The 70,730-nt window shown below is 39.4% G+C and overlaps 6 protein-coding genes and 1 long non-coding RNA gene across 11 annotated transcripts; 4 read left to right on the forward strand and 3 right to left on the reverse strand.

The window, feature by feature from the left end:
• Positions 1-5,045: 5,045 nt before the first annotated feature.
• Positions 5,046-6,617, reverse strand: LOC121971931 (alcohol acyltransferase 9-like). Its single transcript, XM_042523463.1, has 2 exons — positions 6,138-6,617; positions 5,046-5,977 (listed from the first exon to the last, which is right to left on the reverse strand). The coding sequence occupies exons 1-2, from the start codon at positions 6,576-6,578 to the stop codon at positions 5,087-5,089; spliced, it is 1,332 nt and encodes a 443-aa protein (XP_042379397.1). The 5' UTR covers positions 6,579-6,617; the 3' UTR covers positions 5,046-5,086.
• A 1,352-nt stretch (positions 6,618-7,969) lies between these two features.
• Positions 7,970-14,854, forward strand: LOC121971932 (cyclin-T1-2-like). The gene is made up of 7 exons (XM_042523464.1): positions 7,970-8,080; positions 9,736-10,070; positions 10,706-10,787; positions 13,330-13,464; positions 13,582-13,757; positions 13,838-13,989; positions 14,078-14,854. Exons 2-7 carry the CDS (start codon positions 9,847-9,849, stop codon positions 14,569-14,571), a joined length of 1,263 nt encoding a protein of 420 aa, XP_042379398.1. The 5' UTR covers positions 7,970-8,080; positions 9,736-9,846; the 3' UTR covers positions 14,572-14,854.
• A 1,246-nt stretch (positions 14,855-16,100) lies between these two features.
• LOC121971934 (proline-, glutamic acid- and leucine-rich protein 1-like) lies at positions 16,101-21,693 on the reverse strand. Of its 4 annotated transcripts, none has more exons than XR_006109277.1 (4): positions 21,557-21,693; positions 20,905-21,130; positions 18,156-18,256; positions 16,101-17,460 (listed from the first exon to the last, which is right to left on the reverse strand). XR_006109277.1 is itself a non-coding variant. In XM_042523466.1 (4 exons), the coding sequence occupies exons 1-4, from the start codon at positions 19,507-19,509 to the stop codon at positions 16,445-16,447; spliced, it is 540 nt and encodes a 179-aa protein (XP_042379400.1). In that variant the 5' UTR covers positions 19,510-20,088; the 3' UTR covers positions 16,101-16,444. The 4 variants fall into 4 exon arrangements, 2 of the variants coding, with proteins under 2 accessions (XP_042379400.1, XP_042379399.1); XM_042523466.1 differs by lacking the exons at positions 20,905-21,130; positions 21,557-21,693 and adding an exon at positions 19,121-20,088 and having other exon boundaries at positions 16,101-16,462; positions 17,429-17,460; XM_042523465.1 differs by lacking the exons at positions 20,905-21,130; positions 21,557-21,693 and adding an exon at positions 19,121-20,088.
• On the forward strand, positions 21,130-22,464 carry LOC121971935. Its single transcript, XR_006109278.1, has 2 exons — positions 21,130-21,784; positions 21,909-22,464. It is a non-coding gene; the product is annotated as an uncharacterized LOC121971935 (long non-coding RNA).
• A 6,858-nt stretch (positions 22,465-29,322) lies between these two features.
• LOC121972986 (piriformospora indica-insensitive protein 2-like) lies at positions 29,323-30,877 on the forward strand. Its single transcript, XM_042524590.1, has 2 exons — positions 29,323-29,541; positions 29,631-30,877. The coding sequence occupies exons 1-2, from the start codon at positions 29,323-29,325 to the stop codon at positions 30,837-30,839; spliced, it is 1,428 nt and encodes a 475-aa protein (XP_042380524.1). The 3' UTR covers positions 30,840-30,877.
• Positions 30,878-33,821: 2,944 nt separating this feature from the next.
• LOC121971936 (anthranilate phosphoribosyltransferase-like) lies at positions 33,822-50,213 on the reverse strand. Its single transcript, XM_042523468.1, has 10 exons — positions 49,733-50,213; positions 47,047-47,526; positions 46,808-46,965; positions 46,601-46,684; positions 46,470-46,522; positions 45,294-45,375; positions 44,630-44,737; positions 35,006-35,129; positions 34,780-34,865; positions 33,822-34,427 (listed from the first exon to the last, which is right to left on the reverse strand). The coding sequence occupies exons 1-10, from the start codon at positions 50,079-50,081 to the stop codon at positions 34,206-34,208; spliced, it is 1,746 nt and encodes a 581-aa protein (XP_042379402.1). The 5' UTR covers positions 50,082-50,213; the 3' UTR covers positions 33,822-34,205.
• Positions 50,214-61,520: 11,307 nt separating this feature from the next.
• LOC121971937 (LOB domain-containing protein 25-like) lies at positions 61,521-63,058 on the forward strand. 2 transcript variants are annotated; one of them, XM_042523470.1, is made up of 3 exons: positions 61,521-61,707; positions 61,812-61,900; positions 62,229-63,058. In XM_042523470.1, the coding sequence occupies exon 3, from the start codon at positions 62,245-62,247 to the stop codon at positions 62,869-62,871; it is 627 nt and encodes a 208-aa protein (XP_042379404.1). In that variant the 5' UTR covers positions 61,521-61,707; positions 61,812-61,900; positions 62,229-62,244; the 3' UTR covers positions 62,872-63,058. The 2 variants fall into 2 exon arrangements, with proteins under 2 accessions (XP_042379404.1, XP_042379403.1); XM_042523469.1 differs by having other exon boundaries at positions 61,565-61,900; positions 62,280-63,058.
• Positions 63,059-70,730: the final 7,672 nt, after the last annotated feature.

Consider the following 70,730-nt stretch of genomic DNA (forward strand, 5'->3'; position numbering starts at 1 on the left):
TAATTTTCTTACTGTAAGCTTTTAAATGAATTAATTTAGCACATATTTCGGAACCCAATAGAGGTTCCTTTCTACAGGGTTATTCAAAAATTTCGGGGGTACATAGTTCTTGGGTACTCTTTTAAGTTGACTCTGATGGTTTCTATTGTACCAATTCAATTTTTCATAAATTTTTTATTTTGAGTTTGGAAATTTATTTGTATTTAAACATGCATAAGATTTTAATTTCTAATTTTAATTTATCATTTTCTGATTTTATGTTATCGTACATCTCAAGTGGACATGCTTTTGCTAATTTTATTTTCAATTCTTTATTTTCTTTTTCTAATTCGAATAAGTATTTAGAAAGAGATTTAATAAAGCGAAAATACAGAGTCGGGGTTAGATTACGTACCTGACTTACCTGACTCGATGAGGCTCCCCCTTCACTGCATCTTTTCTCTTCTGATATTCCTCCCCCTTCATCGATACTCATCTCTGAGCTTGATTCTTCTTCCAGCTGATGGTTAGCTATTAGAGCTAACCCCGAGAATTCTTCGACGTCTGATTCGGAGGATGAGTCTGACCAAGTGACCTTTAGGTTCTTGTGTTTGGAGGAATCTGGTTTCTTGTACTTGGTCTTTGCCTTCTCCTTTTGCTTGCTCTTCAATTTCGGACAGTCATCCTTGATATGCCCTTTTTCGTTGCAGTTGTAGCAACGAGTCGTTCTTCTTTTTCTCTCATGCCTCTGCGATCTAAATTTGTTAGATTTAAAAAATTTATTGAAGCGTCTTACCAGTAGTGCCGCTTCTGATTCGTTGTTTTTGCCTTTAAGGCAATGTTCTGACTGGTCTTCTCTACTCCATTGAGCTCTGAAACTCGAGATTCGTGAAGTTCAAAAGTGGAAAACAGTTATTCTATAGTACTTACCTCGAAGTCCTTAGAGATGTAGTACGCGTCTACTAAGGAGGCCCACTATGGAGTTCCGGGGAAGGCTTTGAGCGCGTATCGGATCGAGTCCCGGTTCGTTACTTCTTCTCCAAGATTGGTTAGTTGCGTGATCAGCTCTTTGATCCTTGCTTGGAGTTGCGCTACCTTCTCGCCTTGGTTCATCCGGAGGTTCGTCAACTGGGTCCGGAGGATATCGCGCCTGGCTAGCTTCGCTTCGGAGGTATCTTCGTGAAGCTCCAGAAATTTCTCCCAGAGATCTTTCGCGGAGTCGTAGCTTCCGATCCGATTTACCTCATGAGGTCGCAATATACTGAGTAGATAGAACTCAGCCTTTCCATTGGCGACGAAATCGGCTTGCTCCTTCTTGCTCCATGTGTTTTCTTCTTTATCTTTCGGCGCTGCAAAACCATATTTCATTGTAATAAGAATATCAAAATCCGTTTTAAAAAATGCCTCCATTTTTCGCTTCCATGTGGTGAAATATCCGTCGAACTTTGGAGGATGGATATTTGCTCCGACCATCGTCTTGATCGTTGTGCTTCAGTCGGCAGTTAGTCCTTCTGAGGCGGTCCGACTCTGATACCAATTGTAGGTGCAGCGGAGGCCGGCAAGAGGGGAGGATGAATTGCTGAAATCAAAAATAAACTATACCCTCCTCGGATTTCAACTCAGAAAAGCAATAGAAAAATAATAACAAATAAAGAAATAGAAATTAAGCAGAAGACAGGAATTTAACCTAGTTACAACCAAGAGGGTTGTTAATTCAGGGCAGTGACAAAAGCGTAGTAGAAGATCTCCTTTTGCTGAAGGCGGAGAAGCCTTTTACACTTTGAAGCTTAGAACTATTGCTAGGAAAGACTATACAGTTGATTGCTTGATTTGTTTTCTATTTCCTAGTTTCAGGGGCCTTTATATAGCTCCTGGAAAGTCTATCCCGAGGGTCCAAGGCGCCTCCAACAAGGTTCAAGGCGCCTCCAGCTTGGTCAGCGGATAAAACTCTATCCGCAGCGCAAACGGTCAATTTTGACCTGTTGAAGGCGCCTTCAACAAGGCTGAAGGCGCCTTCAAGCTAGAGGTGCCTCCAAGCCTGATGGAGGCGCCTCCAAGCTGACATCTCGGTGTACTCTTCCACAGCTCTCTCATCCTTCAGACGCACCAAGCCCGTTGGCTCCCTTCCCGTGCCGTCCTTCTCGCTAGCTGCGTCTTCCGCTCGACTTCTTGCGCTCCTAAACTCCTGCACACTTAGACACAGCGATCAAACAAAGCAGGGTCTAACCAACTTGATTGATCACATCAAAATACCCACGGAAACCAACAACTACTAGCCATTAATATAAGTGACAAAATATGAAAAATCAGATGTATCAAATTTTGATCCTAACATCTTATATGACAATATCTCATATTTTAATTATAGCACCGAAGTCTCAGTAAACTCCTCCTATCTAGCACCGTGAACCAAGGGTTAATATATACATTCGATGGTTAATATATATGCTAATTACATCTGTTGACACATACTGCTAATCATAGTCCACATCTGTTTCAATATAATTAATTAATTAATTAATTGCACCAATTCGGAAAAGGTCACACGCTAATCAGCACGCACCATAAATGCCAAGCTTCCTTGAAATGTCCCTCTTCTTAAATTTTGTTTTTTTGGTGTTGAGCAATAATTAAACATCTCCCCTGAAGGCATAAACATGCGTGCACGGGCTCGATCAGTTGGTTAGATACCTTAACTTACCAATGAAATTGTGGGATCGAAAATCGTTAGTTACACTTGGGGATAAAATCCTGGTCTACTGCGCCAAAAATTCCTTCGGCGGTTCTATTTTTTTTTTTTTTTTTTTTGCCAATAAACATGCGCGCCATTGCTAGGGTGTTGGTTATATAGGTTTGTTGAATTGAACAAGAATCATTCCGAGATAAAGACAGAGGAATTACTCTCCATTCTACCTTTGATTTCCTGATTCTGAGTCATGCTACGGATTTCACCGTTTCCGTCGCCTCCTGTTGCTGCTGGTGGTGCGCCGCCCTCACGGCCTCAACGGAGTAGAAGTTCCCCAAGATACCGGAAACAGGAACGGAGCAGTTGACGACGCTGGTGCATGCGCCTCAGGGCGCGTTGAGGAGGATCTGCTCCAGGGACTCGCGCACTGAGGACGGCGTTCTCAGCCTCCACCGCAGTGCATTGCTGCGCGGCGAGGCAAAGGATGGAAACCAGCTGGCTCTTGTCCCGCTGCAGTCGACTCACCTCCGCCGTCAGCTCCTCCAGCTGCATCTGCTTCCGCATCCGCGACCGCCGTGCCGACTCCCGGTTCGACTGATCGACTCCATTCTCTTCTGCCGTCTCTGCCTCATCAACGTCTCCTCCTCCAATGACGACGGCTGTGGCGGCGCCGTCGCCATGGAATTACTTCAAAGATCCAAACTTGCTTCTAAATGTAATATGCAGATCGAAACGCTGCAGTCGATGTTAAATTGAGTTCATGAGAAAGCGTAAAACCAGTAGAGGAAAACCATGGAGAAGGATTGAACCAAGTTCATTAACTCTGAGACGAGGATTTCATTTAGGAAAACGGGTGACATGGACAAAAAACATCAAGGGGAGCTATCTTGTCATGAATTAATGAGACGGTAGAGAAGTCGAAAGATCATATTTTGACACTACGAATCACAGAAAAATGGATTTTGATATTGTAATACCGATCAGAAATCAAGGCTAAAAGCTTAGAAGAAGGAGAATTGGAGGACCAGAGCACAGTTTCAGAAAACAGGGGAAGCAGGTGAAATGAGAAAAGAACATTTATAGAAACAATGTTCAAGATATTACAGGAATGAGAAAATAAACAAAAAAAAAATGCAAAAACAAAGATAAAGAACAAGAGAGGGGAGCAGCTCTTTTGGAATCTACTGCGAAGGTTGTTGGGGGGAGGTGGCGAGGCATGTGTGTAAGAAATGGGATCTTCCACGAGAATCGAATTTCGGCTGATGAACAGAACGAAGAGAGTTGAATAAAAAGCTTCCATCTCTGTTGCATTTTCAATTTTTTTTTCCTGAAAAAAATCCGTAGAACAGCGTGAAATACTTTATAGTTCTCGGTCAGTGTGCCGTATAGATCATCTTCAGTGTAGTCATTTCCTAATTCAACAGGTTGCTGTGAGAGAATGAGTTGAAGGCACATGAAGAGAGCATGGAGACGAGAGTCTAGCCTTGGACTCTAATGCCTTTTCTTTTGTAGTTTTCTAAGAAATCTCCATTTTCAAAAACAAATCTTGTCTTTTGTCCTTTTTTTTCTCTGGTTTTATTCCACCAGAAACTTAGTCCACGCAGAGAAATAGTATTCTATTCGCGGCTGGCAATACTGTCTTCTTCGTTACCCACCAAGCAAATACATCTCCGGACTATCTGATGAGGTGTTTTGATGATTCTTCTGATGCAAGAAGCAATCAAGCAAAAGAAATATTAAGTCTTAAGCCTATCATGTGGCAAAAAAAGACGATTCGTTTGTCCTCAGCGATTACGTCGAGTTTCGACCTTAAGATCTCATATGACTCATCACACCGTCCCAAGAAGACAAGTCTTAAGCCTATCATGAATCATCAGCCAAATGAAGATTCTGATAATCTTCTCACAGATTTAGTCGACACATTTTGTCACTGTCAAGCAGAGGATTGGGTGTGACCATCACCCACAGTTCTGCTGGTACTCACTGAAACATGATTCCTTATCTTCATGAGAACTTTCCGCAAGACCACTTATTAGAAGAATGAACCAATAGTTAGTCGACACATTAACTTTTCTCCTAATCTTAGCATCTATTCTTCTTTAACTGCTAATCTAACCTATAATCAGGGATTAATTTCTTTACCCACACTCATTGGGAAAGGTAGACAGTCAAAAAGTGGCTCCCTTCCAATTGTGCTGTGTTCTTTCTTGCGCTCCCAACTCATTAACCACTAGAGCATTGACCCACAATAATGCAAGAACCTTTGTTTCTTTTGCATTACTTCTCGACATTGATGTGATGGGGTTTTGGGCAACCTTCTTGTCCACCCTTTGGATACAAAAGGTATGTGTTTAAGCAATTGTTAAGATTAAGATTAAGATTTATGGCGAGGAAGAGATTGATTTGATTTTATGTTTGTGATTACATCTCTCTGTTTATGTAGTTTTCATCCGGCTGCTGTATCAAACAGCAATGGTGGAACCTCTCCGCGATCCCCTGCGGCACTGACACGAGCAGGGTGAAGGCATGCAAGTCTCCGACCACCGGCAGGAACAAGCAGTAGATCTCGCTGGTCATGGGGCCCATGTGGAGCGGCCGGCCCTCCCCGAAGTCCACCTCCTCCAGCCCCAGCTTAGTCCACGGCGAGATCACCAGGCTCGCCGACAAGTCCGGCCGCGTCCAACGCTCCTCCAGCAGATCCACCACGGACCGGACTTGGCCGTCGCGCACTCCCTCCTTGGCTGCTTGCACCAGCATGATCCCACCGCGGGCGCTCGAGCCGGACAGCTCCGCCGCAAATGTCTCCGCGCAGGCCATTACGAACGCGTTCCCGAAGTAGCCGCCGGGGAGCTCCGGCCTCAGCCGCCGGCGCACGTTGACCGAGAAGAGGAGCTTCACGCGGAGCGCCGGCGGAGGGTCTAGTGCCTTGACCCACGCGCGCCACACGTGCCACGCGAGCGCCTCGAAGGAGGTGCACTTGAGCGACGGCACGCACTGCTTCTTGAGGTGGAGGATTTGGGCGGCCGTGAAGGTGATCGAAACAGGGGTGAGCGGCTGAGAAAGGAGGAGCTGGAAGATGCTGTAGCACTCCTGTGTTTGGCTACTGAACTCGGGGTGGGGGAACTCGATCCGCGGCGGCTCTCGAGGCTTTAAGAGGCGGCGGTCGTGGACGGCGGCGACGGGGACAGCAGCGCTGGGTTTGGCCGTGAGCAGCGCCCACGCGTGCAAGAAGTTCGCCGTGCCGATGGCGTCGCAGAGGCAGTGGCTGATCGCCGTGCAGAGTATCATGCCGCCGCAGCTCAAGTACGTCACCTGATGGCCAATCCAGATGCCAAACTGTTAATCCCAGCAGAAAGCTTGGCCGGATTTGTCAATGCCGTTGCCGCTGACAAATTTAGAACCGGAACAAGCAAAAAACAAAAGAATAAATTGAGCACGAAAGCCTAGTCAACTCTGTCCTCAGTCTCCTGACCTGAACCAGGAGTGGTGGGACATCGATAAAGCTCCGTTCTTCGTCCGTTGGCTCATACAGGAGCTTCCTCCAGGATCGGTTGGGACGGGCGGCGCCTCGAAGGAACTCGTCGGCGGTGAGGATGGAGTGGGCCTCGGCGAAAACCGCTCCCTGGGCATTGCAGTTCACCACAAGCTTCTCTCTGCCTCCTTCCGGGCTCCGGACCAGCCGGCCAGCGAGGGGGTAGTACTCCACGAGCGCCTTGCCTAAAGAGGCCGCGAGGGCCTCCGCCGCCACCGACCGCCGGTAGACGTAGACGTACTTGATGGAGAAGCGCAAGAAGGGCTGGTCGTCGAGATTGGAAAGGTATATAGTGTGGCGCGGCGTGGGGCTACTAGGGCGCACCAAGATGGGATCTTTGGGGCAATAGCCGTCGGGGATCTCCATGGACGGCCTTGCCATGTCCTCGGAAGATAGCAGAACTCCTGCAACCCAGCTCAGTGACAGAGGAAGAGGACGCTGTATATAGAAGAGAAAATTGCATTTTACTCCTCGTACTTCAATTGCGTTTAAAATACCTCCTGTATACCTTTATTATTTTTATTTTACTCTTTATTGTAAAAATATATAAAATATCCAAAGATGAATAGATACCATTTTTATATAATTTAAATATTATTAATGACATTGGATAAATGTCCTAACTTTCCCTTATTTCTTTTACATTATCATAATTTGTTTGAGTCGTAATTAATCTTGACGGCTGGAGTTAGGTTGAGTTTTATGAGCGTTTATTGTGAAATCCAAAAATTATATTTAATAAAAAAAAACAAAATTGACAAGAGGAAATCTTGGATCGGTTGTGTTTGGTTCCCTACTCCGATTGGATTATCGAGATCGGTTGGGACACCTTGGCAAGGAATCATCATCAACACCTAACCCACATTTTGAAACACTCTTCCATGTATTTTTGTTTATCAAACTCCTTAATCATTAGTTTTGTCTTCTTTTTTTTTCTAACTAATCTTCTGAAAAAATATTCTCACAAATTCAATTAATTTTTAGAAACATTCAGAGTAGACTGCTTCATTGACTCAACTCGACTAATCTCGACTAGCTTAACTAGCTAACTCGATCGTTTGTTAACACGTTTAATGCAGCTTAATTAGACATTAACATTTTGTAGATGATTCACTAAACCATCATCTACGAAACCATGCTCGACTCCATCACTAATCAATCTCAAAATTCAAGCAAAAGAGAGGGATTAATTAATGGTGCACAGTCAGTGGCATGACTACTTTTAAAAGCTCTTGCTGGCTTTTTAGGGTTTCATACACATGCCCTAATCAATGACTCACTGCACTGTACAGTGACCTTCCTCTCTACCACCCACAAACATGTATTTATTTTTACTAGTTTAGGCTCGACCCATAATCAAGGCATCTTAATTAGGATCATCGTTTGAAGGCATACAGCAAACCAGGGTTAGACGCATTCGAACACCTCTCGCGGCTAGACGCGATCATTGGATGAGTAGGGCTAGGAATGGGGTAAGAGTTTGATCGTCAATCGAGCATATCTTTTTAACTTTCTATCTTTGCTGGGCCAAGTTGTAGTTTGAATTTTGAAAAAGATGATTAATGATACTAAGAGGTCGTGTGATTAAATTTTTATATTTTAATATATTAAATCATTTCAATTTAATTTTTTTAATAAAATTTTTACCTTGAGTTAGATATAAAAATCCTTATTTAATTTAGATTTTAAGATGGGCCGGGTACCCATCTGGAAGCCCAAATTAGGATCCCGACGCGGTTTCTGATTAACGGAAATTTTGACGTTCTCTTATTAAGGACAGTTTAGGGTTCGCTTCCTGTGTGCGCTTCGATCCTTTTTTCCTTTTCCTCGCTTCCTTCTTTATTTTTGGCGATTGAAAGACGAGCTGTGCGCGTTTAATCTAGGTAATTCCTCCTTTTTTTCGATATTGGATCTTTACTCGCAAATTTTTAAGAGTTTTAAAAAAGCACTTTATTCCTAGTAGATTGTTTTGAGTTCAATTTGGGGTTTTTCTTTTCATGTTGATTAAAGGATAGGGTAGGGTTCTGGATTATGCCGCTTCTTTATTCGTAATTAGACGACCTGATTATCGTAGATGTCTCGACGAGATCGGATTTTGCTATTTTGATTATTTGATGAGGTCTGCTATTTATGAATACATAATTATCTGAATTGTGAATACTACGGTTCAAAAATTTGGTTTTTAGGGATTTCTCTTGTATCTCGTGTTTCGGTTGCTGCTTTACTCATCTGCAACAGATTCTAAACGTTATGCTGGTTGAAGATACATCAACTAGGATAAGATGAAACTCGATGGTAGAAAACATAGAAAACTAATTAGCTATTTCTTTTCTTTTAATTGTCTTTGGTTTAATCTGGCATAACATTTGATAAAGTTCCAGCTGTTGTTTTTTCGTCACGGATATGGAGTCTTTTACTTATGTATATTAATTATTAGTCTTTGCTTGTGAACCAAAAACAAAAGGTAAAAAGAGGAGAGCATATTGAAACTGAGGGTTAGCTACACGTAACATGGGAGCTGCAATGCAGTCTGATTATAAATTTATTGTAATTCTTGAATTAATGTTTTTTTCTTCTAACATTCAGTTTCATTTATTAAAATATCATGGTTCACTCTGATATGTTTTTCCATGAATTGTTGGTGTACAGTTTTGGAGATAATGAACTGTTGAGTTGAATTTTAATTTCTCTATACAGCTGACTGTTAGCATTAGCAAATGGCATAAACATCCTTTGCTCATTATCATTTGTAGCATTATGCCAAGGTACTCACCTGAGTCTACATTGACCAACTCTGAAATGATGTTAAACATCCATAGTCAGTTCATGTTATTGATTGTAGTAAAAGGTGATTACGCTCACCCCAGGCACCCCTTCTGTCCCCAAGTTATGTGAAGAGAGATAAATTACGAGGTCAGCTTATAGCCGACTACCAAGTGGTTAGAGGGTGAGATGAGTTTTTCTATGAGGGCATGCACTTGTCGGGAATTAATCCTTGCTCCATTGTAGCAAATCTACCACCCTCTAACCAACTAGGCAGCCCCGTGGGGACTAGTTCATGTGCCCTAGGCAAGTGAATTTTGATGATTGCAATGAGTCACAGTTCAATGGACTTCAACAATGCTATCCAACGATTGTCTTGTTTTTCTTCTGGGGCATTAACTTACAATTTTTTGATTGTTGTAAAGCATCTCAACCTTTTCTCTCCATGTGCCCCCCAAAAAAAAGTTGGTTGGTATTCTTTGCTGTGCCACATAGTTTTTCTTTCTGTCCTGTTGAGTTCTGATTGTGTCAGCCAGGAAGTAGGCCATGCTACCATCCAACTTATCTTCATTTGAAGTGATATGCCATGCTATTGTCCAACTTATCTTCATTTGATGTGATATGTGATGCTATCATTCCACTTGTTTTTAGTCATGGAGAAAATATTCTTTAGTTCCCATGAGGAAGAAGTTATTAATATATGATTAATTGATTGTCTCTCTCCATTTCTTAACTGGTTCTACCTCTGCTGATTTATTTAGTGTATATGTTACAGGAAGTTGGCTTGTGATAGTGGTCCTTCAAGCAAGCAAAAATTTCAGTCAACTAGAAGGATAAGAAATTTCAGAGCATATGTAATAAATCAGGTTAAACCAAAATCAAGAAAATGGGAGAGCCCTTTGGGGGCTCTTTAGATCGAGGAATGGTAAATGGAGGTTCAAATACAGAAGACGAATTGCACCACATGTACAGGTCAAGCTGGTATTTTAATAAGGAAGAGATAGAAAAGAACTCTCCCTCGAGGAAAGATGGTATTGACAAGATGAAGGAATCACAACTACGAATGTTCTACTGTTCATTCCTTAGGGATATTGGCATCAAGCTTCGCCTGTGCGCTCTTTCTCTTATCTCCTTGTCTGTTCTTTTTATCATATATTGACTATGTCCTACTCTCCAGTATGTGCTACTAATTTTATTTTCTGCTTATTACACTTGTGAATTCAAGACTTGACTTTTCTTACCATCCAAGACTTACACACTTGCATTGAGTAACTTTGCAGCTCATACTAACTATTAACTGTTAAAAATTGTGATAATTGTATAACATGCCAGTATTGGTACTGTGAGAATCTGTTTTACCAGTTTACAAATATTTAGTTGATTTAAAACAATTCTTAATCAATTATTCACCATTAACTTCGCTCATTCATCCAGACTGTCTAGTGGTTCTATATGTGTTTATTAATATTTTCAATGATTTCCCGCTATTCAAGCTTTTAGTTCTTTATATCCGCATGAAAACATTCTCTACCTTGTTTTATATCTAGATTAAGTGACAGTAAATGTTCTATATGTGTGTAGGCTTGTGTGAATTTCTATTATTTGCATTCTTAAATGTACCTCAGTATTTAGACTATCTCTAATTCCTTTTGTTTGATGATTATTTCCATCTATAGTTATACGTTATTGTTCGTCATTCCCATGTTTGCTACACAGTATGACCTTGATAATATCGACTTTTGCAGACCACAAGTCACCACTGCAACAGCAATTGTATATTGTCATCGCTTCTATCTCCATCAATCCCATGCAGAGAATGATTGGCAGGTTTGACTACTCACGTCATTTCAGTTTATGTTGCATTTATATTTTATTAATGCTGTCATAAATGAATTAATATCTATGAATATTATCGTTAAAAAATTATGAGTTATATAATTTGACTTTACTAATAAAATCAGATTAATCTGTATGATTTATAACCTTAACAAAATTACTAATAAATAAATATTCACTTATTTTGAATAATATTAATTGTTTTTTTCCTTATTGATAAGCAATACGACTAATATGTTTTGATATTCATATTAATAATGCATGTAGTAATTTCTATGAATAAATATAATTAATTAGAATGGTACATTAATGAAAATATTATTAACATGTAGCATTATTACTAATTAATAAAATACTAGTAATAATGTTTCTGCATGTCTCGAGCAACATCTCGATGATGAGGATATGTCGCATATTTAAATGTACCTTGCCTTGTTGACATCTCGTGACGAGATCTGGCTCCAAATGTGTGAATCCAGCACGGGTAAAAATTATTTTCAATTTTGCTATTTTCTCTCTCCGCATACTCCTCTCCTTGGTTCCTCTCTCTACGTTGGCCCTCTCCCCTTCTCAAGTTCCCCTCGCTTGCTGCCACCATAGTCGCCTTCCATCTGCCCCTCTCCATGGTAGCTTTTCCCTTTATTACCTTAGTCTCTCTTTTCTCCCTTTTGTGTCCATTGTAGCTTTGGGGCCACAGCTGTTTCCACTGTGTATCGCTGCTCCAGTGCCGAAGTCTCGTGTGTTGGTTGGCAAGTAAAATGGTAATTCCTGCCCTTGTTGGCCGACTGACACAACTCATAAGTTCGAATGTTGGTCACAATTTATACTGAATTAATAATATTATTGTCAATAATTCAATTAAATAAGTAATGAAATTGTATTGACACAACACAATTCAGTACTAAAACTGTTGTATCACTTCGGCACAACATAGTACAGTACTAAAACTGTCGTATTGTTCTGATCAGAAATTGAAATGCAAAATCATGGCATGGCTTGAGATTTTAAAGCTTGAGTGGCCACTTTAAAAGTCCTTGTCTTTCAGGCTATTCTATTGACTATTGCAGTTGATCCTGCTGACATGGACAAAGTGAGGTGTTTTATTGTGGGTTTTTTTCTTTTATTCAGTAATCTTATTTTTTGTTAAATTTTGATGTCATAGCCAATGCAACTGATTCATGTCATTACTTAACAACAAATTCATGGAAAGCTCTCTGGTTAGATCGACTACCAGTTCACCACATTGTAGAGGGCACAATAATTTGGTCAAAATTGAATATTTAGGAAAGGTTTGTAAAAACTAATCCTACATTGATTTAATTAACCTACAAATTTTAGAGTCTGGGAATACATTTTAGCGGGAAGCAAAGTGGATAAGCAGGAACCCTTACCTGTTACTCTAGAGAGCAAGCATTTCATTTAACTATCTATACCGTTGTCAATATCTATTGGTGGTTGAAGTTCTATTGTTTCCCTGCCAGATCCCATAAACACATCCAAGGAAGAACCTATTTTTTAATTCTTCTCAATTTTGCTCTAACATCTAGGCACATGGTTAGCCTCCAGAGTGTTGATTATGGCTTGAAGAATTCCATGCACCTTGAAGAAAATATTTACAGGAGAAAAATAGGATACATACAGGAAAATTTGAACTGTAAAAGTCTTGTAGATTGATCATTTATTATTTAGATTTTATTGACCTTCAAACTAATGATATGATATGACCATTTGTAGAGCTCAGTGATTAGATAAGGTTCATGAAGCTGATTCCAAATAGTGGGCACGCAATCCTTGTTATTAGTTGGGAGAATATTTCTTGAGCGAGCATAGATGGCTGAAAATCCTTTTTGTCAATCAATAATCATGTACGACACCACTGATATCTTGAATCACGGACTAACGTTTTACTACAAAACCACATGTATCTTGAATCATAGGCTAACACTTCGCGTACTAATATTTGATTGTTGAAATCTTCTGACATTTTACTTACTAAAAATTAGTTATATCACTAAAATCTTATCTTTCTTTTATTTCTACCAGATATTGACCTTTTCCAAGACTATATACCAAGTATTCGGTTGGTCTTTGGTTTAGTTGTCCTGTCTGAAAGCTTTTTGCAGATTACGAGGATAAAAAACTTATTTGCTACGCTAAACACTTTGCTATATTGCTGACGTTGGCTTTTGGAATTGAGTTACCTTATTTGCACAGAAGATTTCTCACAATTTAGAGAAATATGACAAGCTCGATGGCTCCATCTTTATAATAAAATTCTGTGTAAGTAAACAATATATTATATGCTACCCTGCAAAATTTTTCCCTCATAGGATTTGACAACATATGGACCTGCCAAGTAGCATCATGGTTTTTTTTACCTTTGTGGTGCTTGTCCAGTGATAATGACACTGAAGATTATAGATTTTCATCTGTTTACTTTTTAAACTACTTTGATTTGTAATTTTGTATTCTTTATAAAGTTTTTTTTCAGATTCTTTTTTATCTTCATGATCTATTGTGGGCCTTACTGCAGACTGTTGCAACTGCATGCATGTTCCTTGCCTCCAAAGTAGAAGAGACACCATGTCGTTTGGACAAGATTGTCGTCATTGCATATGAGACAATGCATAAAAGTGATCCTAGTGCTGCAGGGAGAATTCGTGAAAAGGTATGATAAACTTCTGAACATGGATCCAGATCCTGGTTGATCAGTCCTGTAAGGTAGTGTCAGTATTATTATGTATTACAGTTGCCAAAGTACTAATTTTTTTTTTTTTTGTTAAAGGCTACCTTCCAGAAACAAAAGGATCTTGTTTTGATTGGGGAAAGAGTGCTTCTATCAACAATTCGATTTGATTTCAATGTGCTTCATCCTTACAAGCCACTTCTCGAAGCTCTGAAGAAATTTGGGATTACTCAAAGAGAAGTTAGGCAAACTGCATGGAACCTTGTGAATGACTGGTATGCAACTTCGTACTATCTTAGCTCCCGTTATTGTTTCATTTGTGTAGTGGTCTCATTACTCTTAATAATATGCATAGGCTTTGGACAACATTTTACGTACAATATAAGCCCCACTATATAGCAGCCAGTTCTCTTTTTCTTGCCGCTAAGCTCCATAATATAAAGCTTCCTTCAGAAAGGGGTTATGTCTGGTGGCATGAATTTGATATTATCCCTCGCCAATTAGAAGGTTAACTATCTTACACTTTAACTAGTCTTTGGTCTTTATAATTATAATTGTTGGAGTTTATTGCTCCTGATGTATCTATGACTTGCAGGGGCAATTCAGGAAATGTGTCAACTTTTGCAATGCAATCGAAAATCCTCTGTAACTTCGTTCGGGCAGCCAGTACAAGCTCCTGTAGCAATCAACGAGAAGCAGTTCTCAAGCAGTCCTGATTCTGTTTTAAGGACAACATGCATCTCCAGTAACAGCTCAAGTCAAGATTCTAATGCTGATCTTAACAGCCATAAACACACAGATTTAGATTGTCATATCCAAACTAACTTCTCAAGTTCTGAGAAAAAAAAGATTTATTTGGAGTGTAGAACGGGACCTCAGTGCCATAAGACTGGTACTGACATTCCAACTGCTGCTGCTAAGCATAATGGTACATCAGTGGATAAACAATCAATGAGAAAAAGGGAGCACATACAGAGTATGTTTGGTGAAATCGACAAGGATCGCATTCAAGCAACTATTAAGAGGAAAAGGGAAAGAGAAGTTCCAGTGGTCGAACCATCTTCAAAGAAACAATTGTGTATACACTAAAGATTTATCTGGCATCCTACTTTTGTAACCTATAGAAACAGCTTTACTTGTTAGGAAGAGTAAACTTCGGATGGATCATTTCTGATACATTGACATTGAAGTCCTCACAAATTTTCCACTTTTCCCTCATAACCATCTCTGGAGCAATATTGCTGCACAATTCTTCAGGCAATTACCAAGAAATCATCTGTATGCATACAACTGTGTTTCATTGTTCACTTGTAAGTTTGACCATGTAAATGCAAGAAAACAATTGTTGGTATAGTTTGTCATTCTTTTCATATATGTAAAGTTCCTGTATGGATCTTCCTACGGAATCAAAATACACAAGTCTAATTCAGAAAGATTCAGAATCTTAACCAGATGTTTCCTCGCGGTATGTAATCTGGATCAGAGAACCAAGCCTGCTATAAGTTTAAAAGAAGACACTAGATTTTTGTAGTCTTTACTGCAGTGTTTCCCCTAGAAAAATTGCAGTACTTAAGCTACTTGTATATTTTCATTCCATGTTAGAAACGTAAGCCGGGATTTTTTTTTTGTATCTATTTCTTTACATTATTATGTAAATGTGTAATCGAAGTAGTTCCAAATTATTCTTTAAAAGTTGAAATCTGTCATTCTAACCATCTCTTACGGCTGTCTTACACCATTGGGAGGGTGTAAATTGCATGTCAACTTTCACTATTGTAACTAGTATTGGGAGGGTGTAAATTGCATGTCAACTTTCACTATTGTAACTAGTATTGATAATGTTTTGTATGTAGAAGATTCTCTTCTTCTCATTGATCGGTGATGATGATTAATAAAAAGGGGTCTTGTAGAGGAGTCAGACCATATTGAATCTATTATATGAAATTTTACCTTACCTTATATTATAAGAGATTCAAGTCATGAAAATAACCTAAAACAGTTAACACTGTATACGCTAATCGAATGTGATCTAATATTTTTTTTTTCAAAATTTCATATTGATGAAAATTTAGTGCACTGCCCTTTTGTTGATCAGTCATCTTCATATGAGTTGCAACTTCTAGTAATTGTTGTTACTAGCTGAAAGAAGCATTAAACTTAAAACTCTTGTTTTGCTTTTCTTTGAAGAAAAATTGTAACAAATTTCTTGGCCGGTAAAAGAGTACAAACATGGCCAAGAAAAAGATCCACACGAGGAAGTTTTTACCTTGTGAACCCAACATAAAATCAATAAAAATTTAATTTTATTTATTAATAAGTTTAATAATTCTATTAGTTTAGCTCTAAAGAAGTTTAATTAAATAAGTTCATGTACCGTATTAAATCAGTTTTCTCACCTGACTACCTGTAATGACAATAGGCTTTAATTAAAGTGAAAACTGCACAATCAAAGGATTATAGCCTTATTTGAAATCACAAAAAGAACAATAACTAATGAAGGTATTTGGTAGATGATCCTATTTAGGAGGGATACCTAATAGAATGTGGAAGAAACCTTGTCTCTCTGGAATAACAAATATATAGTGAACACCTTGTGTAAATATAAAACAAACCTCCTCTATTAACACAATGAAATGCACAACATAAAATACATATGATATACATGATCAAGGTAGCTTGGCCCACGAAAAGGAACAATCTAATAAAAGAGCAACAACACGAAATGAACTCTAGACAAAAGCTATCCAAATCAATGGACAACAAACTATTATCCTCATTAGACTAACTTGCAAATAGATAAAAAATATAGTATACAACAACTCATACTCAAACCCTACTGGTCACCAATAACATATATATATTGAGAAGCAAAGCAATCCTTCTCTTTATGTTCTCCAATCTCCAAACACTTGCTCGAGATGTTAATTCTCAAGCCAACTTGAGGTAATACCAACTCAAAGTCCTATTTGTCCAAAGATTGCTGGAGCAGAAATACATGTTAAATGATAGTCAAGATTTATTACCACAAACTATATATGAATTTCTCTTCTTGTTGTACATGATTTTATGATTTGTAAAATTCGACTCACTTCTATTCAATTTCCTCTTTACACCAATCACAAATCAAGCATCTCCTTCACAATATTATAGTACATCATGAAATTAAGGTTAAAGGACCATTTTTTTTCCTTTTTTATTTATAAGATGGCATATACCTCAAGATATATGCAGAAGTACAACATAATCAAGTCGTCATACAAAAGGGAAAACATGTTGCTTATTGAGCTCATAAGTTTGCTATAACCTTGCATTACAATTACCAGAACTTAAGTTCCCTTCAAGACAGAAGAAAAATAAAGAATGTCAACAGATTCAAAACTGAGATGATGTACACAAACTCAATATTAAATCAAGAGATTATGAGATATAATGGGCATACAACCTTCTTATAAGTGGAGATGATAACCTACATTGACAGTGACAAGGTAAAAGGAGAGGAAAATCATCGGCTTCAATGAAGGTTTGTAAAAGCTTCCAAACAATTAAGTTAAAAAACTAGTTTAAATAGATAGGTAAAATAGCCTCACATCAAACAATTTAATGTAATATATATATATATATATATATATATATATAGTTTCAATTTTTCCAAGGATCGTCCCTAAATACCTTTATTAATAAAATCAATCGAAACATCCTCACGGTGGCGGCCGCTCGGGCTAGCCATTTGTGAGGTAACCGCGTGACCACTTGTCCGAGCAACCTCGTAGTTTCAATAGATAGATTAAAAAAATGGATGAATTAAGTAATCTGAGGGCAACAGGATCATTGGCACTCTGTTGTAAGCAGAGTCCAAAATTGCCTGATGAAAGTCAAGTGACAAACATAACTTTCTAAGCATTAAAAAACTAGGGGTTAAAAAAAGATTGGCATACGAGTGTTTGACCTGAGAAGTTCTCCATGTGTTGTCAGCTGTACCTGAAGGTAATCCCAAAATGAGTGTCATTGAGATTGCATTTAATACTTTTTTTTTTTTGAAAAAAAAAACAGTATGATCTCATTTACTTTGCTACAATTAGACAAGATGAATTGTGAATGGTAGAACGACAATATTACTGACAAATCATTGCCTTCCATATTGTTGTCTTGAGATTCTAGCACTGTAGCACAAGCAGATATGTGTATATATATTTATATAGGAAATTGAAGGTAATGCATATATACATTTGCTACAAACGAACCTTATCCTCTAGAGGATGAATAATCAATGGCCGTGAGGAGAGACTCCAATGCCAGATACAAAGTTTAGTCAAAAGGAATGGCTAGAAAATATTTTTAGTATCACAACCATATAAATAATATACGGTAAATTATTTACTGAACCGCGTAGGAAAATTTTCAAAATATCCAAATCACATACCCTAGTTTTAAAATTACCTAATCACATGCCCAATATCCATTTATGCAATCACTTGTCTACTAAAAGTTCAACATAATTAATTAACAAACATAAATAGAACTGCTGATTATGTTACAGAGCATCTCATGCAGCACAGTAGAATGGTTTGCATCTTCCAACTTTCAATTTCACTTGCATAAATTCAGAGACTTTTTGTGTACATAATTAACGATGATGCTAAAACAATTAGGGAAATTTTGTTATTTTTCATTACTTGAGCATGAATCCTTCATCTGACGCACCAGCCACACATTGCAATATATTACCAGGGTTTGTGGAGTAAACTTGTCCATTTGGAGCACTGGATGATGGATCCTGTAAGAGATGAACATCCAATTTTACATCAGAATCAGCATAATACAATAACAAGGTCATTAAAGAAGAAGCATATATTAAACTATAACAAATTTGCAAATATCCAATTTCTAATACATAAGTAGGTTATCAAAATCTTACAGGCGCGCGCTGGAAGGCTTCATCTATTCACTCCTTGGTTAAGCCTTTCTTTTCTAGAAAAGAACGCCTATGTACAACTGAGGAACTTCTAACTTGGGTTCATTGAACATTTGCCCTAGTTTTAACCTTCGTTGGCAACTTAACGCAATCCTCTTTCTTTATTCGGGTTTGAGACCGATCATGACTTCTGACTTTTAGGTGTGATAGAAAATTAATATTTTGTTGAACTGAATTACATTAATATTTTGTTTTTCTAACTTTAGCAAGCATCCTAGCTAGGTGAAAAATAAGAGCAAGTTCAAGTTAATTTACAGACAATTGTTCTCTTCTTTTAGTTGTACTTGGTGTGATACTGACACCCAAATTTTAATACTATTAAAGAGTTGAAAGCTCCACCCCATGGGTTGGCGGAGCTTTCAGCTCTTTGATTTAGACTAAAGTGTTTTAAGACTAAGTCGGACCTACATATTACACATATCCCATCTAATGAATGAATCATTATTAAAATGAACTAATCATTTTTCATATGAATAAATCATATCATGAAATGAACTAATCATTTCCAAGTTTGTTAACATATAACATAAGTTTTCATTATATAATTCTGTTCGTACATAACGAAAGAAATTATTACATGATTCAAAAATTAGATGAGCTAACACTGTTCGTACATAACGACAGTAAACAAAACACTAGTAACATAGATAAGCTAGCACTACTCACACTAGGATAAATGCTAGAGCAGTGGGTAATTGCATCCCATTTATCTCGGATTCTATGATGGGTGGTTCAGCCTCGGATGTATCCATCAGATCCATTTCTGGATCTTCTACACACTCTTGAGGATCCTCCTCTGATTCTTCGGGATCCATCTCCAGATCCTTCTCTGGATCCTCCTCAAAATTTTCAGGATTCATTTCTGGATCCTCTTCAAATTCTTCGAGGTTCATCTCTGGATCATCCTCAGATTCTGCGGGAATTGTATTCTCCTCTAAATCTTCAGAATCCATTTCTGGATCCTCCTCAGATTCTTCGAGGTCCATTTCTTCGGGATCTGGATCCTCTTCAGATTCTTCAGGACCCCATTCCAAATGAAGTAACTCCCTACACATCTCTGAATATGAGATGTGCCCATCAGAATCATCTCAAAGTTAGAATGTTATCTACCTTAGATGTTCCGATAATGAATAAACCAGAAACCATCTTCTATCCTTTTCCTGGACTGGATGGCCTTCTCGCTCGAGATTCCAGAACAACCAATCGAGTCGACCAATAAGTCTACCGACTCCGTGATTTGGGTCATATTCCAGCTTCTTGATCTCCTCCCATAGCTCATGTTGTCGTTCATAGCGACCAGTCATCGTGTATATCGTTCTTTGTATCTAGAATTGAAAATCATGATGTCAGTACACAACCGACAGACCAGTAACAAAAACCGGTTTAATTCAATTCCCACATATAGAATAAAATATACAGAATGCACAAGCAATTAAGAAAAACAAATTTTCTTATTTTAGGGAGTCTCATGTGACTGACACATTAGATCGGTCGATTAGGAATTCGGATCTTAATCTTAATTTATTGTCCTCATTAGAACTAATCTAATTGGACAGAGATTTTTGACTCATGTTCTGTTATTGTTTAAGCTCATTTGAGTCAATCTCAGACTTATTTATCAAACTTAGGTCCGTTTGATTCGTCCAATTGCCCATTGGATTAAGTCGGACCCATTAGAACAAATCTAATTTTTTTATGATCAAATTTGACACAACAGAACTAATCCGGTCATATTTGATCAACCCAACTTCTGTAATCAAGATCACCCTAATTAATTCAATAATAAACCGAGCTGGTTAAACCAACAAATAATTTGAACCAGCTTTAGGTATCATTGAATCAAACTGGTCTGCTTAAATCAACTAATAATTTAAACCAGATCTGGGTTTGATTGGACAAGTTGGTATGGTTCCATTTTTAATAAATTGAACCATAAATTAATTAAATATTTACTTATTAATTAATTAAATATATATGGATTTAATTAATCAATAAATATATCTAATTTATTTAAACCAACTGCTTAGTCTGTTTGTTTTTTTTTAAAAAAAAAAAAAACAATGTTACGAATTTTTTATTTCATCAAAACGTTTCATTTTTTTTTCACTATGCTTCGTTAAAACGAAGCACTGTTCATTCCTTCTTCAATCGATTCATTAATTGATTAAGTCAAAAAAAAAAAAAAAATTCTCTTCAATCGATCCATGAATTGATTGAAGAACTCCATGCGATTTTGAATCGATTGAAATGAAATTTCAATCGATTCAATTCAATTGAATCGATTCAATTGATAAACAGTGCTCACTGTTCATCTTATTCTTCGCGACAGAAGAAGAAAAAACGCGAGCTTTTTCCTGTCAATTTTCATGCTTTCAAATCTATGCTCTGATACCATTGTTGGTTGTTTTGAAAGCATGAAACAAAACGAAATCAAAGCGGTAACCACTCACAGTGATCTCCCGAAGAAATCGCCGAAGAACCGCCGGAGAAGTCGCTGCTGCTGTCGCCGAGAAGATCACCACTCGGAACCTCCTCGAACTTTTTCATGAACCAAATCCCAGCCTCTAGACGTTCTCTAGCGCTCTCTGATCACCTCACAACTTCGCTTGTGCTCTCTGATCATCTTCGCAAACCTTCTGATGCGATCCTCTGATCTTCTCAAAGGCTTGGACGCACCTTTATAAGAAGACTAAGGGTCAGTTTACTCAGAGAGACGGATCAACGAGGGAAAGGAATCAGCTAAAGAAAAAAATCTCTAGGGGAAGGGGAGGGAAAAGGACAAAGAAAGAAGAGAATCCCTAGGGAATAGGGAAGGAAGAGAGAAGAGAAGGAAGAGAACGGAAGAAATGAAGAAGCAAAAGAAATAAAAAGTGTTGTTGTATAGCGATGACAGATCTGGTAGAGGTATTCCAAGGGGGACTAGAAGGTTAGAGAAGGGAGATACTGGACAATAATAATTAAGGTGTAGTGGAGAAGAAGAAAAGTGCAGAAGAGGAGGAGAGGTATGGGAACTAGAGGGGCGGAGAGCTTTTTGCACGGTGGCCCGGCGAGAGGTGGCGGAAGCCATAGCAACCGAGAGGGTTGTCACGCTCGGTCCTGTACCTAGTTCGAGGAGTTGTGCCAAGCTTGGATTTTTATCCGACGGCAAAAGGCACAGTAATCCGTCCACGCCGCGGCTTGTGTTAGCGCCAGAGCTTCGCGAGCCCCAGTCATTGCAGCCGGTACTACCGTCGGAGTCGCAACACTGCTCTGTTTCATAGAAAGGCCTTCTCTACACCTTTGTCTCCGAGATCCCCTTCTAAATTTGCCCTCTTCAAGAACTTCTCCAAGGTTCCTTTTTTTTCTTTAAATCGATCTAATTCCTGGCTTTTGGCTTTGAGATTTCATTGGATAGCTTTTTCGTTTTACAGGTTTTTGTTCTCATACTAAAGTTTGCAGCTTGTTCTTTTAGTAGAGTCGTTGCCGGATTTGTTCGCAAAGCCCGAAGGTGAGCTAGGGGACGCCGGTGTTTAAGGCGGAGTGTTCCCACACCTTCCACTGCCACTTCCCCTGTATTACTGCCGACGTCAAGAGCCACAACCATCTCAGCTGCTTGTGTGTTGCACTGCCTAGCTCCAGGAATCCTTCCTCTTGGTCATGAACCGCCGTGACGAAGACACAGAGCGAAGGATGGTTGGTGAGGCAGATAACCGGAATCCGGAATCCCAATCTGAGAACCTATGGCGGAGGTAGAAGCGGTACAACCCAAGTAGTGAGAAATGGTTTGGCGTGAGCAAAGTCGTGAGGAGACGCTGCTAGTAAACCGAGCGGTCATGAGGGGACGTCGTTATTCGCGAGTGGCCGTGAGGAGACCTGTGTTTTGGCCAATTGCGTAGGACTATCGGCGACTCGCGAGGTTGAGGACAGGACGTGAGAGATGACGAGAAGGAAAGAATGGTGTTCCGCCCGATTTTGGGTGGATAAAAATTTGTTAACAATTCAATCGATGGATGGATTCATAAATCCATCCTTCGACTATTTCAAAGTAAGTAAACAAGGGAAACGATTAATAGTCCATCCGTTTGCATGAAATAAACAACAGAAAGTTTTCTGTACAGAAAACTTTCTTTAGTTTTTGAATCCATCATCCCAAGTAAACAGACCCTAAGGAAGACGAAGGGGAAAGGACGCCCCTTCGTCTTCCTTTCCCCTTCGTCTTCCTTGGCGTTTGCAGCAAAGAGAGAAATGAAGCTGAAACCATGCCCCTTCGTCTCCTGTAACGCCCAACAGTACCCACATTGACACTTGGGAGCTAATGAAGTGCTTTATAAGTTTACATAAGTGGATTATTGTAATGATTAGACAAAATCAATGCAGTTGATCCCAAATAATTATATTTAACACGATGATAATGATGATGATGATGATGATGATGATGATGAAACTAATGTCAACGATCAAATGTAATCCTAGGCATCATATGAAGTGACATTTTAGTACTAGAGAAAATGTAATCCGAGGCATGATATGATGCTTGGAAAGGATTGTCTGTTGATGATCGAGCTACAAGTGGACCTCACATACAACCAAGTAATTTTGGACCATGAGTTGGAGTTTACATCTATAAAGACTTCATGTTACCAGTTATGAACCGAAATACAAGTTCCCGAGCTTTAGGGTTAATAAATGTTAAATATATTTCCATTTTAAATTCCGAAATTGTTTACAGATTATGGTAATAACTTAAGAGTTTCCAAATGAAAAAAAAACCTTCCTTTATCTCAAAATTTAGTTATTATAAACTCCTCTTCCTCTCCCATGGGATACCCTATTCATTTGCAATGTTGAACTGAATTACATTAATATTTTGTTTTTCTAACTTTAGCAAACATCCTAGCTAGGTGAAAAATAAGAGCAAGTTCAAGTTCATTTACAGGCAATTGTTCTCTTCTTTTAGTTGTAATTGGTGTGATACTGACACCCAAATTTTAATACTATGAAAGAGTTGAAAGCTCCACCCCATGGGTTGGAGGAGCTTTCAACTCTTTGATTTAGACTAAAGTCTTTTAAGACTAAGTCGGACCTACAAAGTTAATGATCTGGTCTTCTCAATTATGTGTGCCATGACATCTAGACACAAGGACATCAATCCCATATGACAAGATACCTTATTTTTCTGCAGAAGAATGCTTACCATGTAAAAATTGTTGAGTTTTAATTTACATTATCCTTTATATTTTTAGTTCTACATTGCTAAGTCAAGAAAATTAGAAGGTCTTATATATGGAGTCCTTCCATCCATGCTTAGCAATGTTAAGGGGACTTATACGCATGCGCGAGCTGAGCTCAAATCAGGTGATTTTGGAGGTTCGAGCCGGAAATCCATAAACCGGGCGCGACGCACGCGATCATCGCGCGCAGGGGAGTGCAAATCCCCAGCTCGTGGGTCTCGCGCTTGCGGGTGGCCTGGTCTGTTTTTGCCATTTTGGTGACCTGATTTATTTTTGTTGGTTCGGTTTGGTTCTATCCCTCGCACCTGGTGGTTCGCTTCCTCTGTACTGCTTCAAGTATATAAATACACTTCCTCTGCTCATTCTCAAATCACTCCGAAAAAAGTAAAACATTCCTCTGCTCTCTGCTTTCTTCTTCTTCTTCTTCTTTTCAAGTTCTGAGGCTTGGTTCTGCGATCTGAGGTTGAGTTCGAGTGCGGCGTTCGTCTTGGAGTGCACCTACGAACGGCGCGAGCGGTTGTCAGATCTTGGGAGGATTTTGCCGGAGAGCCTCTGCACCGTGGGCGGCAATAAATTCTCTAAAGACAGTGGGCAAACCCGACGCTTCAACCGGAAATACACAAATTCTTAACCTTACTTTTATTAATTACCATTTATTACATGCTTATCATTTATTGATATAATTATAGATTAATATGTTAGCATAATCATATCACAACAAAAACTCCACCATAATTAAGTAGGATGAACATATTTTCATGAAATAACATATACCAAAGGCTTTACTTTACCTGTTCTTCCATTCTGGCCTTGTGGATGTCCACCAATAGCCAACCATCCACCACGGCAAAGAGTCTTATACGAATACAAACAGTGACCATTCTAATGATAAAAATGAAACATCATAAATAAAGAATATGGCTCGCCAACAAAAATGAAAGGATAAACAAGAGTTTATTAACGACAATGAGAGTTAAGAGTTTATTTATTGACTTGCCAAGTCAATTGACTCATAGTAGGGACCAACTTAATAAACTCAAGCGTGGCCCATGTTTAGATTAGAGGGACATCGAGCCCACATCCTTGACTCAATAAAACCCACTAAAAATGTGCCCACAAATTTATACATTAGGCAATGATTAAGAGGCCGGATATCTAGCGGTAGGTGATTAGTCCATTAACCTAACTTGGAAGGTAGTGTCCTATGAGAACAATGAAGGTGAGGGGAGTTAGGCTGGTGCCCATGGTTGGTGGAACGTTAACGTCCAAGTTCTTGCCGTGTGGATGACGATCATGTTTTAAGGAAAATTGATCGTTGATGGAAAATAATTAAAGAGTTTTTTTAAAACTTTTTCTACAATTTTTTTATTGATATGTAAAGGAATAGAAGATGCTTCACGTCTCATTCTGTCCTTTAAAATTATGGCCACAAGCAAACAACTTTAAGGGATGCCCATTCTCTCAATCCGTTTTCCATCAATTCTAATTTGCACAATTGCATTACACTTTGATAGAGGAAAAAGAAATAAAAAGGTGAAATTTTGACAATTTTTTTGTTCTTGATGAATTCATTTCATGGAGGAGAGGAACTGAGATAGAACATTTCAGAGAGACATGTGCATGCGCTATCGACGTTGAATTGAAAGAAACTGGAAGACGACTGCTGAAATCTCTAAAACGCCACCGCCAACGCCATCAGCAGTCCGCCGGCGGCGGCCCACCTCCGGGCGCCGGGGATCCGGCCAGCTGCGGACAGCAGGTAGTCCGGGTCCACCGGGTACAGGTACCCCGGCGTGTTGCACTTGAAGCACCACGGCGTCGGCGGCGGCGGCTTGTGGCACCAGGGGCATGGCGCCGGGGGCGGCGGACAGAGAGGCGGCGAGGGAGGCGGCGGCGAGGGCGGGGGCGGCGGAGGGAGCACTGGCGTGGTGCATGACGGCTGGCACTTCAGGTCTTCGCCGGCGACGACGATCGCGTTGTGGACCAGAGCCATGAACATGAGGCAGAGCAGCATCGATTTCAGAGACGGACCTCGCCGATTTGCCATCGCCACGAACTCAAACTCAGACTCAAACTCGATCGATTGGACTCCGACTCTCTTCTTTAAATTCTCTTTCTCTCTGTTTCAGTTCTTATCATGGAACTCGGCCATGCTTAGAAGCAAAGGGGAGAGCGCCATGACTATGACTTTATAATGATCATGATAATGATATGAGACGGCTGGTACAGGGAATTCTTCTTTCTTTAATTTTTTCTGTTAAAAAAAACTTTATTTTTAGTTTCTGAAAGCGATCGCCATGTGCATTGCTGATTGCTGTGTGTATATACTTTTAGAACTAGTGTCTGCTTAATGCTTGCTTAGTTGTGAGCTTGCGTTCTTAAGTAAGATTAACTTTGAGCATTGACTCTTTGAGTCAAAAGGATTACTACCGATCGTTTTTTTTAAAAAGTTTTGATATTCACTTGATTTTTGTTACTTTTCATCAAAGTGACGTGACTCCACTTTGTTTATAATTTAATTATATGTTGTTTTATCCTCGATATATAATAATTCGAATTCATGAGACCAATTTTATTTTATTTTTTAAATATACTTTGCTTATAGAAATTCATTAAACACTCATCCATAATTATTGATACACATTCTAATGGCTTATAAATTATTTTACCAATTAGGGCTCATGAAAAACATTCATTTCAATATTTGAGGTTGGATTTACTTAAGTTTGTTTTATTTGTTCAGTGTAAAATACTTTATTTATATAAAATAATCTTTTAAAAAAAACATTTTCATGTATATTATATTGAGTGAGGCCTCTTTTAAGTTGGTTGGATGTATAAGTTTGACTATCCTAATGAACCTAACTACCAAAGTAAGCAAGTCTAGCGGAGTAGCTAGGTCAGTTGACAATCTATTTGCCTATGTGATTTGGTCAACAATTTGCATAACATTATAGCAAAAGATGAATACGCTCGTTTCCAATGTTTCCGGCAATCCGTCCCAAGGTCAACACGGAGGAGATAAATTACGGACGGCTACTAGTTTTTGGAATAGTGACTAGCACATAAGAGAGGTATTTACCTCGACTTTACTGAGATTTGAACCCCAGATCTCATTGTGACAACACCTCATGCGCTAGCCACTAGACCGATCCGAGGGGACAACAATTTGCATAACATGCTCAAGCTCATAGCACTTCAATGAATAATATCAAAGTATTTGTCTGTATTTTATCGTGGGATAGATAATATTGGACCGTTTGAAATAAACGATATTGTCTTCTTTTTTTTTCTAATATATAATATAGAATGGCCCAAGAATAAGATAATAGACTCATCCAAGAGAACCAACTATGAGAGATAAAATAAAGTGAGGTTTGAGTTTATGATACAAGGATTTATCGAATAGAAGTTTGGATGAGAAACTAAACTAAGATAATCCAAAATGAAAACCTAAAAGAACCATCAAAGGTACAAGTTAAACTGATCAGTGTTATAAGATCGGACTGAGTTAGTCGATTCGATCTGAAAAAGAAAAAAAAAAACAGTGAAAAGTTCTGTTTTCTGGTCGTGCCCTCTGTTTTAGATGATTCCGATGGATATCCAATTCACCGGCAGTTCCTTTCATTCAATGTTCAGAAGCTTTCCATTTTTAAAATTATTCGTTTTTTTTTCAGAAGAGGACATCCCTGAAAGCCTTTAGGTTTTTATTTTTAAGAAATTGTTTATACGATAAATATCAAATTTTGTATCATAAATTCAGATTTATTAAAGGGTGTAATTTACATTAAAAACATTCCCACGAAATTCTCGCTAATGCGGGTCTCGATGAATGATCCCATCGTATTGGGATTTATTATATGCTCATATGGCAGATGATGTGGAGCCTTTGAGCCGGGTCAAAATTTAAGAAGATCGGTTGATGTAGCAGTCAAAGTTAAGAAGGGGTTAGCCTTCGGAGTCAGCACAATTGATCCGCTCGGCCGGGAGTTTATCTGACTGGACTGATGAACTGGTTTGGCGTCGGTCCATTGAGCATTGATAAATAGTTAATGACGAGTCAGTACATACCAGAGCCAAGATTCCTTTGTTGTTCAAAGACAGCACGATTAACTAGTTCGGCCGAGTAATCCAATTAATCGGAACTACGGTCCGATCGGACAAACTGGACACCCAGTTTGATTGAGCTCTTTGACCAAACAGATAAGCCGAATAAGGGACGAGTCCTTGGTAACACTCCATAAATCTGATCGGCTTGCCCTCACAAGTGAAGGCCGATCGAGTCATAGGAGGAACTCAGTCGGCTTGCTTGGTAAGCATGTGGTAGACCTCTCAACCCAGCAACCTCATATTCCTTAGCTTTTTAGCGTTTTATGCCACGGAGAACAGACAATATTCTATACGCAAGTTATACATTATAAACTTCCACCATGTTAATTAATCATAGAGATTCTCGGTCCATTTTAGAAAAAGTGAAAGTATATTTATTGTATGTCCTTTTTTAAAAACACTTTGAGATTCGTATGTAAATAGTAACACTATAAAAATATATCATCTATAGGCACAGGTATGTAATTATACATGTTCATAGTCACTATTCATTCAAATTACTATTCATTTTACTTGATCCGATCATTGACTTAAACGTCGGAGTACTTGCGTCGAATACTTTTTTTCTAACCCTGGTGCTAATGCTTTTTTAACATATAAGAGCGCTTCAGAGTCACTTTTTGAAAGTAAAAAGCCTTCATTCCATCAATATCAGAATCACTTCTCCTGTATATCATCCCATCTTCTCAGCTTTCGAACACGATGATATATAATTTTATCATGTATTTGAAGAAGCTATTTTCACCATTTGAATCCGCTATAACAAAATCACACGACCGGAATGAATTATAAACTAAAAATAAAAATAAAAGGTAAACAGAGGCTTGCCTTAGAGTTAAAGGCGACTTGTAGCTCTTACCTCGTAGGCCTGTTAACATAGAAAGCTTTCTGCAGGATGGCGCAGCTCATTACTCACACCTCTTTAAGCCATTGGCAGCAATACAAAAAAGTAGCACAACTGCAACGCCACCATTTTGCTCAAAAGCCAGGCTTGCCTTTGAACTAATTAAGCACGGACTGATTTTTTCCTTAGGATGGTCCCTCGCTAAGATTCATAGCGTGCAGCTAGCTAGCTATCTCTCCCGGCCAATTCCCTGCCACTTCACATGCCTACCTTCCTTCCTTCCTTCATAAACCCTTCTCCTTTTTCCACCATGAATGCAAACCCCAAAAGTAGAGCATGAAAGCGGCATCTAAGCTCCAACTAAATTCCACAGTACATGCACTCTTTAATTGACACCAACCTCCGACCACTGTCGACCTTCTGCACTCCTTAACTTCCACCGTCGAGTGGAGGCATTCTCTGCCTGCACCTGCATGCGTATCTCTCTTCCATCCTTAATTCTTCTTCGATGCTACTTGGGAGTTTTACCTCTTTTGCAGCCGAATCCAATCCTTTCTCTGGGAGTGATGGCCTTGCTCCCGTCCGTGTGAAACAAATTACCGGACTCCGGTCCACAACGTGTGTCAAATCTCCATAGTTTCTTCTCTCTGTTGTTTCTCATATATGCATGGGTCGCTCACTTCCTGTATATTAAGGTTCTACACATGAGGAGGATGAGCTCTTCCTGGGCTTTCTTGCTGCTAGCGATTCCATTTCTCCTCGTCTCTCATGGATTCTCAGAGCCAGAGAGTTCCACCGATATTATTGCTCCGATGGCGAAGGAAGAGCAGGAAGCACTCTACTCGGTGCTCCGAGACTTGGTTGGCGAATGGTGGAACGGCCCTGAGCTTTATCCAGACCCCTGCGGCTGGACTCAAATACAGGTTCTTAATCACTGTGAATTAATACCGATACTGCTAAAAAGTTGGGTTTTTTGCACGTTAATTAAAATGATCGACGGAGCAAATTGCAGGGAGTTTCCTGTGATCTCTTTGATGGATTGTGGTATGTCACCTCCCTGAAAATTGGCCCTGTTCTCGACAACTCCCTCGAGTGCTCAGAGCAAGCACAGTTCAGTCCCTTGCTGTTCCAGCTCGACCACCTCAGAAGCCTCTCCTTCTTCAATTGCTTCTCTTCTCGTCAGCGAATGAGCATTCCACAGAGCAGCTGGGAGAAGCTGTCTGGAAGCTTAGAGATCCTCGAATTCCGGTCGAACCGCGGCCTCGTGGGGAGAATCCCCGGAGCCATTGCTCGACTCAGTAAACTGGAGTCCCTAGTCATAGTGGAGAACTCCGTGGACGGAGAGTTGCCACTGGAGCTGGGCAAGTTGGAGCACCTGAAGAGGCTGATGCTATCTGGCAATCACTTTGCTGGTCGAATTCCCGATTCGATTTGCGGAAGCTGGTCCGAGCTCCTCATCATGGACCTGAGCAGGAACTCTCTTACAGGGCCACTGCCTTCCTCTCTGAGCAATCTCACTTCACTCCTGAAGCTTGATCTAAGCGACAATCACTTCAATGGAAGCCTTCCGCCAGAGCTTGGCCAGCTCAAGAATCTAACTCTGCTCGATCTCAGGAACAACGGCTTCGTAGGTGGCTTGGCACAGTGCCTTAATAGCCTGACCTCCATTGAGAACTTGCTTCTGGCTCACAATCCTGAATTGGGAGGGAGACTCGAGGAAATTGAGTGGGGGAAATTGAGGGAGCTCACTGCTCTGGACTTGTCTCACACAAGCTTAACAGGTGAAATTCCTGCAGCCATGGCAGGACTGAAGGGATTAAGATACATTGCATTGGATGGCAACAGCCTCACTGGGGGTGTCTCACCGGAGCTTGCAGCACTGCCTTGTCTAGGTGCTCTCTACCTCAACGGCAATAATTTAACAGGGAGGCTGGAGTTCCCTCAGGAGTTCTATCGGAGGTTGGGGAAGCGATTCGCCTCGTGGGGCAACCTGAACCTGTGCTACGATGCCGCCGCGAAAAATGCAAGGGCAGTGCCTTACGGCGTGGCACGGTGCGAGCAAGATCTCCGGGAGAATGTCAGCTATGAGTCTGTTTTGAGTGCTGCAAGGGCGGGAAGTGGAGATTTGAATGGCAATTGTGGTTCCTTGGGTTCCTTTGTGGTTCATGGGGGTGTCATTTGGGGGGTTTGGGTCATGCTTCTTGTGGTTGTGTTCTTGTAGTGTTTGCAAACATGTTTTTTTGTTTTTCTTGTAGTAGATTGGAATGTAATGTGGAAATATGCTACAAAATATTTAGGAATTTCATAATGTGTTTCTATTGAATTTCTAAAAGAGCATTGTCTATTATAAAATGAAATGAAGCGGAGTCTTGGCGCAATGATAAATTAGAGGTCAAGAGTTGACTTACACTCTCAAATAGTTTCGGATAAAAATAAAGTGTGTATATTACTCTAATAGGTAATGTTTAAGCATGGATATGTTTTATGGGTCCCAAGAATCTTCTGAATATTTTCATTAGCCTTATATCTTAGGAGTCTATGTAGAGTTGATTTAATTGATATTTTCATTAAGAATGTTTGGCTAAAATTACTTGACAACACAAAATAATACATTTCAAATTATTCAGTTTTAATTTATAAAAGAGTGAACCTCTTTTAAGAATACAAAGGGTGCAGTTGTAAAAAAAATTTAATTGTAAATGTTTAGAGAGGGTGTATTTTAGAAATTACACTTCCAATCAAATGTTATTTAACAATTTTGAAACTAGAGGGCGTTTACTGAACTTTTTTAAATACCTAAGTTTTATATTTATTATCCCTCTTCCTTATCAATTAGTCTATTGATTTTAAGTTATCAGTTGACTATTATATATTCAATCGGCTGTCCCAGTTGATTTTTTTTTTTTTAATTTTTTTACGCTCTATCTATGAACTTCTGTTGACTATTAGTTTTGATTTGAAGAGATTTTGATGTGTCTACAACAAGCAACGAGTTAATCATGGGAATCCTAAGAATTCTTTGATAGTATTGATAATGGAGCATGCTAGACCTAGGTCTTTTAATTAGCTTGTGATAAAATATTTCAAGATTGTGTGAAGTTCAGAAACTTACAATTCTTTATTTAGACGGTAAAATTCATATTTGAGGATATAATTACATTTAGAATAATGCAAGAAGTTCAATGATTCTGAGATGTCTGACACCATTAATGAGTTTTAATCAAAATTTGTTGGCAATGTTAGAAACCTCCTTGAATCCTCTTATATTTAATCATGCCCTTAGACTTGAATTCTACTGTCTAGATTGAGAGTTACATATTTTTAAAATTTTCAATTTTAAAATAATTTGACACAAATTTGTAGGATCGTAAAAGCCTGCTAGAGAGGGGGGCACTCATTGAGTACTTTTGATAGACAATCCACTAATAGCTCGAATATTACAAGAGAATTCAGAATTTTAAAATGCAAGTAATAAAAATAAATATGCTGATGACTTTAGAGTAAAAGATTGAGCATCATCGTCGAAGGAACATTAAGCATCGTAGAAAGCTTTTCGAAGCAACACGGAAGTTGTTTGGAATGATAATCTCCAAGTGTTTATTCCATTTTTTTATAGCTTTGTCCGGGTGTTTGGACGGGTCTTGGGCACCCGACATGGTGTGACCTTAGCGAAACTCTATCCTCCAAAGTTTATTCATCTCGGGCGCCTGGACCAGGCCTGGGCACTTGGATTCTGACGTATGGTGGCCAATTAGTATGCACTAACTCCTTTACTCGGGTGCCTGGGTTTGGACCAATCTAAGTGCTTGGACTTGGTCCGGGTGCTCGGACCTCCGGGCGCTTCGACCCTTCCCGAGCACCTGGAGACCCCTTTTTTGATCAACTTCCAACTTCGATTTCCTACACCACGGAGTTAAAAAAACAGACGTAATATAATAATTTAGATAGTCTCGAGATTGTCTGATTCTGATTTTGAATTTTGTTGAAATTGTAGGTCGAACCGACGTCTACTGTTCCCTCAACAGAAAATGTGTCATCATCTACTCCTCTTAGAAGAGTTACCTTTTGAAACACCTATTTAGATTTTTACTCAGCACATGATCATATTGACTTCCGACACTTTCGCTAGACGTTCGATCCTCAACCTGCCTAGACTTCTATTTGGTGTATGTCAGGATCTGCCAAGTCTTCTGCCCAGTTCACCTGTCCAATCCCTTAACCAGGACTTCGTGCTCAATCCCCTGACCAGAACTTTGTATTCAATCCCTTGACCAGGACTTTCCTTGACCAAGACTTCGTTGCCTAGTCTCAACTAGGTCTTGCATGTACATTTAGATAAACTTGTTAGATCACAATAGAACTTAACTTTGAACTATTTATTATATTATTAAAATTAGATTAGATTAACGGGTACTTCTAGTATAACAAAATTCATTAGAGATTCTAGGCCTATTATATTTTCTCATCAACACATTTAGATATACTAAAATTATGAGTTGAGAAAAATATCCTCCTACAATAATCAATTGTAATTTTTTTATTTATCTTTTCATAAATAGCCATGGAATTCGACAGATTCCATCTCTTACTATACCAACTAAGATTATTAATAAATTTTGATTATTTATTAATTTTATTAAAAATAAATTCTTTGTATTCTTCCTTTTATTTTATTTTTCTTTAAATCTGAGTTGTGCCAGCAAAATCCGAACTATGAAAGGAGAGAATAGGTGTATCCATTTATCCGTCAGGCAACTGATAGCAACTCCGAAACACAACAGGCATTGGCTTTGATGTGACCGGTATGGAGTGTATCGTATAAGAAGACTGCGGCGTATCTGCTGCAGGCAAACTTTGTGATGATGATGATCAAACAGAGCAGGAGGGCAGCATCTTCGTGCTCTGGGGATGCAATCAATCTACTTGATATTGACACAGAACACAGTTAGTGAATAAACACACTTATCCAGAGTTAAATAACACTACAATTAGAAAAAATATTTCATTAAAATCACAATCCAAAGTTAAGTTGAGCAGGTTATCCTGCACCCTATTAAGCTTATTTCTAATTTCTAGTGCTAGAAATCATGCATACAAAAATAAAGATCACAAATATATATTTTATTAGTGAAAATATTAGAAATGTTATTAGTGAGATTTTACTGAGGACCAAAATTTACTTTGTGGAAATTAAGGACTGTGATTAGCAAGTAAATTTCCTCGAAAAAGATATAATTCACAGGAAATTGAAAAACTCGTACAACTAATTAATTCACTGCATTCCAGCAGATATTGCTTTAGCACATGAATCACGTTGTAAAACAGGTTTCTTAATTTCTCTGGCCTTGTCAGATAGCAAATCAGTGTGATTCTCACTGTCTCTCTCATTCAAAAGAACAAAGGGAACCGAAGAAGGGAAAGACATCAAAATAATTTTACAAGCATTTCATCAACTTGCATCTTCTCGGGACCTTCGAGAATTTAGCAGAACAGTGACGGGACAAGCTTCAACTTGTTTCATTCTTTACCAATGCACATTTCAGCTACAAATTGTGAGGTGATCTCAGTTTAACTGATCTTGGTGAAACTACAACACTTTGGTCGACGACTGTACGTAGCTCATGAGCCGCTTCAGCGCTTTACCACTATCAATGGCTTCTCTAGCCCTGTCAAGTGCAGTTATAACGTCCTCAGCGCCGGCGCAACCCATCAAATGATCGACCATTCCTGCATTAAGAACAATCCTGTCGTACGCCGGTCCTTTCTCACCTTTTAGAGCTGCCAGACCCAACTCGATATTCTTCCGAACCTGACACAGACAGCCAAAGATATTGATGCACTGACAGAAATGCAAGTTATCAAGCAAACCCTTCATCAGATGTATACTGTGCACCAGCTTAAATTTAACTCTGAAATTCGTCATCATTGATAATCCCATTACTATAATAAACAAAACTTGATAATAATGAAACCAAGAGATTATTTGTAACTAAATTAGGTAGGAAGTTGTCCAAGATATTCTAAAGTTTGTAAGATATGTCGAAGGAAAGGACCAATTCCACTGATTAATCAGTAGAATGGGTGGACACCAGTTTCTCTAATCAAGTGAGAAGCATATCAATCCAAATGTATTGGAAGAATAAATGGAGGTAAGTGGCTACCGATCTATCAGTTCTTGGAGTATCCGTTGGTTCAAAACCATAATCTTCTGCATTGACATCAATACTAAAGCTTTCACGAGAAATTCCTGGAGAAAAGGAGGGCAAATTTATTTAACTTTGATACACCATACAATCTTCAGCTGCAACCAAACATGCTTGCTAAAATTCCAGAATTGGGTAAAAGAATCTGAATAGACCAAAACAAATAAATTGAAAAGGCTGATACCATCAATGTCAGTGAGAACATCCAATCGCGGTGAGCGGAAACCTGAACAGTGATTCACTGGAAGACCTTTTGAAGCATTAGCAGCTCTTGATTTTGTTGTCATTGAAAGTGCACCTTCTTCTCCCTACAGCAGAATATATAGAACAGTTTTTAAATGAGATACAATTGAAACTCATCCTCAGTTAACATGGGGATTATAGATTATGTTTTGACATAATAAGTCAAATAAATTAACAAAGCTTAGCGTTAGTCACATGTCACGCCAAACAATACTCGAAATTGATGGTGACGTAAATCAAATTTAATCATTTGATGAGATGATATATGTTAACTGAGATAAAAAGAATTTATCTACGTCATTGCATAGTGAGGTATTATTTATATAATAACTAGAGATTTATTTTAAGAAATTATAATTAAGCTAATTGATAATTAACCTAATTGACAAATATATATTAACTAATATATACACAAAGATATATATATATAAATACTCCCCCTTAAGTTTGAACATAGATATATATATATACACTACCCCTTAAGTTTGAACATAGATATACACAAAGATATATATATATACACTACCCCTTAAGTTTGAACATAGATATTAATCATGTCAAACTTGTTACAAAGATAATCAACCCGAACCACATTTAAAACTTTTCTGAAGATGTCTCTGAGTTGTTCTCCAATCTTCACATATCCCGTAAAAATATTTTCTCATGAACAAAATGACAATCAATTTCAACGTGCTTAGTTTGCTCATGAAAGACCGGATTCGATGCACTTTGGAGAGCAACTTGGTTATCACATCACAGTTTAGCTCGTACTAAAATTTTAAATCCTACGTCAGTCAAAAGTTGATATATCCACATTATCTCGTACACAGACCGTGCCATAGCTCTATATTCTGACTTTGCACTCAATCGTGACACAATGTTTAACTTCGTGCTCTTCCATGAGACTAAATTTTCTCCAACAAAGATATAATAATCTGAAATATGAGTGTGCCCATGATTTCATATACGATACCCCATTCATGTGCTCCCTTTAAGTAATACAAAATTTGCTCCAACACTACCCAATGATAAATGGTTGGAGATGACATAAACTAAGTAACAATACTAACCGAATATGTAATATCTGGACGAGTCACAGTAAGGTAATTCAATTTCCAACTGACCTTCGATATCTCTTAGGATGTTCAAATAGTTCTTCATCTCTTGTGAGGTGTATGTTGTGAGTCATTGGAGCACTTCATGACTTTTCTCCCAATTTGCTTGTCTCAGTTAATAAGTCGAGGGCATATTTTCTCGGAGATAAAAGTACACCTTTTTTACTCCTCGTAACTTCAACATCTAAGAAATATTTTAGCACCCATAAGTCTTTTGTATTAAACTGAGTATGAATGAAAGATTAAGTGATGAGATTCCCACAGTATCACTTCGAGTGATAATAATATCATCCACATATACAACTAATAGAATGATACTAGCTCCTGCTTGTAGAACATAGAATGATTAGACTTGCTTTTCATCATACCAAACTTTTCAACAACCTGATTAAATTTTTCAAACCAAGCACGAGAACTCTGTTTCAAATCATACAAAGATTTTTTGAAGACGACAAACTTGCCTTGACAACCCCTGAGCAACAAAACCAGGAGGTTGCTCCGTATACAACTTTTTGTTAGTACCCCAAGATAGTTTTGATGTGATCAACCAAGTCAGGTTAGGTCCTGATGATTTGTAACCCCTTTGTCTAAGTGTGCAAGAACTTAGGAGCACAGGAAGTAGAGCGAAAGACGCAACTAGCGAGAAGGACGATACGGGAGAGAGTCGATGGGCTCAGTACGTCCGAGGGACGAGGTGTTGCAAAAGAGTACATGGGCAGATGAGAAGGAGACGCGCGACATTTCCGAGGGACGCGAAGCCAGAGCGAAAAATTGCTCGAAGGCCGGAAAATGAGTTCGGGTGAGTCCTATTTCGGATGGCCGAAATCACCTAAGTAAGCGGAGCCGGAACGGAAGACCCGAACCCAAGCGAGCGGAGCCAGAGCAAGAACCCGGACCAAACAAGTTAACATAAGGTTAACCTTGGTCCGGGCGCCCGAACGATCCAGGCGCTCGGACCATGAAAATTATCCATATCGCGTCAAATGCGATCCACGACTGGGATAAAATTTTATCTCCCTCCAAGGGCCCTGACCAGGGCTATAAATACAGTCTTGGTCCCAGAAGTTTAGACAGAACACTTGTAAACAATTTCCTTTGTCTAACTTTGCATTTTGAGTGCTTAACTGCTATAAGAGGCTTCTTCGCCTAAAAGAGACTTTGATAGTGAGTTTTAACTTCCTTGGATTAACAACCTCCTCTTTTTTCTAGTTTCTTATTTAATTTATGCAAGTGTTAGTTTAATATAAAGTTATAAAGTTAGAGGAAGGTTCATTTTCCTTTGCAGAGCTATTTACCCCCTTTAGTCGGCCGCCAAAGGAACTACAAGTAATATCAGTGCGGGTTCGCTTCAGGAGGACTAACCGCCGAACGAAGCACATGAGATGACCGAACCGAACATCAACCCACCGAAATTCGAGGGGGAATTCACGAGTTAGAAGATGGAGGTATTTTTTTAAATAGATTTTGAATTACTAATAATTATGAAATATGGTTTTGTAGCCCCGAAAAACAAAGAAGAATATCAATGGACGAAGAAAGAACAAGCTGACTTCGTGGGAAACGACAAAGCAGAGTTTCATCTGCTTAGCGTTTTATCACCTCAAGAAGTCAACTATATCGGAGCCTACGAGTCAGCCAAGGAACTCTGGGAGAAATTCCTGGAACTACACGAAGGGACCTCGGAGGCAAAACTAGCGAGACGGGACTTGCTCCGGAACCAAATCAGCAACCTCCGATTAGAAGAAGGCGAAGCAGTCGCACACCTTCACTCAAGAATCAAGGAACTCATCACCGGACTCACGAATCTTGAAGAAAAGGCAAGCAATCGAGATTCGCTAAGGTACGCGCTTAACGCATTTCCTAGAATTACTGAATGGACATCATTAATAGATACTTATTATATATCTAAGGATCTAGAATCAAGTACTTTAGAAGAAATGTTTTCAACTTTTGAAGTCTATGAAACGAGATGTGCAGATATGAAGAAGGAGCCAAAGCACAATATTGTCTTAAAGGCAAAGATAGACAAACGAGATTCTGAATCTTCTCTCGAGGATGATGAAATGACATTCATGGTAAGTAGATTAAAAAAATTATTTAAATCTAAAATATTTAATCAAGTGCAGGGTACAAAGAACTGCCCTAAATTAAAGGGCACGTGAAAGACAACTGCCCTTAAATTGAAGAGCAAGAACAAGAGCAAGGACAAAAAACAAAATAAGAAGTCAACCCAGACCAAGCATAATCTAAAGGTGACGTGAGACGAAACGTCGTCCGAGTCAGAGATCGAAGCCCTCACCGGACTTGCGCTAGTGGCAAGTCACCCAGAAGACGAAGACGAAGCAAGCTCGTCCGAAATGAGCATCGAGAGCATCGATAAAGGGGGAGCGACATCGAAAGAAAGCAGCACTTCAAGGGGCTTCAGATTACGAGATCGACAAGGTAAGTCAGGTACGATTTCTCTCTCCTGACAAGTCATTTCAGTTTATAAAACTATTATCGAAAAATTGTTGTAAGTTAGAAAAAGAAAATAAAGAGTTAAAATCAACCTTAGCTCTATCTTGTCGATTAGAAGATCTCAACAAGATTAAAATTGAAAATAAAAAACTAAAAATAGAAATAGAGGATCTTGAGAAATTAAAAATTGAGAATACAAATTTAAAGGATCAAATAGAAAACTTAAAAAATTCTGCATGTTTAAATTTGTCTGCTTCAACTTTCACGAACTATAAAAGATTAAATTGGCAATTTAGATATTACAAGGGGAAAATTAAAAAATTATCTAGAAAATATATTCCTCAGAAATTTTTAATTAACCCATTAGGAAGAAATCTATATTGAGCTCCAAAAACATGCTTAAGTTAATTATTTTTTTTTTCGACTTTCAAAGAGAAAGTTAAATATTTAATTTCTTTAAAAGACTTTGTCTAGAAAGTGACTATTGTTCCAATATCCAAGAAGGCCTAGTGCCTCAGCCTAGAAGTCAATTACTGAAATAAAATGTTTAATTGACTAATTGTGAAACATTTAATCAATTTAATTTATGCTTTAAATAGTTTGTCAAAATTTATGTTAGAAAAATTCTAATCATTAAAATTCATTTAACAAAAATCATATTTGTTAGAGTTATTTTAGCAAATTTATTTTTCTATATCTAAACAATTATTTGGATTTTTTTTTAACCGTTAGAAAATTTTCTATGAATTAGTTATTCAAATGTAAATTTTTAATTTTTTTTTTTTTCTGATTTTCCTTAAACTTTAATTTTAGCTTTTCCAAAGTCACTTTAAAAGTACTCTATTTAATGTGATCAAAGGGGGAAAAGGGAAGATTAAGTCTAGGAGGAGAGTAATTTAATTTTTTTTACACATTATTGAATTCCAAATTTATTATCTTGTTATTATTTCTTTATGTTTGTTTACCCTAACTTAACTTGGGTTGCTCACATAAAAAGAGGGAGATTGTTAGTACTCCAAGGTAATTTTGATGTGATCAACTAAATCAAGTTAGGTTCTGTTGGTTTTTAACCCTTGTGTCTAAGCGTGCAGGAACTTAGGAGCACAGGAAATCGAGCGAAAGATGTAACTAGCGAGAAGGACGGCACGGGAGATAACCGACGGGCTTGGTACGTCCGAGGGATGAGGTGTTGCGGAAGAGTACGCGGGCGGACGAGAAGGAGGCGCACGGTGTTTCTAAGGGACGAGAAGCCAAAGCGGAAGATTGCTCGAAGACCGGAAAATGAGTTTGGGTGAGCCCTATTCCGGATGGCCGAAATCACCCAAGCAAGCGGAGCCGGAGCGGAAGACCCAGACTCAAGCGGGCGGAGCCGGAGCAAGAACCCAGACCAAACAAGTTAACATAAAGTTAACCTTGGTCCGGGCGCTCGGACGGTCCAAGCGCTCGGACGGTCTGCGCGCCTGGACCATGAAAATTATCCATATCGCGTCAAACGTGATCCGTTGCGACGGGGATAAAATTTTATCCCCCTTCAGTTTGGAACCCTTCTAGGCGCCTCGACCAGGACTATAAATACAACCCTGATCCCAGAAGCTTAGACAGAACAGTTGTAAACAATTTCCTTTGTCTAGCTTTGCATTTTGAGTTCTTTAACTACTGTAAGAGGTTTCTCCGCCTAAAGGAGACTTTGATAGTGAGCTTCAACTTTCTTGGATTAACAACCGCCTGGTTGTAATCAAGTAAATCTCGTTGTGCCACTTTTTATAGTTTCTTATTTAATTTATGCAAGTGTTAGTTTAATATAAAGCTAAAGTTAGAGGAAGGTTTGTTTTCCTTTGCAGGGCTATTCACCCCCTCTAACCGGCCGCCAAGGGACCTTCACTTTTGAAGATCACCATGAAGGAAAGCATTCTTGATATCAAGTTGATGTAAAGGCTAATGATGAGTAGTGACCATTAAAATAAACAATTAAACATATATCATCTTTGAAAAGTGTCAGAATAATCTACCCCATAGGTTTGAGCATAGCCTTTAACGACGAGACAGACTTTTAATCCGTCAACTGACCCATCCGGATTGACTTTAACTATGAATACTGATTTGCATCCAATAGCCCGTTTCCCTAAAAGTAGTAGACCAAGTCCCAAGTGCTTCAGCTAAAGCATTCATCTCCTCAATCATTGTATCTGTCCAACCAGGATGAGATATAGCCTCACGAACAATTTTAGGAATAAAGATAGAGTCAAGTGGCAAGCTATTATAAAAAACAAAAGAAGTAGGATAAGTGCACTGACATTTGCCTTTATGTAACACAATAGGAAGATTATCACTCGAGACTAAATCTAGATCTAATGACGAAGTAGTAGATGCAGGACATAAATCAGTAGGTTGACGCTCAAAAAAGACTTGAATAATAGGTGTCAACATGAATTAGTAGATTGACGGCTGGAAAAGACTTGAATAATAGGTGTCAACATGAATTAGTAGATTGACGGCTGGAAAAGACTTGAATAATAGTTGGCTTGATAGGAGTCGATTTTGGGACGGCTATAGAGGATGTGACAGAATATACCAACAAATTGTTGGTCCCGTTAGACCGGCAAGAGGGGGTGAATTGCCTAAAACCAAAATTTTAAAAAAAAATATCTCTTGCTTTGCTTAGCAAGGATGCACAATTAATTTAAACAAAAATGAATTGCATAAAAATAAACAACCAAGGAAGGAAAGTAAGAAGGCTAGAATTACTTAGTTACAACTTAGGTGGTTGTTAATCCAAAGCGCTAAAAAGCTCTGTTGGTGCAGTGAGCACTAGACGATCGAACCTATGTTTTGATAATGGCAAAGGGTTCAAAGTTAATTTGTCTTGTTATCTAACAAGTGTGATTGAGCTTGCAGGAAAGTCCTAAGTGTTAAGCAAAAGCCCTAGTGGATACTAGGCAGATGGAAAACCCTATGGAGAGGTAACCCTAAGTCCTAGGGGGTGGTAATCTTAAGTTATGGAAAACCTTAGGGAAGGTAACCCTAGGTCCTAGGGATGGTAACCCTAGGTGGAAAGTCTTGGCGGGTCATGAACTTTGGGTGAAATCCTAGAGTCGGGGACTCTAGATGAAAATCCTAGTGGTCGCGGACTAGGTGAAAGTCTGGATGGGTCGTAGAGCGAACGTCCAGCATGAAAACTTGAAGTCTCGGGTGCTAAGCAAAAATCCAGACGATCTGGAGGGCCCGTCTGGCAATAGGTAAACTCTCCTGACAGGAGTAAGTAAGGACGCGTTCCCCGAAGAGGGAACAGTAGGCGTCGGTTCGACCTAGGGTTTTCGGAGGAAATCCGAAAGTCAGAATCGGACAGTCCGAAGATTGTCAAAAGTCATATATTGCTTTACTATTATTTGCTATTTGTCTAACTCTGTTTTGCAGGGAAATTAATAATTGTGCAAGGTTAATTTTGGTCTTGATCGATCGACCGAACTGGAGATCGGTCGACTGAACCTCCAAGTAAACAGATTGGATTTCCAGCGAACTGATCGGGTTCAACCAAGGGATCGGCCGACCAAACTTGGGGTTCAATCGATCGAACAGTGGATAGGCATCGACGTGGTCAAACCGAGTTGATCGAACCAGATGAGCTGGGGATTGGTCGACCGAACGAAAACTTCTATCCGAAGCAGCAAAACCCGGATGAGAAGATCAGTCGACTGATCAGAGTCGGGTCAAACCTGATCCCGAGATCAGATCAGTGGGTCTGGATCAGGTCTGAGGTGGCTATAAAAAGGGGTTTCGGCCAACACTTCGAGACAACCGAATTCAAAACTACTTATGCTCTGTGCGCTGCTCCAAAGCGCTTTGACAACGTGCAACTACTGCTCCAACAATCGGCGAACTTCTAGTTACTCTTTTATTGTTGGTAATGCAATCTCTTTTTATTGTTTTAATACGTGTACTTGCATATCTGTAAAGCCTTTACGAATTGATAGTGGATTGCCCAACGTAAGCGATCAACGATGGCGAACCTTGGAGTAGAAGTCGTCATAGGCTCCAAACCAAGTAAAACCAAAGATGTCAACTTGGCATTTGTTTTACTTGTTCTTTATTCCGCTGTGTTATTCTGTGTTTTCCAAAACGAGTGAAAAAGTCACGAGTGCTATTCAACCCCCCTCTAACACGTCATCAATCCTACAAGCTCTACTAGAAATACTCATTCGTTAAATGCGAAGTAGCCTCTTACAGACATTAACAGCTCAAGAAAAAGACTAGGAATGATTACAGTAGTTGTTGTTCAAGTTGTTGTTAATTTCCTATCTCCAGGAATCTTTTTATAGTCCCTGGAAAAACTTATCCGTAGCTCGGAAGCGCTTCAAGTAGGTTCAAGGCGCTTTCAATAGATCAAGTTTTATCTACCAAAGATAAAACTTTATCTTCGACTAACGAGTATTAAAGACGCCTTCAAGTGGTTGGAAGGCGCCTTCGCACTGTTCATGCGAGGTGCCCTTAAGTACACTGGAGGTGCCTTAGGTCCCGTATACAGCAGCTTCGCTACTGAAGCTCGAGGCACTTTCAAAGTCATTGGAGGCGCCTTGAGTACTATTCATCCAAATAGTCTTTTCTCCGTGCTCGCTTGGGTGATGCTCCGACTGCCTGAAATTGAGCTCACCCGAACCCAACTTCAACCTTTTCCTCAAGTAGTCTTTCGCTCCGGCTTCTCGCCCTCGGAAGTATCGCGCGCTTCCTTCTTGTCCACCGTACTCTTTCACAGCACCTCATACCTCGAACACACCGAGCCCGTTGACTTCTTTCTCATGCCATCCTTCTTGCTAGTTGCGTCTTCTGCTCGACTTCTTGTACTCCTAAGTTCCTGTACACTTAGACACAAGGCATTAACACACGCAGGACTTAACTTAACTCGGTTGACCACGTTAAAATTACCTTGGAGTACTTACACAAATAACCCTCCTCCCTTTGACAAGTTTGAATCGGTGACGACGAGAAATAAGGTGTGTCTTCCATGAAGGTAACATCAATTGAGACAAGATATTTGTAATACTGGATAATAACACCTATAACCTTTCTGAATACAAGAATAACAAAAGAAGATACACTTCAGAGCCTTGGGATGTAGTTTAGTAACATGATATAATTAGGCTAATTGATAATTAGCATAATTGACAATTAGCCTAATTGACAGATATATATTAACTAATATATATTGATATTATGGTAACGAATATATATAGATATGGTATCTAATATATATATAGAGATAATAATATAGAAATACTACAAATGAGAAAATATGTTGGAATGGTATGAACATGTTGAAAGTTACCAATCAATTCTTTAGCTAGAAAAGCCAAATCAATTATAATAGAAGGTGCAAGGGGTAGAATAAGATTAAAGGAAACATGGTCAATGTATATATATATATATATATATATAAGCGCTCAATGGAGTGATAAAATTCATGTAGTTGACTCCAAATAATTAGCACAAACGCTTGGTAAAAGAGCATAGCAATAAGCAACATTTGTAGTCCTAAAGTCAGCTTTGAATGGAAGAGAAGCTGGCCACCTTTGGTTATATATATAGAGAAATTTTAGCCTGCGGTGCGATTCTTGCGGTTTTGCTGCGGTACTTGCCACGTCAGCGAGAAAACACAAAAAAAAATCAACGCTTCTCTCCTCTTTCTCTCCTCTGATCGGCCTGGACCGATCAGGTTGGATCGGTCCAGGCCTAGATTTCTTCGCAGACGTGGCAAGTACCGCAGCAAAACCGCAAGAATCGCACCGCAGGCTAAAATTTCTCATATATATATATATATATATATATATATATATATATATATATATATATATATATATATATATATATAAGCTCAATGGAGTGATAAAATTCATGTAGTTGACTCCAAATAATTAGCACAAACGCTTGGTAAAAGAGCATAGCAATAAGCAACATTTGTAGTCCTAAAGTCAGCTTTGAATTGAAGAGAAGCTGCCCACCTTTATAACCAAACCAGAATGTACTCTCCTTCTCTTCATAAGCATCAACATTGAATTTTCATAACCTCCATGATAGAATCCAGCAACAATAGCTTCTCTTCCCTTTGCCTAACAAAACAAACATATCTGGTTAACTTGCTATACATGAATACTAATTTTCAAGCCCACAATAATGAGAAAAATTCATGCTAGAAGTCACCAAATTGCACTAACTCTTAAATTTATGTACTTAAAGAAAGGAAATTAAATAAGCACAGTTATAAAACATTTTAATTATCAGAAAATCATCTTGTACTGCAGCAGGATTTTCATTGTATAATGGGCATTCAGAAACAAAGCATTTTGCAAGGTCAAGCAAACTCAGGGATCCAAAATTTATTAATGGTACTATGGTACTATTACATGAAAGCTTCTAATTCCATACCTAATAATAATTTGTCAGATTTTCTTATTATAATAATGGGGAAAATGCATGGCATACTCATTTAACAACGTACAGAACAATCACACGAAACTATATTTATCTATTGGTGAGTTATGAATGAAATACGAGTGATAAACAAATTATACTGGACCATTTGATAATGCCAACCCTAATATGATATGCATAAAATAACAGTATAATAGGAAATCTACCAGGTGATATGCACAAGTTTCAACTCACCCTAACAAACTGTTGCACTTTCTCTGTGGTTGCCAAGGGGGGACGTTTCTTAATATGCTCCCTTAGGCCAATTAGAGAATATCTGCAACATAACCATCAGCATGAAGATTGGTGTCTAGATTATCTGGTTTCAGAAACAGCTAAGTCTCAGATCACATCATCTGATTTCCATGTTTATCTAAAGTGAATGCCAGGTAATAAAAGAACATGGTCTGGCCATTTTCAAAGTTGAAAGTAATAAACTATTAACAATAACAATCATTTAACAGAACATACTAGTCTAAGGATGCAAAAATGCATGTTGACATTCACAGAGCAAGCTCATTAATAACTAAACAAATCGACTTTCTTTTAGACAGATATAAAGCAATGGGAATACACAATCAAAGAGTGTTAATCAAAGATGAGATATAAAGAGATAATAAAAGAGAACTCAGAATTCATTTATTTCAAGTTTCCAACAATACCATGATAATAGAATTAATAGGACAAAATGTTCCTCAGCAGTAGGCACAATCATATCAAGCAAGTTTAACATTAACTTTGCAGAAGGTTTATTCATAATAAAAGCAGTGTCGTTTCCTTGCAATTTCTTCATGAATATTTCAAGGGTAATCTAATAGGGAAAAAAAAAAAATCAGATTTTGAGTGTGGATAGTATGAAATTAACAAGTTAGATAAAGCTGATTAAACTGAGTTTTTGCTAAACCGGCTTCAATTAATATAATTAAAAATCAACTGCTTATCCATGAACTGCACTGCACATTAAAATATGTAAGCATATGATTCTACATACTTTGATTTACATGACTTGGAATGAAAGACTTGTTAAATACAAATTTCCTCCTCCCACATGAATCAATTAAATAGATGCAACCTGGCTACATGATAAGAAGTAGTGGAATATTCATCAGCACGAAGGCAAAATAGAATTCCTAACATTTGCAAGCTTAATTTGTCCATCAGAAGGTCTGATGATATATAATAATTTCATATTCATACTCTTCTACTACAGCTAATTGAATCCTTATTCAGAGATTCTATGAGAAATATCAGTAGCAATTACCAATTGAACCATGTTGAATAAGGTCCTCAATAGGTAGACTTACCTAAAAGTTTATGAAAAACTTTGAACATTCCAATGAATTGTGTGAAGGAAATAAAATGCATCCTTACAGTGATGGCTGAACTTCTTTCTGATTTACATAAGCGAAGCCAACATTTTCATCCTGAAAGATCCACATGATATAACACTAAACTCCCCCCAAAAATACAATGACAAGCTGTAAATACAGTTTCAAGCATACTTCCAGTAGTATCTTTGCATGTGCTGGTGACAGATGGGTATTTGCACCCATGAACTTCAGCAATTGCCCTTCTGTTATTCCTCCCTGCAAATCATAATGAACTAAGATCTACAAGCTCAACAGTTCTGGACATCCTAGGGAATATCATATATCAACCTAATTTGATTACAACTCTCTGAAATTGATCGTGCTACATAGGACTCTAACCTTAGGCGGCATCCATTGGACACCATGAATGAGAGAAGATTCATCATAGCAAGCTCTAACTGCAGCTACAAACAGCGTACTCTTGAAGAATCGTGTATTTCCATCATAGGGTTCACCATAGTGAGTCAAGGAATTAACATCAGCAATAGGAAGTGGCCCTGATCGATCATACAGAAATTGGTAGCAGATAATTATTTAAGAACTTGAATTTTAGTTGGATGCACAAAGGAAAGCCTTACCTAGTTCACCATCAAATGCTAGACAGTATGCTTTAAGCTCACGGTCTGTTTCTCTGTTCATCCTCTGCCCTATAAGAAAAGCAGCAAGCAGTGACTCATTCACACTTGAAGACCCAACATCATCCGAGTTCAGTGGAAGAACGTCCCTTAGAACACCTTGAACCTCTTCATAGCCTAAATGACCACCTGCTAGAACCTCCCTTAACGCACCCACAAGTCTCATCTCAGCAATTCCATCACCACCATAATTTGGGCCTATTGAACAACCAGATCCCATAATTGTGCCCTCTGGATCAGCTATGAAGATTATGTCTTGTGGAAGAACATGCAGAAGGCGTGGCCAAAAGAAATCCATTGCATGCCTTTCACCCTCACTCCACTGTGTGTGTTCAGGAAAAGAGTTTGCCCTTATTGTCATTCCAGCAAAAAAAGCACCAAGTTGTGCTTTTGAAACTTCTTCATCCTTGAGTTCTCCCCTAGCTTAAGAAACATGTAATCTTATTAGATAGTAGATTGTGATGAATGGATAGCAATCCTCACTACTATTATGAATCATCATGGAGATCTAGTTACTACTCCTTCATTGCATATTATTCTTTCACCAGCTATTTCTTTATCATATAATGAAGCAAAAGAAGAAAAAAAAGTTGGTGAAGAATATTAAATGGATAGTTTGTACCACCTATTAGTAAACTTATTGAAAAGAGAGTAGCTGAAAAACAAACTGTTGTGTTCAAACCAGCAGCCAACTAGATAACAGAGAGTATGCAAATACTAGAATACAAATTGACTATTTCCTTAAGTCTCTTAGATGTTGCATCTGTTGTAAACTTCACAGATCAATGTCTAATAACCAGATAATTGATATACCACAGGAGACAAGTTATTCTTTTTTCATTTGTTTTGATTGGCCAAGATGAAATGTAATATTTCTTAATTCTTTGAGATTATGTATCTCTCATAAATTTTGAAAGTTCAAAGCGTCCACAACATAGGGTAAATCAACTTGTGAAAAAGGGAGTGTGGCCTCAATGCTATATAGCATTGAACTTAATCATGGATCATGCAAATGGAAGAAGAGAATATTTCAAATTGATTTAATATTTCTTGAAGAGGGCATTTACTTTAAAAATAAAGGAGAGAGAAGAAATTGAACAATTGAAATGAGTTCCACAACATTCTTTGCCAATAGGAAAGTGTTGAGGAGAAAATTAAGGATGTGGACAAGGTAGTTTTATTGCTTTACATTTTGCCAGAGTGCTAGAATCACTTCGTTACCACTTTTCTTCCTAGCAAACATAATTCTATTGATTATGATTCATTTGGCAGTGCTTTACTAGCAAATAATTTCAACAAAGGTGTTTTGGTGGGAATTCTAGTATTGCAAAAATGGAGACTCACATGGCAACAGGAAAAACTTATGAGCATGGTGGCAAGAAGAAGAGCTTATGAACTGGAAGACTTTTGGACTACTCACATCGCCGCCCAAAATCCAACAAACATGAGGTAAGAAGAACGGTAACAATGCTTGGTTTTGTTGGCAAAAGTAGCCACTTGAAGAAGAATTGTTGGAAAAGGAAATATATACATTCTGTAAAGAAAGGTAGCGACAACAATGAGAATCCTAATGAAGACAACCAAGTTGAGGTGATGATTACATCAAAGCTAATGATGGATGAGGTGATTACATCAAAGTTAATGATGGATGAGTGTTAGTAGTAGGCTATAATGCATAGTATCAAGATTGGATGCTTGACACCAGTGCCACCATTCATATGTCCTTTCAAATCATTGTTTACCCCATATGAACCATACAGCAGCATAGTGAAGATAAGCAACAATTCAAGTAGTATAACACTTGGCATTGGTTTGGTTAGTTTCAAGATGTCTAATGAAGCTATGAGAACTCTTGAAAATGTGAGACATATTTCGAATATATCCCAAAGTTTGATCTCTTTGCCTATTTTAGAATATGAAGTATACAAGTTCATGGGTTATGATGGCATTCTCAAAGTATCAAAAAGTACTATTATTGCTATTAAAAGTATTTGTGCTAGATTATTTTATAAATTATAGAGAAATTCTATTATTGGTGATATTTCTTATGTTGTTATCAATATGTCTGAAACTTTCCAGCAGTAGGCAACGCCATTCATGGGTATTGAAGGAGGTAAACCCTCCTTTAAAAAAAAAAAAAAAAAGAGCTGCTTCACAACCGGAAACTACAGCAGGAATAATCAGATCTAACGACCATCCTTAAGCAGCTACCGACTCAGGCTCGAGAGGGCCAAACACCAATAAGCAGCAGTTCAGAGTTGGAGAGGGTTCTAGTAACTATGGTATCAAAGGCTTGAGCATGAGTGACTAATGGATAGAGGTTTTGATGAAGAAAAAGCTTATTCTTTCAGTTGACCTAAGCTTGTCCAAGAGATTTTGTGAGCATTGTTACTATGGGAAACAACATAAACGAGTCCACAAAGATGGGATCATACAAGCAAGAGGTAATCTCACTGCATTCACCAGGACAACTAACCAATAGTTTTTCATAGATACAGTAGCTAATCGAGAAAGGGAATAATCAGCAATGAACACCGAGTTAATTTCAAAAGGAAGGCAAAATAATAGGATGCTATCTTCACTTCGACTCAAATTTACTGAAACCGAACTAGACAATTAAAGCAATCACCTGACTTAAGTATTGTGTCGAGAACCTTGAATGCCTGTTCTTCTGATAGTGGTCTCGTCTGCTCCGGCCCAGTGCACACCCGCGCCTGAGCTTCCAGCACCGTCTGATTGGGTTTAGGAATCTCGTTCGGCCGGTAGGAAGACGAGATCGACGGGTTAGAGTGTCCATATACGAGATGCTCGACTTCATCAATTGCAGCATCGGATCGAACGAAGAGGCGTCCGACTGCGTTCTTCCGGCGCAGGCAAGGAACCTGATTGCTCGAGCTCAGGAATCTGGATGGGATCTGAGAAGGTAATCGAGAAAAACTAAGTTTAGGGTGTGGGGAAGCGTTGATAAGGGAGTTCATGGCGTTCGTCGTCGGGGCCAAGGATGGAAGAAAGAAAGAGGAAGAGAGAGTAGACCGGCCGCTTAGATGTTACACGGGAAACGCGTACGGATATATTTTGGGATGGGGCGGAGGAAGGTTTATAGACGGAAGGGGAATGGAGGGCAGTCGGAGGGAAAGTAAATTATTTAGGAAAGTTAATTAACATAGTTTGAAGTATATCTATTATAAAAGTACTCTCAATTTAAAAATTTGTTGACAGATGATTCATATCTGAATTTGTTGATAAATGATTCATATTTGAATAAGGATGAGAGATAGCATAGAAAAAAAAAATATTAAAGTTTTTAGTAATATAATTTTGTTATAATTTTTTATAATAAAATTTTATTACGATTTTTCATAATAGAATTTTATTACGATTTTATCATATATGAGGTTTAGACATTATTTATAAAGATCATTATAAATCTATTATATAATAAGAGTAATTTATTAAGATTCTATTACAGAAAGATTTTTAATAAAGTTCTGACCTTTTTACAAAGTAAATCATCATAAAATTTGTCAACTATGCTAATTCAACCTCTTCTTCTGTGAAAAAAAAAAAACATATTTTGAAGAACAAAATATATGTTAAAGCGGCCAATGGAAGAAAACGTAAGCATCGAGGAATCAACGAGAAAGAGCATTAGGACTCACCCATAGCATTAGAGGTCAGAATAGCAGATTCTTCATCGATGGAGGCAGGAGTTATAACGACGAGCTTTGGGACGACAAGGGCAGCCTCCTAGGCAGCAATTTGGCTGCCTTCTTCTTATTGTAGAAGGGCTCCACAATCTCCCTCCTTAACGTCCACTGTTGGTACAAAAAACATCAAATGATCGAACCTAATTTTTTATTATGATAAAGGGTTCAAAGTTAAACTGTTGTGTGATCTAATAAGTGTGACTGAGTGTGCAGGAAAATCATTGTTAAGACTAGACAGGTGGAAAGTGTTGGGGTAATTTCCCTAGGTCAAGTTTGACCAGTTTGACTAAACTTGAGTTAAGTCAAACTTGAGTCAGGATTTGAGTTTTGATGTTTGACAATATATGAAGATTGCTAGGGCAATCGTCCGTTTGACAATATATGGAGATTGTTGGAGCAATCGTCCAATTGTGGAGATGGTCAAGGGATTGACCAGGTTGATGAGAAGACAGGTCAAGTGGGTCAGTGTTGACCGGAGACTTGACTGGGTAAGTCCTAACTGGAGTTTAGGCAATGGGAAAGTCCTAACTGGAGGTTAGGCAAGAGAGAAGTCAAGTAAGTCAAGGTTAACAGGAGACTTGACTGGGAAAGTCCTAATTGAAGATTAGGCAAAGGTAAGTCCAACAGGAAGGTTGGCAAGAGAGAAAATCCAAGTAGGTCAGTGTTGACCAGACTTGGTGGAGAAAGTCATGATAAGTGAGATTAGGCAACTGGAAAGTCCAAGTGTGATCTTGGCAAAAGGAAGGTCCTGGCGATGAGCCAGGCAACTGGAAAGTCCAAGTATGATCTTGGCAAAGGGAAAGTCCTGGTAAGAAGCCAGGCAATTGGAAAGTCCAAGTGTAATCTTGGCAAAGCAAGTCCTAGGGTGATTTGGCTAGGAGAACCCGACAACTAGGATGAGGCCGATGGAAGCTCCATAAGACAAGACGTGAAGGATGGGGAGATATCCAAGGGACGCAAGGCTGATGGAGGAGACTAGAAGGCTAGTTCGAGGTTGGTCGGGAGTAGACAAATACTAGGCGTGCAAACCCAATAGGTCACGGTTGACCGAGAGTTGGGTTTGGGGAGCTGGACTTGAGTTAGAGTCAAGTCCAGGGTGTTCAATCGATCGGGCGATCGATTGAACAAGCTCCAATCGATCAACAGATTGATTGGAGTGTGTTGCGATTATTGTGATGGCCCAATCGATTGGGGTCAAAAAATCACGAGCACAGAAGCTCTCCCAATCGATCGGGCGATCGATTGGGAGCTGTCAATCGATCGGTCGATTGATTGGGCAGTAGAAGCTTTCGCGCGGACGTGAGAGCACAGAAAGGCTCTGAATTGATCGATCGATCGATTCAGGCAGTCCCAATCGATTGGTCGATCGATTGGGAAGTGACCGTTACGTAGGTTGTAGGCGATGGACGGCTGGGATTCCTGGGTGCTGACGTGACAATCGATTGAGGTTGATTTGGATCGATTGGGAGCACTGTATATAGCTTGGGCGGAGCATTTTCTTGGGAAGTTCTTTGCGAGCTTGCTTCCTACAGTTTTCTGCGATTCACCGGCGATTTCCTTCAAGCTTCTCCGCCAGTTCTTGAAGGCTCTTGGGGTGCATCTCCAAGGTTCAAGAGGTCACGACAAGCAACAAGTAAGCAAGAAGAAGAGTGTATTGAGTTGTATTTTTATTTCTTCTTGTTGTATCTGTGTTGTGTTGTGTGTGAGTGTTGTACGAGGCTTCTCCGCCTCCGGCTGCGACCGAGAAGGATGTTTTCATAGTGGAGATAGGCATGTCGTGTGGATCCTTGGATTAGTCATCTCATCTTGAGGTGGATACCAAGTAAACCCTAGGTGTTAGCGTTGTGAGTGTTTTGTTTTGTTTTGTCTTTGTATTATGCTACACATCATCAAGATGAAGCAAAAACGAGCAAGCATGACGAGATGCTATTCACCCCCCCCCCCCCCTCTAGCGGACATCAAGGTCCCAACAAAAAGTCCTAGATATGGTTAGGCAACAAAGTCCTGGTCCAGGGGACCAGGCAAAGTCTTGGCGAGTTAAGGACTTTGGGCAAAATCCTAGAGTCGAGGACTCTAGGTGGAAATCCTGGGGGTCGCAAACACTAAGTGAAAGACTGGACGGGTTGTGGATTGAACGTTCAGCATAAAGTCCTGAAGTCTCGGATGCCAAGTAAAAGTCCAGACGGTTTGTAGGGCTAGTCTAGCAAAAGGTAATTTCTCCTGAGAGGAGTAGGTGAAGACACATTCCCTGAAAAGGGAGCAATTGGCGTCGGTTAGACCTAGAGTTTTAGCGAAACTTAAAGTCAAGAATGGACGGTCCGGAAACTATCAAAGTTATCTTTTATATATTGTTTGTCTATTATTCTAACTCTATTTTGCTGGAAGACCGATATTTTATAGGTTAGGACTTTGTTTGGTCGACCGAACGCTCGGATCAGTCGACCGAATCCCAAGCAAAAAAGATCGCGACTTGATTGGGTTCGACTAAGGGATCGGTCGACCGAACCTTGGGTTTAGTCGACTGAACGGTGGATAAGCAACGACTTGATTGGACCGAGTTGATCGGATTAGATAAGCTAGGTATCATTGACGGATCGATCGACCGAATGGCGGGATCGGTCTACTGAACAAAGACTTTGTCCAAAGTGACAACATCCTGACGGGAAGCTGGGCAGATTCAGAAGGTTCGGTCGACTGAACGACTGGATCGATCGACCGATCAATGTCGAGTCAAATAGTGATCCCGAGATCAGTGGATCTGGATCAGGTTCAACTCGATTATAAAAAAGGGTTCGACCAACAACTTCGAGAACAACATTCAGAACATCTATTGCTCTTGCGCGCTACTCCAAAGACGAGTCTACAAAGTTGTAGCACAACCCCGACGATCGAAAGCACGCCTCTCCGAATTCTAAAGTCATCGTTATAAGTGTTCATAGTACTTTAATTAATTTATCATTATACTTCATCTCTGTACTTAAATTTACGAATTGATAGTGAATTGTCCAAAGTAAAAACTCAACGAGTGTGGATATTGGAGTAGGAGTCGTCACAGGCTCTAAATCAAGTAAAACCAACTTGTGTTGTTGTTTTGTTTATTTTTTCATTTCCACTACATACTCTCGAAACATTTTCTGAAAAAGAAACGTGGTAGCCACTGACGCTATTAACCCCCCTCTAGCGCTTTTGATCCTACAATTGGTATTAGAGTGGGGCTGCTTCGAATCGGTGAAACCATAATCCAAGTAATTTTTTTTATGGGTTAGTTTTTAAATTTTTCAGAGTCAATCAGAATCAGTATAATTTCCCCTTCCGATCATTTTTTCCACAATCAATTTTTTTTCTCGAAGTTGGTGCAAGTCTTGATATAAGTTTCTTTATTTTATTGTGTGCAAGATTTGTTTCTTAAATGGCTTACCAAGAAGGCTATAGCACTACACGCTCACCACTCTTCTCTAGGGAAGATTTCTGCTACTAGAAAAGTCGAATAGAGTATCATCTCAAAACACAAGTCGAGATGTGGATCATCATCTAAACCGGCTTCACACTTCCACTCGGCGACATTGAAAAATCAGTGTCCTGCGAAAATTGGGACCAAAGTGTTATGAAGAAGATCGAAGTCGATGCAAAGACAACCCAAACTCTTCAATGTGACTTAACCAAAGAGGAATTGAACCAGGTCAGACCTTTGAACAACGCCAAGGAATTATGGGAAAAGTTGATCGAGTTGCATGAGGGTACCTCTGGCACTAAGGTAAGCAAATGAGACCTAATATTGAATAAGTTATATAATATTAAATGTAGGATCGTCAGTCAGCAAGTCAACTCTATGCTCGAATCCAAGACCTACTTAACGGGCTCCACGTGATTGGACAAAAAGTGAAAAATCGTGCATTTTATCTACTAGGGCATCTTGCCAAGGTGCGTATAAACCCTCAAACACATATTCCTCAATGTACTGCACAATTGGTTTAAGAGGGTTACCGTCTTCATATTCAATTCTTGCAAACTTTTCTTTAAGAAGATCAACCTTCTGCTTTGGTGTTGAAGTTTCTTTTTTCCCTAATACCATATCCTTGAAACAGCCTTCTGCACAGTTGTAGAAGAGTCAGTGTCACACCTCTATCAAGTAGTTTATCATTAACCACAACTGCTATAAAAAAGTCATTCATTTATTAAAAAAAACAAAAAAATCATTGCCGCCTAGATAACCGTTTGGTGTTATTAAACTTGCTTAGAGCATCCATAATATTTCATCATTATAATATCCATTATTTCATAAAAAAACATAAAATCTATTACCACATATTTATTATAACAACGTATTTCTTTCACTTATATTCCTTTTAATATTAACACTCATTATTTATCAGTCTCACATTCTACTCAATTATCTTAAAATTATATCATATTAAATAAATATATTTTAAAATATTTAAAATATTTTTTATTTTTAATAATAATCTTACTTTTAAAAAAATAATTTTACTATTTTTAAAAATAATATTAAATTTTAAAAATATATTTATTAAATAAAATAGATATTTTTGGGTCACCAAATCTATATTTAATTTTTTATTTTAAAATTTATATTTTTTAATAAATAAAATTTTAAAAAATAAAAACAAAATAAACACATGGGGATAACCCAACCCTAGTCCACCCCACAATCTACATTGCATGAACGTGTTTAAGTAAAGGGGTGCTATAACACCCCCATTAACACATGTCTTGTGGATGCCCTTATGGGGATTATAATATTAAACTTGCTTATGAGGATTATAGGATCAAAAATATTTTTTTATAAACTATTGTTAACTAATTATTTTTTATATTTAATTCTAAAATTAATTAGAGTATTTATCAAATGGAACACTCTCATTTTTAATTTTTTACCCATGGATAAAAATACTGTTAGTTTAACCCATTTTATCGAATTCTTCTAATCAATTGGTTAATGTTTTGACATAAATAAGAAAAATATATATGAAAAGAGTCTTTTAATCTTAAAAGTACAAGAATGATAATTTGACGAGAATGCAAAATCTTAAAAAATTAACATAGATTTAAAATTAAAAGTGCAATATATAATTGTCATTTAGCATTGATTTAAGATGTTTAGGGTTATCGCATACTTTTAGTGAAAATGTTCGATGTTCATTGAGTACAATAATATCAATTTGACATGAACATGAGACCCCTATTATCATCAACGCTTTTAGCAACCAAAAATTACGAGACCGATCAATTTAAATTACATCTAGTCAATATATTAGAGCTATCAAACACTTTTGATTAACATTAAAAATATTTAATAGGTACATAAAGAAAATTTAAAATCTAAAAAGAAAAAATAAATAAACATGTATTGACCTAGGCAAAATCCTAAAAGTATAATAGTACTTATTTGACATGAATTAGCTCGATTATATCAATTAATTTGGCCGGATATTTATATATTTTTACCAATTAAATTATATATGAACTAAACAAATGAATATTATATTTTTATAATACTTTTCTCATATAATATTTTTATAATACTTTTCTCATAGACTTTTTTTTTAAATGAATGAATTGATTTATTTTTTTTATATATTTTTCAAGGAGGGTTTTATTTATAGATGATAAAAGATGATGTATCTTTTAGTAAGGATTTATCTGGGCCGTTTAATTTAGAGGGTTGTATCTATTTAAACGAAGTGCAAAGTGCGTCAATAAAATACCTAATGCGGATATGCTCATGAGACCCAAAGGTAATAAGGGAGAAGATGGAGGACCTTTTGGTCTTTATACTTGTTAAGGGTTTGGGGGGTGTTCATCACATGCGGGAGGGGGTTGCTGCTGGAGATTTTCTGCCGCCACTACCAGGAAAAGGGAGGCCACTTCCTCCATCTCCGGTGGCGGCCACATCCAACGTCGGCAACCCTTTCTTTCTCTCTTTCTCCATTCTCTCTTCTTCACGCCTGCTGCTCAGCGCGCCGCCTCTTCCTTCTCCATCCTGACGACATCGACCGGACTACCCTTCTCCTCTTTTCCTCTCCCAGCCGGACGCAACATCCGGTGGCTGCCACCGCAGCCCGTCACCAGGACGCGCCTCGTCGTCGTCTCCCACCATGTGGGCAACATCCCCCCTTTGCCCTCACACATGCCATCGGCTCCCCTTTGTCGACACTGCCCGAGTTGTCGACGTTGTCGGGTGATGGCTCCCCTTTGTCGACGCCGCCCGGGGTTGTCAACCCTGTTGGGTCGCCTCCCACCTTCGACGCCACCGCCGCTACTTCTCCAGCGAGTGGTCGCCCCTTCGCTTCGGTTCACTACCGTCGCTGCTGTTGGAAGCCATTGACGTTGGCAGCTGCTTCCGTCTCCGCTCCCCCCCCCCCCCCCCCCCCCCTCCCTTCGACGCTGACGCCGCTGAGGAACATCGCCGTTGCCTCTGGCGGGCGTTGCCGCCTCTGGCGGGCGTTGCCGCCTCCAGCGGGCGCTGACGCATCCTCCCGCAGTCATCGACACCTCCTCCAGCGGCTGTCGTCAGGCCGCCGCTGCCTCCGATGCCGCCTCTAGCGGGCACCGTCTCCAGCAGGCTCCGCCTGCGGCAACAGTCGCTGCCTCCTCTAGCGGTCACCCTCACCTTCCTGGCAGCCATCGTTTGAGTGCTCAGGTTTATCTACTCCGGCCTTCGAGTCGAGATGATGTTCGGCCTGCGAGCCGATGTGGTTCCGACCATCGAGCCATTGTATGTCGCTCTTTGCACTGTTATTATGATCGTGAGTTGCTGGTATTATCCGGTCTGCGTGTCATGTGCCGACCTGTGAGCCGCTGTGGTATCCCGGCCTAGGTGTCGCTGTCATATTTTGGCTTATGTGCAACATTTCGGATCCATGCTGCACCGGATTCCATGTCGTCACTCCTAGATTTAGCTCCTTAGCTGACTCACACTCACCTATCCTGCCCGGTCTTGACGACTCGATCAGCATCGCGACCAGCTCACCGATCCATCCGAAGGCGCCCCTCCCCCGGGGTCAGGGTACGTTTTTGTACTCATTATTCGTTCATTTCGTTGTTCTACTATTGTTCGGTTGTTTATACATTCGTGGGATCCGTCTCGAGCATCGAGGTACCAGAGACCAGGGCAACCCGGTCACTGGCTGCAGGTATTATTGACCAGAGGATGACTTAGTCAACACAGAAGACAACTCACCCTCCGGGTCTTTGAGATACGGTCAACATGCTAACTGCGCCACTTCGACAGTTTCATCTTCTCAGATTCCCGACAGGATCAGTACCCATTGTACGCGCGCGGGCGGTAAGCTCACAAGTGCGAGCACCTGCTCGTCCATGGGAAGAGAGCACTTGTGCTTTTTTGTGTTAGCTCCATTAACACAACAATGCATATAAGGAAGCAATCTCTCTTGGAAATTTCAGATGTGAGACTATTCCCCCATCTACTTCCTTAACACTATTTTGGGCTTGACTCTAAACAATTAATTTCTCATTCACCCGTACTCAGTTTTGAACAAATTAATAGTCCAGATTCATCTATGCGAAACGTAGATTTCGATTTAGAAGTTGATTATGACTTTCATCGATTGATGACACCTCGATTTTCCCTTGTAAAATCGTATTGATTGTTTTAAGATCCAATATCTAACAATTTGATCATGTCTCCATTAAGGTAAGTAATTTGATTTTGTTTAATACTTTTATTTTTTAAATAAAAAAAATAAAAAATCATTAAAAATATATATTATATTGAAAAAATCTTATTAAATGAACTAACATTATAAATAATATAAAATTCAATTATATTGGGTGGAGTTCAACTCATGGGTCTTGTGTTGTGATCTGCAAGGTGTGAAATTATCGGGCTAAACTCTTTAATAGGCCTAACACTCAAATGGGTTGGTCTAGTCAATCGTCAAGACTGCTCTAATTGCTTGAGTCCATCTATTGAGCCAAGTAGTCGAATATGCATGTATTAATTTTCTTCTGATCAGGTTGGACCGAAATAAGAATATTATATATTTTTTAATCTGAATTCAATCCGTCCAAATTTGCTATGAAAATTCTAAATCCGAACTCTGGATAGCTTGACCAATTTGAATAATCCGTCCAATCCGATATTTTTTTTCCCAATAATTTTGCGAGGCAAAGCGCGATAGCTTTTGTCCGAGGAGGTAGGTAGGCATTCATTCACATTGAGAACAGAAGAGCCAAAGATGATGAACAGGCGACCTGAGGACTGACAAGACGTTCGTTCAAGCGAGATTCGTGATGGTAATTGTCATGCGCAAGCAAGCAAGAAGCAAGCAAGCCATCGCCAGGGCCCGGGCCGAGGCAACGCCACTCGCGTCGACGGCTTTGCCTGGCGAGCGCGGGAGGAAACTGCAGGATGTAGCTATAGCTAGCTGCCACATGATCTCCAAGCCTCCTCTCTGTATAGGAAAAGTAAATAATTGGACACACCGCGACTAGAGCGCAATAGTAAGTTGACATGACCTCTCTCCTCTCTCTCTATATCTGTCACTTAATATTCCATCGTCCAAGTCCTTGTTAGCTACATGCATGCTAGCTCTTATCGCCCTGCGTCAGCCATGCGAGCCCATGCGGATGTTGATGTTGGGGTCAGCACTGAGCATGTGGGTGGTGGGCCAAAACGGCAGCTAATAACTCTCCAAAACGAATTTTCTGGTCCGTAAAACTTAAATTAATTTATAATTTAATTTTTATATTGATGAAAGATAATAACTCTCCACTTATTAATAGATGAGGGTCATTATTTTTCATCAATCCTCTTATTTGGATCCATGAGCGGATCAAGATAAGGGGGCCTTAACAGATGAGGGTCGATGAGGGTCATTGTTTCTCATCAATTCTCTTATCTTAGTCCATAAACGAATCAAGATAAGAGGATTAGAAGATCCGATCCAGCTGTCACCTTCCAATACTTCACTTTTGTATTTATATATATAATCAAAATGAAGTTTTATGCATCGTATTATCATATATTTTTATTACTTGGATTATATGTATGATTGTAACAATAAAATAATTATGCTTATCTACATGCCTCTCACAGTTCGTATTATATTATTAATGATTAATATTTGAAGAGAGGTATTCAATTTATAATCGATTTGGATTATATGCATGATCTCTGTGTGGGTAAGGAGCACAAGGAGAAAGATAAAGATGTAATCCACTTCCTCGTTGAAGGAAATAGGATCATGAACTGTGTAAACAGTAGAATTATGGGACGGGCCCATTCATAATGAGACAGATCGGTGCTTGGCAGGTTAGCCATTTGACAGGATGGGACGGGTCAACCCCTCATCTGGACAAGTTAAGAAATTTTTAATCTAACTCAATTCAAAACAGATTATGGGTTAGATGAGTCAATCCGTGTACCATCAATTTTTTAAAAAATTAATTTTTTTTTAAATATTTTCAATGTTTTACTTTAGGTTTTCACAATAGCATTAATGTGTTAATGTTTGAAGCGTTAATGTCAACGTGAATGTTTTTTAATAGCACTCTAGCAGTAGCGTATTTAATTCTTTGAACTCGTTAATGCCTATAGATTAAAAAGGAAATAAAAAAAATCATATTGTCATTGACATGTAAACACGTCAATGGCAATGTGGATGCTCTTAGAAAGATTTTATTAATCAAATTAAATATATAAAAAATAGATATTTTAAATATAAATAGACATAAACTAGTACAAATGTTTAATGAAAATTATTTTTTTATTTTAAAATTATAATAAAGAAAGATAATAAATTAACATAAAACTTACTTTACATATATTTTTCAATTCGTGGATCAATCTAAACTCATCGTGGGTCAATCCGCCAATTGGCACGGCTTGCAAGTCTAGGCGGGTTGGCTCACGATGAATTTAAATTAATAAAATTTTAACCCGATTTACTTAAATTATTTAACATGGCAGATAAATTAATTAACGGACCTCTTTCATTTTATTGTAAACTTTCTTTGACAAAAAAGGAGCAGGTATGTCAGAATGGATGATGAAAGATTATTTATAAGTCTAATAAAGTGTTTTAATATTAATATTTTTTAATAGATTATAAATTAAAATCATTTTTTTCTTGGAAGCACAATATTGTAGTTGTTGACACCTTACAGATTAAATATGCTCACTTCTCACCTTTAACACATCCTTCCTTATACAACTGTTTTCCTGTTGCCAAAAAAAAAAACTATTTGATCATATAATAAAGCTTACATCGGAAGCTAAAATCTATTGTCAGTGATAAAGATTCGATATATATGAGAATAATTTTTGAAAAGTATTTTGGAAAGAAAGCTTGTGAAGAAAAATAATCAAGCTATGGCCATGTTACTAATTCAGTGAGACAATTGTACATGAGAATCAAATGACACCCTTCATGAAAAGTTTCTAAAATTCATGGTTAATCAACCTTCCAAAATTAGACGTCTTCAAAATTAAAGGATAGTTATAGTTGAAGAATAATATTAGAAATATATCTCGATCTCCTTGATCATCTTAATTACAAATAATGGGTTAAAGAGATGATCAAGTCAGTACAATAATATTAGTGATATATTGTTGATGGAAAGCATTCACTTCTCAGTAAAAAAAAAAAACATTCTATAGGAGTTTAATAGTAAAATTCTTGAAATTTATTTTTATTTAATTATAATATGAATGTTTGAGGGTTCTTATTCACTGTGGGACGGTCACCTTTTCAGTACTGTTCTTACACAAATTGTCTCTCCACCACACAATCCCCCTGTTCTTCTTCTTCTTCCTCTTCTCCTTACACTACACGCAATTCTTTATCTTCTCCTGCCTTCTTTTGATCGATCGATATTCACTGCAGAATTTTGCAGATTTCCTATCCAGATAAGGGTTTGGCTTCCCTAGATAGCTAGCTTAATTTACCTGATCTACATATCTTGATCTCTCGATTTAATAGATCTCACTTTTTCTTTTTCTTCTTCTTCTTCTTGCAGCTGCAGTCGTTGCTGTGGTTCGGAAGGAGGACTGATCGATCAGAGCAACAGCAGCAGCCACTGTCAAAGAGATCACCTCAAGTCAAAAGGTATACTGACAATTCACTGATCATCAAATTAATCAAAGAACACACTACTACTCCCACCAGATCTCAGATTAATTATTATATTGGCCTTTTTATTTTTCATTTTTTACTCCACCACTCCAAATTGTTCCTAGCTAGTTGAATATATATTCATAAGGAATTAATTTAGTGTATTGTTTTTTTATCAGTTATTTAGAGTCAGTTGTGATCATGATCATGGAGCATCGATCGCCTGCAATTAGCATGGCAGGATCATGCATCGTCGAAGCTAACAAACCCTAATTAATTAACCCTGAATTAATATCTGTATTATTGTTGCTGGATGAATTAGGAAATTAAGAAGAATAATGGCGTCGTCTTCTTCTTCTTCTTCCTCCGGCAGTGGTTACAGTAACTCTCCCTGCGCGGCCTGCAAGTTCCTGAGGAGGAAATGCATGGCGGGGTGCATCTTCGCGCCATATTTCCCGCCGGAGGAGCCGCAGAAGTTCGCGAACGTGCACCGGATCTTCGGCGCGAGCAACGTCGCGAAGCTGCTCAACGAGCTGCTCCCCCACCAGCGGGAGGACGCCGTGAGCTCGCTGGCCTACGAGGCGGAGGCCCGCGTCAAGGACCCCGTCTACGGCTGCGTCGCCGTCATCTCCCTCCTCCAGCGCCAGCTCGACGCCCTCCACTCCGAGCTCGACGCCACGAACGCCGACCTCCTCCGTTACGCCACCGCCGCCGGAGCCGCTGCCGCGGCCAACGTGCCGATTCCCATCTCATCATCTTTTGCCCCAATTGCAGGCCAAACAGGAGGAGCCGGAGGTAACTACACCGACGATGATCTATTTCACGATCCTGATCAAGTCAATGCCGTCGCCGAAGTGGAAGCACTTCTAACAACTCCTCCTCCTTCTCCATGGCCTACGACCAAAATCAACAGCCCTGTGTTCGATCGAGCAACAAGAAACTGTGGAGATGGAGATGATCATTAGCATCACAAATTAAACTACGCATATATATAATTTGCAGTTATTTAATAATCTAGCTAGCTTCATGCATGAGATGCATACATTTATTTATATATATTTATATCGAGTACGTAGACAGTATACGTATTTGATAAGTTTGTAATGTATTATTGCTTGATTTATATACCAAGAAAAGTGTTAGTAGGTTTCATTTCGATGCGATCGAATCGATCGATAGAGTATCGATGCTCATGGCTTTAACTTTCACTTTCTAGCTAGCAAGGAAATATAAGTATATATGCAGTGCAAGGATTCGCATGTATCTTAGCTTGCGTTTTCCCTTTTACTTTGTTTATATATGTTCAGTTTCGAATGGATTATATTAGTGAATAATTTTGCCATTAATGTTTATATTTAAGTTTTATTATAGTCGGTTAATTTCATGGGATACTGTATATAAGGGAGGGGGCATGATAAGATCATACAGTGAATAGTTAATCAAGGAAATGTGATAGTCAAAAATCAAGAGGACGTAACAATCAATAGTCAAGGGAAGACGGGAGTCAGACTGCCTCGCGTTATCAACCACATAATTCTTAGATCATTACAAGCAGGGCAGGTCTCCAGATTTGAGACGTAAGACGTAGCCTGGACTAGTTCCTGACCTGCCCCGACTGATCGAGTTTCGGCCAGCTCGGGCTTTGTAGATGGACCTGTTGCTTTTGCTAAGATAACTCCCGACCAACTCTTCAACGGTCACATCAAGGGAGTCCCTCATCATAGCTCATCCTCTTCATCAAGGCTCAATCTTGGTGGCACCTTTGAGCGGTCATCCCAAGCTGTCTGTTGCTAAACTTGGGCAGGACAGAAAGTACTAAGCGACAACAATGTCAGAGAATTGTAACCTCCTGTCAGAGAATAACTACCATACGCTAGGGAATATTCAATTAGTCTGCTATTACCAGCTGAGAGTGGAACCTTCCTTCCACCAGTAGGAGATCGCCGTATATCCTCTCTCACCTGACATTCTCTGGAAACGGTCAAACTCTTGAGGTACGCAGTATCATATAAAAAGGGAGGTCCTCTTCCTTGGCCAGGTACGCATACATACGCACTCATCTTCAACAATTCTTTTTTCATCGTACACTGTTCTTATGGGGAAAGAGGACCTGACTTGAGCGTCGGAGGGTCTGCGCCGGAGACTTTTTCCCTGATTTCTGGTCTCTAATGCCCTGAGTGATTGTCTGAGTGTGTGCAGAGTTCAAGTATACCACCAGTCCTCATACTATAGACCTGGGAGTTCCACATGGGGGTTTGCTTTTCGGATGTGTATACACATGCAGTGCGTCAAAGTCGTCTCTCCATCAATACTAACGTTATCTCCATCAACCTCCGTCTGACTCATATTCCGAACAAAATCATCATGCTTATGGACATTACCAAGAAATTAGTTTGAATGAGATTCTTGACGCATGGTCGAGCTTCTTGTCGAGACTAAATAACTTAATTCAATCATATTGTTTAGAAATATCATGGTAAATGATAAAGTTATATAATTTTTTATTAATTGCACTAAATTTATTATAATTATATTTATGTGGTACTAAATTTTATCGTACATTTTATCCAATTGTATTATGTGTGTATCAGTATCACCATATTATTGTAGAATGCTCTAAGGCAAAGTTTAGAGCATTTTCGTATACATTTTGATAGTGTTTGTATCCCTTTTTGATCACTGAAATGAGAATTATTGTATAACCAATTGTAAGTTGATTTAACTGAGTAGCTTAGATGCCCTTCCTATAAACTGGAGATCATCGAGTCACAAGTACCACTAGACATGCATAAAGGGAGACTTCTTTTAAGAGACCTAGCTGTATGATAGTTGCGTTGCGCAATAAGCATTGAAGAATCGGTTAGCTAGCTAGCTGCATTCCCCATCTGCCAAGAATGAGTGTCGTAGCGGCGGTTCATTTCTTTCCTTCCTAAAGCATTTCCATTATCCTTCGCACTGTCGCACACCATGGCTAAGAGCCTAAGACAACCAAGTAAGATTGTAAACGGGTATGCCGAGTTAAACTTTCACTATGTGAAAATCTTCAAATAGTTATGGAATCAGTGACGAAAATTCAATCCGTCATTTAATAGGATTTTAATCCAAATTTCATTGGAAAATGATCAACTGAAACTAAATTCAGTTGGTATTCGATCGACGACAAATTTTATATAATTTTCCAATCCAACTCGTTGACTAAATTCAAATTTAGTCGGCATTTTAGGACAACGTAACATTTACTGACATAATCCAAATTCTGTCAGTATATACCAGCGAGATTTGGATTCAGTCGGTAAATTTTGTCCTAAAATGCCGACTGAATCGAAATTCAGTCGACGAGTCACGCTGGGAAATTAGATTCAATCCACTGATTAAATACCAACGAAATTTGAATTTCATTGGTAAATCTTACCCTAAAATTTCGTTGCCCGACCCCTTCCTTCTCCTCGCATTATTTCTATCACACGAGCTTGGTCAGCCACTGTCACCTTGCTCGTGGCCCCTTGTCTGCGAGCTTGGTTGACTGCTACCGGCTTGCTCATAGCCTGTTGGCCATAAGCTTGGCTGGCCGCAGCTAGGTTGCTCTCGGCCGTCTTGGCCCCGACCGGCCTTGGGGCACGACGACCACGAGTTCGTGTTATCTCAGGTAGCTCAATCTAGATTGAAAAAAAAATAATCTAAATTTGATTTAAATTTTCTTGATATTGCAAAGCATAATAGCTGTTGGAGCAATCCCAATGATCCGCGGGACCATGTGTTTTGGTGTTTAGGCAAAGGGTTTAAGTTAGGTTCACCCTTGTATTTGATATATGTATTTGAGTTGTGCAGGTTTGCAGGATACACATGTGACTCAGGTTGATGGCTTCGGGTCCGGTGAAGGATGAAGCATCCGAGGGACCGTGGACAAGGCGGCGAGGACAAAGGCCGAGGGAAGCAACTTCGAGGCATACGCGAAGGATGGCATTGGGGATGAGCCGCGGGCTTGAATGCACCCGAGGGACGAGAGCCAAAGGAAGTAGGCTTGAAGGCAAGAGGTCAAAGCTGCAAATGAAGTGTCAAATGAGTCATAAGGGTGAGGGTACGAGTGCACGAGAGATTGTACTCGGAGTAAAATCCTAGTTTTAGGGTTTTACTGTAGCAGTACTGTAGCGATACTGTAGCGTTACTGTAACAGTACTGTAGCAGTCTACTGCATGTTTTAGAAGTCGACTGGTGCAGTCGACTGCCCCAGTCGACTGGCAACGAACAGAATGTCTGGAATCGAGCCGTTGGGATGTAACAGTCGAATTTCCACAGAGGGCAGTCGACTGCATGTTTTAGCAGTCGACTGATAGGCGGGGTTTTCAACCCGTGGCCTATATAACCAAAGCTTGGGAGCTTGGTTAGAGTTGACGAAATAGAGGTGGTTAACCCCTATTAGTAGTCTACCTGTGCCCTAGCTTGTAAAGAGTCTTTGGTGAGAGTTGTGGTGAGGTTTCTCCACCCACAAGGAGCTACGTAAGCTAGCCGGAGGTCTTCCGGGGAGTAATCCACCGACAGATAGGGATCGTCCACCTTACGGACACGCCGTGGAATAGGAGCTTTATCTCCGAACCACGTAAATGATCGTGTAGCTTGGTTTGCATTCTTTCCTTTAGTATTTAGCTTTCTACTTGCTTTGTTTGCATTTCCGCTTGCGCACTAACGTTGTAGAAAGAAGCGAGTATTTGGGGGCGCCGTCTATCCAACCCCCCTTCAAGCCGGCCGTCCGATCCCCAACAAGTGGTATCAGAGCGAGGACGTTCTTCGTTGGACTAACCGCCAAGGAAGCACAAGATGACCGGCTTGATAGAACCGCCAAAGTTTGAAGGAGGAAGCCTTGGGGACATCACATTTTGGATGATGAAAATGGAAGTCTTCTTCGACACGGATTGGGATACAATGATGGTGATCAAGTGCCCGTTCGAAGTCCCAAGAGACAAGAAGGGAAAAAGGCTCCGACCACGACATTGGACGGAAGAGCAAACCTCACGATCGGAGGCAAACTCAAAGGTAATAGAAATTTTAATTGATTTATTGCCTCCTAATGTGATAAGTGGTGTAGGTAAATATGAGAACGCCCATGAATTGTGGAGCAAAGTGAAGAAATTACCATGGGAGGAGTTTTTGCCTACACAAGAAGAAGAAGAAAAATCTGAAGAAAGTGATGAAGTGGTCCAAGAGGAGAAGAAGGACCAATCGGATGTGGAGACCAATTCAATATCAAAAGAAGAAGAGGAAGTAAATTTGGTCACATTTGAGGAAAAGGATGAAGAAAGGTCATCCACAAGTGTGGATGAGGAAGATATAGCATCTACATCCTCAAAGGTTGAAGAAGAATCCAAGACAAGTGAAGAAGAAGAAAACCTAGTGAGCACCTCCACCGAAGCAAAGTCAAAAGATCACATCATTTGTTTCGGGTGCAATGAGAAGGGACACTACAAGAGTAGATGTCCTATGGGTAAGAAAGAGGTATCTCCTAAACTCAATTCAATCTCTTTAGAATCTAATTTGAGTTGTAGGAAGAAGAAGGAGAAGAAGCACATTAGATGCTTCACGTGTGGAGAACTTGGACACTACCACACAAGATGCTCAAGGAAGGGAGAGTTCAAGAAGTTGGAGCATCTAAAGAAGTGGGAGAAGAAGAAGAGGAGCTCAAGTCAAGGGGGAGCTTCAAGGGTAAGGGAGGTATACCCTAATTTGAAGTGTAATTCAAATTCAAATTCTTATGTTCCCATGCATGTTAGGAAGAATAATGTAAATCATTATATGCCAATGCAAAATTTTGGTTTTAAATATCATGATAGGAGTAGGGTAATTGTAGATCAAAACCCTAGGAGACTCATTCATGAAAAATCTAGAAATGGTAGATCTAAGGAGACCCAAAGCATTAATCTCAAGAAGGGGAGACATATGCCTAGAAAGGGTAGGTCTAGGAATGTCCAATTTGGACAAATTAACTCTAGGGTTAGGAACCTAGAGAAGGAGAATCAAGCCTTAAGGGGAAAGCTTGATAAGTTAGAATAATTCCTTAAGAGATTCAATGTTGGATCTAAGGAATTAAATATGATGTTGGGTAGCCAAAGACCCAACCATGATAGATCGGGCTTGGGATACCGATCTAGTTCCTCCAAGGCTAATGAGAGATCATATGCTAGGGTGGCAAATGATCATGACAAGGGAGAGTCGTCCAAAGCTAAGGGAAAGTCTTATGCTAGGGTGGCATATGACTATGACAAGGAGAAACCAATAAATGGCAAGGGAAAGCCATTTAATGGTAAGAAGAAATTAACTAAGGACAAGGTGTCCAAGGTTAAGAAAATTACGTTTGTAGGCCAAGTGTCACCGGGGGTGGACCGATGTGGCCTAGCCATTGTGGATGAGTCACCTAGGGAGGTGGCTAAGGCAAAGAGCTCTAGGGGGAGCTCTAAGAGTCAATTTGGGACCCATGGCCAATGGATCTCAAGTGGGTTTTACATGGGAGTCTAGGTTAGGTCATGGAATGTGCCAAGTGGTTTGGAGACGGACTTGAGTCTCAAACCTAGGGAATTGGCACACATGAGTTGTGTTTCATGCTTAAAAATATGACATTGGGGTCACATAGCATGATAATTAGTTTTGGATGTATAAATGCCATATAAATCAATGCTAGGGATGCATTGTGGGTTAGTATGGGCAAATACATCAAGAGGAAGTCAAAACTAGGACTTTAGGTCAATGTTCAATTGAACTTTTTAGCTAGTTTTGTGTTTTATGTCAATCTTGGGATTGGTGATAGATATATTTTTATATATATTTTTTCCAAGTAGATATTGATATAATAGACCTCTCCACAAAATTTAGAGATTTTTGGAGGTCTGTGGAATTTCTGGCGCATTTCTGAAGTTGGCCAGAATAGGTTGATTTTTTCATGAATAGTGTACCAGTCGACTGGTACAGTTACCAGTCGACTGGTACAGTTACCAGTCGACTGGTAACACTGTTCACGAGCACAGAATGTCTCTATAAGCTCGTTTTCATGGGGGCAGTCGACTGGTACTTCTTGCAGTCGACTGATACCAGTCTGGAAGTGTTTTCAGCGTTAGATTTTGACCGGGTCAGCTCATATAGATGTATGGGATCCATGGGGGATACATACATGAGTTTAGGGTCATTTGGATGACAAGTTTTCAATAATTGAGATATTGTTGGAGAACTTTTTGGATGTTAGGCAAAGGGGGAGAAGTAAGTTTAGTTGGGAAAACCTGAAAGTACCTTTGTGTAAGGGGAATCTTGGGATAGGTTCTTAAAAAGCCCGTTGTAAAAATCCTAGCTCATGGGGAGCGTAGGTGTAAGGGGAGCCTTGGGATAGGTTCAAATGCATAATGCATTGTTACGGCGGTTGCCAAGTGTGTAGCCTTGACAACGTAAGTCCATTCGGCAGTGTAAGTCCAAGTGTGTAGCCTTGGTAACATAAGTCCATTCGGCGTTGTAAGTCCAAGTGTATAGCCTTGGCATTGTAAGTCCATTCGGCGGTTGCCAAGTGTCTAGCCTTGGCAACGTAAGTCCATTCGGCGGTGTAAGTCCAAGTGTATAGCCTTGGCAACGTAAGTCCATTTATTTTAGCATGTTTATTTGCTATATGTTTTCCCTAACTTAAACGTATTGCTAAACACCAAAAAGGGGAAGATTGTTGGAGCAATCCCAATGGTCCGCGGGACCATGTGTTTTGGTGTTTGGGCAAAGGGTTTAAGTTAGGTTCACCCTTGTATTTGATATGTGTATTTGAGTTGTGCAGGTTTGCAGGATACACATGTGACTCAGGTTGATGGCTTCGGGTCCGGTGAAAGATGAAGCATCCGAAGGACTGTGGACAAGGCGGCGAGGACAAAGGCCGAGGGAAGCGACTTCGAGGCATACGCGAAGGATGGCATTGGGGATGAGCCGCGGGTTTGAATGCATCCGAGGGACGAGAGCCAAAGGAAGTAGGCTTGAAGGCAAGAGGTCAAAGCTGCAAATGAAGTGTCAAATGAGTCATAAGGGTGAGGGTACGAGTGCACGAGAGATTGTACTCGGAGTAAAATCCTAGTTTTAGGGTTTTACTGTAGCAGTACTGTAGCGATACTGTAGTGTTACTGTAACAGTACTGTAGCAGTCGACTGCATGTTTTAGCAGTCGACTGGTGCAGTCGACTGCCCCAGTCGACTGGCAGCGAACAGAATGTCTGGAATCAAGCCGTTGGGATGTAACGGTCAAATTTCCACAGAGGGCAGTCGACTGCATATTTTAGCAGTCGACTGGTAGGCAGGGTTTTCAACCCGCGGCCTATATAACCAAAGCTTGGGAGCTTGGTTAGAGTTGACGAAATAGAGGTGGTTAACCCCTATTAGTAGTCTACCTGTGCCCTAGCTTGTAAAGAGTCCTTGCTGAGAGTTGTGGTGAGGTTTTTCCACCCACAAGGAGCTACGTAAGCTAGCCGGAGGTCTTCCGGGGAGTAATCTGTTAGGATCGATGGATTGCGGCTAGAGAGGGGGGTGTGAATAGCCGCCCCAAATTCTTCGCGTTTCTTCCTACGATTAGGGTTAGCGCAGCAGAAATGAAACCGTAGAAACGAAAAGGAAGAAGACAAACCTCAAACTCGATGGATGTAACGAGGTTCGGAGGTGAAACTCCTACTCCTCGGCGTGTCCGTAAGGTGGACGAAGCCTACCAATCCGTCGGTGGATGAGACCCCGAAAACCCGGCTAATAATCACTCCTTCTGGGTGGAGAAACCTCGCCACAATGTCTTGCAACAGCAAGATAAACAGGAGTACAAGAATACAGCA

This window comes from Zingiber officinale, chromosome 4A, assembly GCF_018446385.1.
Source record: "Zingiber officinale cultivar Zhangliang chromosome 4A, Zo_v1.1, whole genome shotgun sequence".
Lineage (NCBI taxonomy): Eukaryota > Viridiplantae > Streptophyta > Magnoliopsida > Zingiberales > Zingiberaceae > Zingiber > Zingiber officinale.

Coding starts and splice junctions, on each gene's coding strand:
- LOC121971932 (XM_042523464.1), top strand. CDS start 9,847: ATGGGAGAGCCCTTTGGGGGCTCTTTAGATCGAGGAATGGTAAATGGA. Junction 10,071..10,705: donor ATTGGCATCAAGCTTCGCCT/GTGCGCTCTTTC, acceptor CGACTTTTGCAG/ACCACAAGTCACCACTGCAA. Junction 10,788..13,329: donor ATGCAGAGAATGATTGGCAG/GTTTGACTACTC, acceptor GCCTTACTGCAG/ACTGTTGCAACTGCATGCAT.
- LOC121971936 (XM_042523468.1), bottom strand. CDS start 50,081: ATGAACTCCCTTATCAACGCTTCCCCACACCCTAAACTTAGTTTTTCT. Junction 46,685..46,807: donor TCCAATGGATGCCGCCTAAG/GTTAGAGTCCTA, acceptor TATGATTTGCAG/GGAGGAATAACAGAAGGGCA. Junction 44,738..45,293: donor AAGTGCAACAGTTTGTTAGG/GTGAGTTGAAAC, acceptor TTGTTTTGTTAG/GCAAAGGGAAGAGAAGCTAT.
- LOC121972986 (XM_042524590.1), top strand. CDS start 29,323: ATGAGGAGGATGAGCTCTTCCTGGGCTTTCTTGCTGCTAGCGATTCCA. Junction 29,542..29,630: donor GCGGCTGGACTCAAATACAG/GTTCTTAATCAC, acceptor AGCAAATTGCAG/GGAGTTTCCTGTGATCTCTT.
- LOC121971934 (XM_042523465.1), bottom strand. CDS start 19,509: ATGTGTAGGGAGTTACTTCATTTGGAATGGGGTCCTGAAGAATCTGAA. Junction 18,257..19,120: donor GCTCTAGCATTTATCCTAGT/GTGAGTAGTGCT, acceptor CATCTCTTACAG/GATCCATCATCCAGTGCTCC. Junction 17,461..18,155: donor GATGAAGGATTCATGCTCAA/GTAATGAAAAAT, acceptor GATTACCTTCAG/GTACAGCTGACAACACATGG.
- LOC121971931 (XM_042523463.1), bottom strand. CDS start 6,578: ATGGCAAGGCCGTCCATGGAGATCCCCGACGGCTATTGCCCCAAAGAT. Junction 5,978..6,137: donor TCCCACCACTCCTGGTTCAG/GTCAGGAGACTG, acceptor ATTGGCCATCAG/GTGACGTACTTGAGCTGCGG.
- LOC121971937 (XM_042523470.1), top strand. CDS start 62,245: ATGGCGTCGTCTTCTTCTTCTTCTTCCTCCGGCAGTGGTTACAGTAAC.